We start from the raw sequence: 61,664 nt of genomic DNA, 5'->3' as shown, positions 1-61,664 counted from the left end.
AGTACGCCTCACCCAGTCAGATGGAACGTCTCCAGGTTTTTCAGAATAAAATTCTCAGGAGAATAATCAATGCCTCCTGGTTCGTCAGGAATAATCAAATTCATCGAAAATTAGATGTCCCCCAAGTTTAAGTATGAATTTATCTTATTAGTTAAATTTTATATTCTATTTATTCCTCATATTTATGAATATTTTCGACGTTTTACAGATTTAGAGAATAGCTGATGAATAGCATCATATCACCAAACGCACTTTTTTGTATATACGTCATCAAGGTGTTTAATGTATTGCCTGCCGCAACTAGTAAATTCCTTTCAGAATCGGACAATATTTTCCTTCTCATTTTATTCTAGTTAAAAAGGGACATAATGCTGTTTGGTAAGTTCAAACGTGAAACCGAACTAGCCTGTCAAATTCGACCGGTTGTCAAACGTACGCAAAATTATTCAAAATATTAGTAATAATTATTACAGGTTATAAACCGGCAAACATTATTTTGATAATTTAAATCTCTGCGTAATATATCATATTACTTTGTTTGAAAATGCTGAAAACAATAGATAGTCAGGGTCACAAACTCATTGTGAAACCATGTATCTTGATAAAATTTTGATATTTCAAAATGGTTCATTAGGACACTCTTGGCAAGACAATAACAAAAAAAGTGTAAAGACAACAAAAATTGATGGAAAAAGGTAAAAGTTACAATAGCATTTGATTAGGTTTGTTGTTGGTCATAATATTTATGAATAATTAATTACAGATATATTGTTATTCATGTAAGCAATAAGAACGGTTTTATTCATAGTGCAGAATTAGTGTTCTCTTCCAAACCCAAGGGCGACTACCATGGAGAAATGAACCATAACATTTTTTTTGGGGTTTGAAAATCAATTTATAAAGAACCTGGAGGAACCATCAGTTATTATTATGGACAATACGCCATATCATAGCACACTGGTGGAAAAAATCCCGACAATAGCATCAACAAAGGCTGTAATGAAGGAATGGCTTTCAAAAAGTTAAGTTTTGAAGAGAGTATGCTAAAAATTGAAATATTTCAAATTGTTACTAGGTAAATCTAAAGGATATGTTTCATTGCGTTTTTTGGAATTTACTTTTTTAGAAATAAGCTCGAAAAAAGATATACAGTAGATCAGATGACTGAACAAAATGGACACATTACACATTACATATGGCAGTATTACGACTTCCTCCCTATCACTATATATTCAATCCAATCGAGTTGATATGGGGGGTACCAAAGAGTTATTATAATAGACATGCTGGTCGAAAGGCATATTACATCAAGAACTGTTTGGATAAAAGATACAAAGAAAGAAATTGATAAATGGTGGAATCGTGAACATGTTTTAGACAGATTGGAAATTAACAGTTTAGTGATTGACTTAGACAGTGACTCGGAAAGAGACAGTGACTAAAGGAAACTTTCAGGATATGTGATAATGCCGTGCAATGCTGGAAATTCCTGAAACAGAATGATGAGAGTGGAAACAACTAAAAGTATGCATATAATTAATAGCTTATAACTGTAGAAAATAGTTTTGTACGGTGTGAAAGATTTGTGTGCATAGATATGATTGTAATTATTCAGAATTAAACATAGCACACAGGTAGTACCAAAAAAAAAATTAAAAACACAATGATTTCAAGGTGACTTGACAAGTAAAGACACCACTGAAGGAAACAAGAACTGAACATAAAAAGGTAAATATGCTCTCTAATGAAAGTAACATACATTAATTTGATATATAATTGTTAATTAGGTGGATTAGGCCTCCAGGGGGATACCACTACATAAAAAAACACGCCTAAAACTCTATCTCATGGGTGGTATGGAAAAGAATTCAATGTAAATAGAATAACTAAAACAATTATACCTGCATTATTAATTGTAATTTTAAGTCCTTCGATAATATATTTATTACATGTACTATAATGTTAAAATAAACTATATTTTGGATAACTTTTTTTTTCATTATTTTGTTTAAACTGGAATTTTGTTGCATTTCAAAGCCAAACTGAACTAAAACTCAGAATTTATACGTCACAAATTTAGATGGCCTATGTAAAAAATAACTTTGAATAGACTATATACCCGTTTTGTAATAGATCAAAAGCGTCAGTGTTATTTTGTATCGCCGTTCAATAAGTCACCTATTCTTTATTTGAATAAAACAGTTTTTATAGTAAATTAATAGATTTTTCAGTATTTAAAACCCTTTCCCATTTTATAACTGGGCAGTCGGTAGGGTTCTGGGGAGATCATAAGGCTGTTATCTTTTGAGTTAATTCAATTAGCCGGAATCAAATTAAATATCAAGAAGGTTCAGGTTGACGTTGGATTGGCAATCATTCCGTAGTTCGATGGGCTCATGGATATGATCCTAGACTTTACCAAAAACTTTCTCATCAACAGATCCTTTCGAGTCCGTTCAGGAGGTTTCCTCTCCTCCGCCTACCCGCTCTCGACTAGAATCCCTCATAATTCAGTTCTCAGTCCCAATATATGTATAAAGGCCCTAGATTAAATAACCAAGTTTCTCAACCCAAGGCTTACCTATCGATTTTTTGTAACCGATATACTTATTTATTGCTCGGTCAAGTCTTCAAACTTTGGAGAAAGGCTGCTTCAAGCACTTACTTATCCGCCTCCCTTCCTGGTCCTCCTCCAGCGAATTCCTTATCTCTCCTTCAGTCCTCTGTAATCCACTTGTCGGACAACATTCCAATTCCAACCGTCTAACGATCATAGATCTCAGACCAGGAAACCATGTTCCAGATATATTCCTCCATAATCCTTCCTAAGCTAGACTATGGCTTCCTCCTATTCGCCGATGCTACTCTAACCCATCGCAAATACATTGAATCTATTTAGAATACTAGTTCGGTTCCAACCTTCGTAGGGTAAAGACGTATTTTCAATACGCTCCAAGCTCTAGAAAGATACGTTTCTTTTAAAAAACCAGTATTTTATTATGGTCATTTAATTGAGTGTTAAAAACGCATAACAGATGCGGCTATCCGTCTCTCAGCAGACCTAAAGTGTAGTGAATACGTGACCAGACAAAAAGACTGCATCTCATTTTTATTAGTGTTTTAAAATTATTTCCCCATATTTTACAACAGTCCTTTTGAAATTCATTTATAGTATTTATGGTCAAAAACTAGTGCAAAAAATAACGTAAGTGAAAAATAAAGTGCGTGAAATAAACAATGTATTTATTTTATTTTTTTATCCTCTGGAAGTAAATAAAATAAAATATTAAAAATCTAAAAATGGCAAACCACAGCGATTCAACCAAATCACGTGCACACTTTGATATAAGATTAGAACAAACAGCAATAACGCAAACTCCACCATCAGAATGGACTACAGTCCTTAAGAAAAAACGATTGAGAAGTCCAGAAGAAGAAATCGCGAGGAAACAAACAAGAATCAGTGACTATTGGTTACAAAAACTGATAGAGACAAAAAACAGCTTTAGCAACCTGTCGGAAGAAATTGAAGAGAACATACAACCAAGCAATTAAAAAGTTGTTCCCAAACCACCACCAATAACAGTCTATAAGGTAGGAGTAATAAAACACATCCATGACCTATTGAAAACCATTACTACGAACTACACAATTAAAACAGTGAGCTATGAAACAATTAAAATCCAATTGTTCGAAGCGGATCACTTTACAGTTCTTGTAAAATAATTAGATAAAAGAAACACCCAATAGCATACATTCAGGCCAAAATCCGAGAGAACATTTAAATTCGTGTTAAAAGGATTACATCACGGAACGGACTTTAACACCATCAAGGTAGCACTAGCTGAAAAAGGCCACGAGGCCGTAAATATTCACAATATACGACATCGCACGACAAAAAAAACCTCTACCTATGTTCTATATTGATATAACACCTAATGGATATAATAAGGTGGTGTATGAAATCACCAAATTGGAAAATAATATTATTAAATGCGAACCACCACATCAAGCGCACGGGCACCCAAAGACTTACTGTCGCAAATCATATAGATGCGTAAAATGTACAGGAGAACACAAAACAGGAGATTGTACTCGTAAAGTTCACGATGAAAAAGTGAAATGTGCTAACTGTAACGGAAACCATCCAGCGAACGACAAGGGTTGCGCAGTTCACAAGCAACTACAACAGAAACTCTATCCTGCCTTAAGGGAAAAAAGGCATCAGCAGCAACAAAAACAATCCACACCTACCAGTCTACCCACCAGACCAAGTCAACCAGACATAACTTATGCCCTTGATGAATGGTTGAAAATGGTTCAGCACAAAATCGAGAGACGACATCTCAACCTACTGAAACTAGCAACATCTCTAGATTAGAAAACATGATGGCCAAACTAATGGATTAAATGAGTACGATGCTTGGTCTACTCACAACCGTCGTCAGCAAACTTGCCTAATGCCTGAAACTAATAGCTACAAAATCGCCGTTTGGAATGCCAATGGGCTCCAACAACACGCTAGGGAACTAAAAATGTTCGTAACTGAACAAAATATTGACGTTATGATGTTTTCCGAAACACCCTTTACGGACAAACATTATTTGAAAATTCCTAAATATAAACTTTATCATACAGATCACCCTGATGATAAAGCACATGGAGGTACAGCCATAATAATTCGAGATGATATAAGGCATTTCGAAAAAAAAAATTCCGCAAAGACTACCTACAAGCCACCAGTATAACCATAGAGGAAGTCCATGGATCATTAACAATGTCTGCGATTTATTGGCCACCCAAACATAACAACAAGGCAGAACAATTTCAAGAATTCTTCAGTACGCTAGGTAATAGATTTACAGCCGGAGGAGATTATAATGCAAAACATTTAATGTGGGGTTCAAGAATAATAACCTCAAAAGGTACAGAAGTGTTAAAAGTAATAAAGACAGATAACTTACAACATATCTCTACTGGTGAACCAACATATTGGCCTTCAGACAGAAATAAAAAACCAGATAAAATAGATTTCTGTATTACAAAAAATATTGATCCAAAAAAGTGTCCGGCAGAATCATGTTTCGACCTGTCTTCTGATCATTCACCAATAATAGTAACAATTTCTTCAAAAATTACCAGCAAAGATGTACCCTTCTCTGTGCAATAATAGAACTAACTGGCCCTCATTTAGAGAAAACTTAGACCGAAACATCTCTCTAAACTTACCGTTACAAACTGAAATGAATATAGAAATAGCAGCAATAAACCTTACAAAAAATATACAGGAGGCAGCATATTCCGCGACTCCTAACAGTAAAGCATTTCCCAGAAAAAATACACATATATCATGTACAATACAGAAAAAGATAGCAGAAAAAAAGAAAGTTACGACGAAATTGGCAACAGCAACGGACTGAACAGAATAAAAGAAAATTTAATAAGGCAATAAAAGAACTGAAAGAACTAATCCAAATTGAACAAAACCAAGGCATTCAAGAATACCTAGAAAACTTGACATCAACTGAGACTACAGACTATTCGTTGTGGAAAGCAATAAAAAAGCTTAGGAGATCCCAGCAGCATAACCCACCCATTAAAACAAACGAAAATAATTGGACGAGAAGCAATAAAGAGAAGGCCGACATTTTCTCAAAACACTTTTAGGCTAAATGATATGGCTCGGTGAATTGGCTATATAAAAAAATGTGAAAAATACAAATGATAAAACAGATGGCAGCGGAGTTACCTGTTGACGAGGCTTGGGCAGTCGATGGTGGCACGTCTAAACTAAACGATAGTCCAGTATTCAATCCTGAAAATACCCTTCAATAACATCTCAGATAAACGACTAGGGGTTGCCAGCTATTCGTTATCGGGTTCTAGTTGGCGCTGCTGGCACCCCGCCCGTGTTCATCATCTGGGATTATATTTCTGGGTATTTTGTAGACCGCTATTTCACGATGTAAAATTTGACATGCCTCAAGGTCGCTACAATACTCCCGTGCTAGAATTTTACATACAATTATTTTACGCAACAAATATACAAAAATGTATGAAAAAAAATTAAATACAAAAAAAAAAGATATACCAAAAAAAATGTACTGTATGAAAAGGGTTTTGAAAAATATGATCAATCGAAACGGTTGTGGTTGGTCCGGTTGCGATCTGGTACGGCTGTTGATATCTTCCGGTCCTAGAGATACCGTTGCTTCAATATTGCTTTGGCACTTGAATGTGGTCCATCGACGACGTTGAGAACAAGCTATTTTTCGGACAGGGCTCCCGTAATCGACGCTGTGGGAGGATCGATTGTTCGACGACGTGGTAGCTTATTTTCTTCGACGACGAGACCTTAACAATTCTGGTACCTCGGCGAAGACATGACGAGTCTACGGTGACTGCAATCGGTACCTAACTTCTGGAGCTGCTCTGTGACTAATCCGTAGTCACATACATTACGGTAACTCAGAAAAAACAAATAACGATGGTATTCGACCGAAGCTGCCCAAAGCCTTTCAAATCAAAATATCTGCCATTATGATGGAGACGGCGAGCGAAGGAAGACATTATGATTTAAACATAGCGCCGAAAGAAATGTTTAGCCGAGACGCTGATGACTAAGCAGTGATGTAAAAATATCTATGAGTTCAAAAGATTGTGAAAGAAAATTTTGACAAAAAATTTTTAAAAAATGAATTGGAAATATTGAAATGAAATCGAAGCTTCATTGTTCCAGCACTAAAATAAAATTTAATGAGGTTTGAATGCATGTAATATAGAAGGAATTTGAAAAGGAATAGGAATAAAATGAAAAGGAATATTGAAGGTAAAATCGAAAACGAATCGAATTAAAAATATTGAAAATTTTGAAACAAAAAATATAACGGCCACGTAAAATACAGCATGTTGCATGTACCCTCCATTCACCAGTCCAAACCCAATTTTGCGAAAGGTCACGTCGGGCCCACCACTTTAGGGTAAATGATATGGCTCGGTGAATGAAGGTAAAACGAAATGAAACAGTGGTGTTTACATTATGTGACCTTTATTTATTGGCTATATAAAAAAATGTGAAAAATACAAATGATAAAACGGATGGCAGCGGAGTTACCTGTTGACGAGGCTTGAGCAGTCAATGGTGGCACGTCTAAACCAAACGATAGTTGAGTACTCAATCCTGAAAATACCCTTCAATAACATTACAGATAAACGCCTCGGGGTTGTCAGCTATTCGTTATCGGGTTCTAGTTGGCGCTGCTGGCACCCCGCCCGTGTTCAACATCTGGGATTATATTTCTGGGTATTTTGTAGACCGTTATTCCACAATGTAAAATTCGACATGCCTCAAGGTCGCTACACACTTAAAAAATAAACCTTTCCAGTCTCAGCTACATAAAGATGAGGAAAATAAAATTACTAGCTTTCTAGATTCGCCACTTCAAATGGATTTACCGCACGAGAAATTAAAAAAGTTAAACAAACAATAATGAGAGAGATTAATATTAAAAAAGCTCCTGGTTATGACTTAATTACTGGTATAATTTTAAAAGAACTATCAGAAAAGGGTATAAAACTATTAACATTTATATTTAATGCTATGCTACGAATGAATTACTTCCCTAGTATCTGGAAAGTAGCTAAAATGTTAATGATTCTTAAACCAGGAAAAATACCAGAAGATGTGACCTCCTACCGACCTATAAGTTTATTACCGATAATCAGTTCATCAGTTTGGCTTTCGCAATAAGCATGGGACTATAGAACAAGTGCATAGACTTGTAAACAAAATAAACGCTGACCTAAATGCCAAAACATATTGTTCGGCTGCTTTTCTAGACATATCTCAGGTTTTTGACAAAGTATGGCATACGGGCTTGCAGGTTAAACTAAAGAAAATTCTCCTTCATCCGGACTATCAGTTACTAAACTCGTATCTCACTGACAGACATTTTATTGTAAATCAAGGCGATGAATATACCAAATTAAATCCCATATATTCAGGAGTTCCGCAAGGTAGTGTACTGGGTCAAGTACTGTATCTTCTGTATACGGCTGATCTGTCCACCACAAAAATAACTACTGTGGCAACATATACAGACGATACAGCAATCTTAGCATCCCATGAAGATCCAGTCACATCATCAATAAACCTACAAACCCACCTGGAGCAAATACAATCATTGGAAGCACATACTCTCTAAACGGAAACAACTGGGACTAAAATTATATCAAATGTATTGGCTCATCAAGCGCAAATCTAAGTTATCATTAGATAACAAGGTATCACTGTATGAGTCTATACTCAAGCCCATTTGGGCATATGGAATCCAACTATGGGGTACCGCTAGCAAATCTAATATATCCATCATTCAACGGTTCCAAAATAAGGTGTTGCGTGCCATTGTTGATGCTCCGTACTATATTTCAAATAAAGTGATACAACGCGATATTCCTCTAGAACCTATAACGAGTGTAATTCAACGTGTTTGTGTGAAGTACTTCGAAAGAGTGTCAGTGCACCCCAATGTACTCGCTAATCAGCTAAATATGCGACGTGATAGTGAAGTCCGTAGACTAAAACGTTTAACACCACCTGATCTGATTAGTGGACATATGTAGACTTTAGAATAAGTTTTAGAATAAGATTAATTAATTAAGATAGTATTTTATACAGAAGTTTGCTTAGTGAACTGATTTTCTACATGCCATGTATGTATAATATAGACATAAGAAATACTTATTGCCAATAGGGCAGATTGTGGACTCACGAAGAGTAAAAAAAAATTAGAATACTGCTCATAGAATATCGCTGAGTGCCTTCTGATCGTCCCCGGTAATTAACAAGTCAATTGAAAAGTCCCCGGCCTACCATAGTAAAACACATTTTTTTGGCAAAAATTTTTTTTTCAACATAATTCCCTTCAAGGGTGATACACTGATTATAGCGACCCTCCAACTTTTCGATACCATTTTTGTAGTACGATTTGTCCTTTACCTTCAAAATAAGCCTCAGTTTCGTCGATCACCTCTTCATTCAACGAAAATTTCTTAGCAGCGAGCATTCTTTTAAAACCTGAGAACAGGAAATAGTCGCTAGGGGGCCAGATCTAGAGAATATGGTGAATGAGGAAGCAATTCGAAGCCCAATTCATGGATTTTTGACACAGTGCATTGTCTTGGTGAAGCAGCACTTTCTTTTTTTTTAATGCGGCCGTTTTTCGCCGATTTCATCCTTCAAACCGTCCAATAACGCTATGTAATAGTCGCTGTTGGTGGTCCTTCCTTTTTCAAGGTAGGTAAGGTAACCTTGCCAGCCGATTGTTGCATTTTCCCACGTTTTGGACCGGGTTCATCGTATGCAGTCCACTATCCAAATCCACTCGGATGACTGGCAATTGGACTTTGGAGTGAAATGATGAAGCCATGTTTCATACATTGTCACATATCGACGCAAAAACTTGGGTTTATTACGCTTGATCATCTTCAAACACTGCCCCGAATCATCAATTGTCGTTGTTTTTCGTCAAAAGTCAGCTCGCACGGCACCCACTTCGTGAATGATATGATGTACACGTTCAGTCGATATCTTTAGTGTCTGCTATTTCATTCAGTTTCAATTTACGGTTATTCAAAATAATTTTCCAGATTTTTTAAATGTTTTCGTCGGTATCAACCTCTTTTGAGCGTCCACTGCGTTCACCGTCTTCGGTGCTCATTTCACCACCTCTAAACTTAGCATACCAGTCCTTGATGGTTGATTTTCCTGGGGCAGTGTCCGGAAATTCGGCATCAAGCCAGGTTTTTTCTTCAACTCTATTTTTTGCCTTCAAAAAGCAATATTTTATCAACACGCGAAATTCCTTTATATTTTTTTTTCACAATAACAAAAGTTGCTTCACTCAAGATGCTATAATTCACAAACTAATGATCCGATAGCTGTCAAATGTATACCCGCGTCTTTTGAGGGTTAGGGCTATCTAAAAACACATGGATTTAATTCTAGTAGCGCGTATCAGGCCGAGGACTTTTCAATTGACCTGTTAGATTGTACAATCTTGCATCCACCCCGCCTCTTGCTTATCGTAGGGGTATTCTTTTACTGAAATTTGCCGTGAAATTTCTTGCTTTGTCATTCTCCTTAGATCTGACCTTTACTTGGAGTCATCCACCTGTTCTGGGTTATCCTATCTGGTTAAACTAGAATTATCTTGCTACATCCTCTCCCTAACTAGTAGCCCAATTTTGCCCCTTGGATCTTCACTACCCCATTTATACGCACATGCTTGCATCAACTCTTTAAGAAAGAACATTGTCCGTCTCCTGTTAGGTCCAAGTTCTATGAATTTTACTCTTACCCTGGGCATATCTACACTGATGACTCTAAATTTCACTTGAGTTTGGCAGTACATTTGTGTCGAACAGAGTTATCCCATTCATTTCGTGTTTCGCCAAGAACGAGGTGCAGCGTTGAGCCCAGGAGGCCAGCAATAACAAACTTTTTGAAACCCGAATTTTTCTCATCTCTTCACGTTTCTTCCCATCATTGTCAGACCATAGCTCTAAATCGATTGAGATTGGGTCGTCACTTAATGACTTCGAGCCCGCTTGCTCACTATTAGCTTTCAGAAGTCGCCAAATCATTTTAATATCATGAACGTCAGCTCAACATACACAAAGCCGCTCATACTTACTCGCCCATTATCAAACCTAATAAATGTACAATATTATTATAAGTAAATCTGTATATTTTTAATTCATATAAATTTTTAAAAACCATTTTAAAACGCAAAATTTTCGTTAAAAGTCTTCATTAGGAACTGTCATTATTACTAAAAAAAACTTCAATTGAAAAGGGCATAATTAATGGGTTTAATAATAATCTTTCGGTAAACTCTTCAAGTTTCAGAAATTTTGATAATAGACTAAATATTTCTTTATAGTTTTGAATAGTGATAATACTAACATTTTAATAGTAAAAGTATGGGGTGACTAATCAGTTATAGGGTGATTAAAAAACATATCATCTTATATAAAAATGTTTAATAAATAAAAAAGGAATCTACATAAAGTATGTATACTTATTATTTATGTTATATTATAAAAAGGATACATATAAACTAAAATTATAGTATTGGACAAATATTTGCCTTTATATAATATTTATTATAGGGCATCTATAAAAAATAAATTAGTTATGTCATACACAAAACTAAGAGAATAATAACAAGACCTACTCATAGCAGGGAGTTTTTTTTGCCCGATTTTATAATTTGGTTTAGAGAACTGATTCTTTTTATATCTGACTAGAATCTAATTTTAATGATATTGAAATAGTTTTTATAGTTGTCTTGCCAATCAAGATGTCATGAATTAAAACCAGTTCCATTAAAATAAGGTATGTAAAAGTTAATTCAATCATAATAATGTTAATTCATGTAAACCTATGTATGCATTTAGGCACTCAACAAATAATCATATAAATATATAGATGTTATATTTTGTTACAGTAATATACGTAATAGACTATAAAATAACATGAGTTTCTTTTTTTTTCATGTTGAAAATACAAATATATGACAAATTTTTACCTATATAGACTAATATAGACTTAGGAATCTAGCGGGTTAACTACAATATTCTGTATTTAACCCTTCAAATAAGAATGCACACATATTACAAATACTGAGATTGGAGCCAATACACTTCCAATATAGACAAGTGTCATACTAAACTCATTATGTGTCTTAAATAAAGGGTTCCAAAAAATAGTTCTATGTAAATACTCTGAAATATTAATACTAAGCAATACTCTACATAATTCTAAAAAATAACATATATCACTCAAAATGTAATACTAAATCTAATAGAAAATAAAAAAATATCAGCAAAAATTAACAAAAACATAAATATATTTAATCTTCAAACAAATCAAAATTTTCTTTGTTATAATACTGATTTCCAATACTTTTCGAAAACAAAAGATATATTTGGCTTGATACAACTAACCAAAAAGCTAGTATTACGTTCTTAAATATAAATGTATGCTAATAAAACCCCAAAATTTAAGACACTAATTAATGTCAGAAAAGTTGTTTAGAAAAAACAATGTTACTTTAGTTTTGCATAAGGGGTATGCTTTTAGTAAGTAATGGTAGATTTTACCGTTCTCATAGATTTTCCTACTTTTCTCATCAACTCTTCTGAATTTGCACAATATCTACAGTTGTAAAGCACTATAATTAGGATTGCTGATCAGTATTCATTCGAAATAATTTCAGACTATCCAAATTTCAGTCGGCAATTATGTGAATGAATAATTAGCGTCAGTGCAGAAAATTGTCCCTGTACTGGACCCTGTGTGATATGTTCTAATGCTAACTCTACTTGCAAATATATTTATATGTATATATAATATGTATATTAGAATATTGCATAAGTAATTTATATTATGTTATTTTTAGAACTTTTGGTATTTATCACTGTATCACGGTTTATCTCTGATTACAGAACATCAAAAAAATCATCAAAATATATATGTACTAACAGATCTAAATCAATGTAGCACTTAAGAAATTATACCAAATAGAACAACAGAAAATGATAACATTTCAAATTTAAAAAATATTTGTATCAACTGAAATGCCACTCCATAAACTACTTGGTATAATCATACAAGATATCTACATTATGCTGATGTTTAAAAAAATCATTAAAATGTATCCTTAATATTTAACTGGGAATTAATGTGCCCAATTAATCTAATCACTATAATCTATCATATTAAAGCTTGATAACCGAAGAAATAATTAACTAAACGGCCCATCAGGAAGTGGGAATCAGGTACTATATATACAAAAATATGGAGTGTAAACAACTGATTTCATATTGAATCATCAACTAATTTAAAATCAAACTTTAGAAAACAACAGAAGCTTGGGCATTTTGAAGATTTTTTGATAATAAACATAAAATTATTTTGCATAATACTAAAAATATTATAATTTCTACAAGAAAAATGTTTCAAATATTAGATTTGAAAAAATAAATTAATCGAATGTTCTCAACAAAAACAGATCAAAAACTATTTCAATGATAAAAGATATATAATAAATAAATAAAAATATAAGTCATGCATAATCACAATAAATGGGCATAAAATAATGATAATATATATAACTACTTAGTCTTTTAAAATAATAGAGAAAACAACAAAACATTAAATGTTTTTGTTTGAGGTTAAATACTTATATATTATTAATTCAAAGCTTCTTATAAAACTAAACATTGTATAAAAATCACTTTGGCCTACAACAAATACTCAAAAAGTGGAAAGTTGAATTAAATGAAATTTGCCAACAAAGTACAGTGTAAGTCGATCTTGGTCATCGTCACTATTAGTTTCATTTCACGTTATGTTTGAAAACATAGTTTGTAAATCATTTCAAATAGCGAGTCATAAAAGTAATACTTGTTTCTACAATATTTTGCACTATGTAATACAATCTCTCTTAGCCTTCTAATAAAATATCAATAACTAAATATTAAATTAAAATAAGGTTTTAAGGAGACAAGGAAACTTATTTTAAAAGGAAAATAACATACATAATAGATAGCAAATATTGATTACTCGGGAATAGACACTGTGAAAGACAACATGTAGAGTTGGCAAAATTCACCTTATTAGCAATTAAAAGTTATATTACTTATCATTACTATTTTCGGAATGATCTGAATTATTGTTCATTTTGAGGTCAATTTTTTCTTTCTTGATTAGTGTTATATCTGGGCAATGTGCAAGCACTACACTATTACCACCAGTATGGGGAGAGTTAATATTAGCATTCGCGGCAACCTAGAAAGTAACACATATATTGTTATCACTTTAAAATAAAAGTTTATTAATTTATGAAAATGCAAGATGTTTCAAAAGAACATTTATACTTGTTTAAGTTAGTAACTCGAAGGTTATGGGATGTATATCAATGCCTAGCTCTTGAGAATACAGTCACTAGCGTTACTCGAGAGCAGACCGTGTGTAAAAAATTCTACAATATTCGAGCCACTTCGAGGTCAGGCGCAAAACAGTGCTTGGTGACACTTGCTTGACACAGCTTGGTGAGATGACGCAGTAACGACCACGGCGAATACACGTGGTATAAAACTGCCAGACGCCGAAACCACACAAATACGATTGCATTTCTTCGCTTCGCAATACAGCTGTACACAGCACTAGGCTTGGTACAATGACAATTGATACTGCACTAATAACGACTGAACTGGAATTTGGTTCTAAATCTGCTGAATTCGAATCTGAAATGGTAATGTTTATCTCCCAGATGGCTAGTAAAAGGTCACTGAGAAGATTTTATCTAAAAAAAAGAAAGACTCACGGAGAATTTACTTTGATTAAAGAATTTAGTGACGAAAAATTCAATAATTATATTTGAATAAAACGTATCGTACAAAACTTGTCGAATTCGCACAGCTTCGATTAATTATTCTTCCATTTTTAAAAACACTCACCGTGACTTTACGCAAAAAACTGCTTCACGCCACGCTACAAAGCAATATTGAGCGGTCGCTATTATTCTTTAAACCCATAAAATCTCGCCGTGACTCACACTGCGTCGCCTCACCAAGCTGCAAGCAATCACCTTATTCGAAAATAGATAAAGGTTTGAAAATCGCCGAAAAAAAGGACGATTAAGATTACTAAGAACGCCAGAGAGCGTAAATAGCATAAATCAGTCTGTTGTCGACACCGATCAGCATTACACCGCATCATGCACAAAACCCCAAAACTGTGCAATAATTAAATCCCCAAAAGGTCGGAGAGGCGTAACTACATAAACCAAATAATTAAGCGCTTTTCAATATCTTGAATTATTTAAAAAACTTAACCAGGGTTTTTTATTCCCATGTGAATTTCAAAATCAATGAGTAGTGATCATGCACAAAAACAGCAATATAAATCGCTACATGTTCTCTAACCCTCCGAGGGACTCTGGCAACGTAATAGCAAACGTTGTCATATAGCAGTATAACTTTAGCAGTAAATCACCTTTTTTAAACAAGTTATATGCTCAGTTTTTTTTTTAAATTGTTAGCGTATGATTCGTCAAAGATTCGTTTCTAAGAAATTCATAATAAAGCACCTCGTTCATGTAGAGACAGATACATGGGAAAATCTCTATAAGTAGATGAATTGTTTTGACATCAGAATATACAATTTTTACATTCGGGTTTCTTTTTTTTTGTTTTTTTTTTAATTTCTATTCACACCATTCAATAAATATTCTTTTGATTGTGTACAGATCATCACATGTAAGATTTGAATTTTTGAATTCTAGAAATATTTGGAAATAACCGGATAACTCCTAATTGAGCTGTAAGTTGGTAATTTCGAAGCTGACTAAGTTTTAAATCCTCATTTTCAAAAAGTATTAATAATAAAGATACAACATCGTTATCAAGAATACTGCAAATACAAATCTACTACTTTATACTGAATCCTTGAAAACCATAACTAAAATGAGACTCCATCAGAAAAAAGAAAATTTAATGGACAGTACGTGGTTATTCCACCACTCAAGTCCCACTAACAAGATTCAGGAAAAAGACCGACTGGAAAAAATACCAATCTCTTCTCCTGAAATCCGATCCAATTCCGAAAATTAACACACCAGAACAGCTCGAGGAAGCCGTACTCAAGCTAACTCGTGATATTCAGTCTGCTCACGAATCTGCCAGTCAAAATTTCATCACAACCCCAGCCATGGAAAAATAACCTTCCCGCTTCTCTTAAACGTGAAATTTGCATCAAAAACGGTTTATGCAGATTAGCTCGATTCACCCTTGATGCTGCAGACAAAAGGGAGGCAAAGAGAGCATGCAAGGGGCTAAGGGCGGCCGTCTCGACTTGGCGAGCAATTAAATGGAACTCATTTCTCGCGGACCAAAGACTGGATGGCCCACCTTCCTTCTGGCGTGTCTCCAAATGCCTCGCGGGGAAGACGTACAATGTCATGCCCCCTGAAGTCAGCGGTTACAGGAAATTTCGCAGTCAATGACAAGGAAAAGTCGAGCTCCTCGCAGAGACCTATGAAGCTCAAATGAAGTACCTCCCACCCGCAGAGAATAGTGTTCTAGAAGCTAAAGATAATGACACTGTCATCAACGAATCCAACTCCATCAAAAGACCAGTAACCCCAGCCTTTCTTCTTAACCATTTCGTGTCTCCAAAGTCTCTACAGACTATGATCGGCAAACTTCAAACCAAAAAATCTCCAGGTTTTGATGGAATATCGATTACCCAGTTAAAAAAGCTCCCGCATAAGCAACTCGCAGAACTGGCAAACATCATTAACTCCATCATGAAGCTGCAACACTTCCAGGCGTCTTGGAAACACGCACATATAGCGGTTATACCCAAGAAAGGAGCAAAATCAGCCTTGTCAGTGCCATTTCGAAGCTTGCCGAGATGGCAATACTCTACGCTCTCAACTCTTTCACAAACGAAAACAACATCATTCCTGATGAACAATTCGGCTTTCGCGCTCACCACCCATCCGTCCATCAGGTTACCCGTCTGGCCGCACACATCCATCACGCTCTTGACCAACGTAAAAAGCTTGGAGTAGTTCTTCTGGACCTAACCAAAGCCTTCGACAAGGTCTGGCACGACGCATTGATCGCAAAGTGCGTGCGGTTAGGCCTCCTAGAAGACCTAACCGCTCTCATCAAGTCCTATCTCTCGGACAGATATTTCCAGGTCAAGATCAGGGAATCACTTTCCAGTCGTAAACAAATCGATGCTGGCGTACCTCAAGATTCCCAGCTGGCCCCAGCCTTATTTAATTTCTTTATTTCAGATCTGCCGAGAAAAGAGCACATTGACGTCGCGTTATACGCTGACGACACTGCTTTCTTCGCGGCTGCCAGGTTCGAAGTTACAATTCATGATCGTTTACAGAAGCAGCTCGATCATGCGGTCAAGTGGTTCAAATTCTGGAGGTTGCAAATCAAACCCCTGAAAACCCAGGCCATCCTTTTCGATAAGAGGCCTTACACACTGCGCGTCTCGCAACTTAAGATCGACACCGCAATAATTCCATGGCTGGATAACGTCACGTACCTAGGTCTTCACTTCGACCGGCGGTTCGGTTGGCATTCCCACATCCAAAAAGGTTCGGGGATAGCAAACCTGCTTCCCATCTCCATCAAATGCTTATTTTACAAGATGTTAATTCGGTCCGTACTCCTCTACGGATCTAATGTCTACTTCAAGTTTGTTACACCCAACCAGGTCAAACGGCTTCAAGTTTTCCAAAATAAACTCCTCAGGAAAATATTAAACGCTCCATGGTTTGTGAGAAATAATCAAATTCATAGGGAAACTGACACTCCATATCTCAATCATTTCACAAACAACAACTCAGGTCAAGTTCTTTTGAAAACGCGCTTGTTCGCGAGCTGGTCGACATGCTGGGAGCTTAGCACCGCGTCACCGCTAAGCTCCTCCCCTTTTCCAGGGTGAAACGGCCTCATCCGTCGCTATAGTCATAACTTTTACCCCCATACAACAGTATCCAGTTGTGTGTTAACTCAGGTTCGCGAATCAATAGAATCGCCGGGCGCTCGTGCCCAATAACGGCTGCCCGATCAGCGGGTGCCATATCCCCAAATTTAATGCAGTAGCAGTAGCGTTTAGTATATTGGTAAGCCCAGAGGCAGTCCCATATAACCCGGTCCAACTTGTCACTCCAGGGCAAGTCTCCGCGACCAGGTATGCGTCATGCATTCCACCGCGTGGTTTTTAGGCCAGAACAAAAAAAAAGTTATTGCATACAGGCTTTTTACTATGAGGTTACAATCATTATATATATATACATATATATATATATATATATATATATATATATATATATATATATATATATATATATATATATATATATATATATATTCAGTTCACCAAGTCCTTAGAAAAAACCAATCATTGATAACTTGAAAATTGGTATTAAATTGGAAAATTTAAAGCACGAAATACTAAATTTCTCGATAGCACGCTTCCTATAGATGTCTTTGACAATTTTCGATTCTAAAAATAAATCATATACACTAATATTACTTTAATATTTACAGCACAGGACATTAAAAAAGTTGTGCTTTTCAAGAGTAATTAATTTGTTAAATAAAAGTAAGTGATTTTAACGAAATGTATAAAATAATAAAATTTAAAAACATTTATTACTTTTCATATACCAAATAACTTTGATTTTTTGAAACATTTCTGGTAATTTTACATTTTCATCTCAATGTAGAAGTTCTGACATTTCGTTAAAAAAAATTAATGAAATAGTTTTCACAAGCCACTTTTGAATGGAGCTTTACACCATTAAGATAATTTTGCAGAAACCAGAATAAATGGTAGTCGAGCGCAACAAAACTATAAAGTGAATACATCAAAACTACCCCGTCAACCTTCTTAATCAATCTCGCTTCTTGCCAAGTCTTTAAATATGAGTGTCAATTGATCAATTCTGGACTATTTTTAATCGCCATATTAACCACGTTAATTATTAGCAATAGAGAGTCGAACTAATGGTTTGACCAATATCAACAATGTTGTTTAGACTGGAACACACTTTCCAGCCGTATATATTAAAGTCGGGTCTGAAATAGCTGTAATTCTTACAGGGAAATTTCAGTGATGTTGAAAAACTTTTTACTTGATGTGTTATAACATTATTAAAGGATTAATAAAACATAAAAATCCTTGGTTTAAGTAAAAGCTTAACTCAAAATCAATGATTCTAGCGATTACTTACTAGATTCTTAAATACACTAGTGTTATTAGATGGAATATCAGGAAGTATTGAATCGATCTCATCATCTGTTGTTCCTTCCTCATAAGACTCCCCTTGTATCGATGGCGCACTAAAATAAATTATAAAATTATTATTAAATTAGATATCATATTCGTTAACGTTTACTACGAAAGAGTATAACTACCTGGAATTAGTTTCAGGGTTATCCACTTGGCCTACTGAGACAATATAGTTTGACAATGTTTGAGGTGTGATATTCAGTTGCTCAGCAGCTCGGAGTAGACTAATTTCTTTTCGCTTCAACTTGAGTATAATATCGGTGGGTCCTTGTTCGGCCCAAAAATCCCGTACTCTGCTGAGGAATAAATAAATAATTCTATAACTGATGGTCTCGATTATAATATTAAATTATCTAATATAACGAAATATTGTATTTATAATGCCTTTACTTCATTAATAATATATCTAACAATAGACTTTTCAAAGAATTAATATAACTGTAATTAATGTTTTACTCAAGTATATCACCAGAAGTTTCGCCTATCAATAAGAAAAACACATTTATAGCTTGAAATACATGTTACTATTCGACGTAGTCACCGCGAACCGCATATTTCATTCAACAGACTGTTCCTGTGATCTTCTAATTAGTGTAAAACATTGTTATGAGCACCATCGAAATTCGCTTTTGAATCTTTAATCAATGGAAATGACTTTCTACATATAGACTTTTCTGTTCTGTTCTGGCGGATAGGGTTGATGTTAAAGCTATTCTTTTACTGTCTTCTTTAAATTGAGTAAGAAATGACTTTTTATCTATAATATTAATTTTTTTCTTGTGTAAGTCAGGTATTGTCTAACAATTTTTGCATCAAACTAATTTAAGGTTACTGTAATAATTTGAGTATAATGGTTTACTAATTAGAAAGTAACTCGATAACTAACTTACTTCTGAGCATAAGATCCTAAAGTTACATTCTATTGTATTTTTTTTTCATTCTTATCTCATTGATGATGGATATACGCAATTTCTTGGATGGTATTAAAATGAGAATTTTCTCCAAGATTTATATGACTTTTATATTTAGCAGCCTGTTTTTATTCTATTCTATCTGAAAAGCCCTTACGTCATTCCTGAATGTGCTTGGTATTAGACCTTCCAAAAGTAAACATTTTATTAAGGCATAATATTTCTTTTTTCCATTATAAAAAAAACTGTGATAATAAATTATACCACTGTTAGAAAAGTACGACAATGAACCTAATCGTGTCATATCCTATTGAATGACAAAACTTACTGAACAACCTATTACGGTCTTAAAAAACATAATAACTGAAAAATAAAATAAATAATAAATGACTCAATATATCTAGTATATGAAATTTAATAATACAAGAGCAATTCATTTTTAACTATATTTACAAATCTTAATAAGAAAATACAAAATTACACATGCACATTACACTTTCATGAAGTTTAAATTACAGCTATCATAACATAACAATATTATAAAAGTTGACTCCTACCTTCTATTAAAGAGAGGGTGAAAACTGTAAAATGAAAAATATCAGTATCAATTCTTTCTTGTTGAATTTTAAATTTACTTTACACGTTAAACATGCTTCAATAATTAATTAAACAAATAATATCAATAAATGCACGTGTTAGTTAAGAAGTTGTTTTCAAAAAATACTTGAAAACAGAAATATCCTCCAATATAATGATATAAAATGCTTAGCTGATCTAAATATGAACAGCATTCGAATTCGAAAGCATTCAAGTACTTGCCATTCACTTGTACTAAGCAGTTCGCCATTAAAAAAAAAGTTGCATCGATAGTAATTGAATTGAACTAACTGTGGGAGGATTTGCTTCGAGCAATTTATTTTTTTCCAAAGAATTGGATACTATAAAATTCAAGATCACATAAACAAAAATATTTCAAATCTGGTGATTAAAGCATCACAATAGGCGAGGGGATAAAAAAGTCTTTTGAATAAAATATTCCGCAATCAATTTCCAAAAATATATCAGTCAAGATCACAGGGAATAATTTAAGAAACCCAGATTAAAAAATCTCACGTTTGAAAATTGGTAATCAGTAATCAATAATGGTTATTGAATTGAAATTGAAAAATATTGAAATTATAAACTAACAAATTAATAATTGAATAATACTCACTATAAAAATATATATCTAACCTACCTATAAGGATGTTTCAAACATCCATAAGAATCTCTATATCTTCCGTACAAAGTACCATAAGAAACCCCTAACAACTCCGCTGCAACCTTCATTTCGAGATTTTTTGTTTTAATTGCATCCATTACGCGTTTAGTGAAGGGCTCTTCCCAAAATTGCTGACGTCTGCCAGTATTTAAATATTCGTTCATTTTGATTACGTCTGGCCACTCTTTTTCGATAGCTGGAGTAAGAAATGATTGACCACCTGAAGTGGTAACATTGGATAGGTTCGTCCATCGATCGATGGACGAACCTGACTTTGGACTAGTGTTCGTCTGGCCAATTGTAAAAGACATGTTACTTCGGTCGTCTTCATCATCTTGAGTCTACAAGCATTTACCCACAGGTAAAAAATAGTTTCCGCAACCTAATAACAACTTACGGATTCCTTTTTAATATTTAGAGGAGGTTCTTCGGTATCTGTGTTTTCAGTTGTTTCATTCGGTTGATCATCTTCCCAGATTTGAAGATCGTGTTCGCTACTGGACATGGCATCATTCGAATAGGCATCGTCAATACTGTTCACATTGCCCGATATATTAGCGATTTTTGGAGTCGTAAAATGGGCATCGCAGTCATCTAAAAATATAACGTTTCAAAATTATATCAATAAATATAGTTCTAGTTACCGATAGGTGGACGACCTCGTTTCCTTTTACTCGAATTGTTTGACAGATCGTATTTCGGACTTTCCATAACAGTCGTAACTGGTGGAATGGCTGCTTGAATCCCGTTAGAATTTCCATCATTTTGACCAGTCTGTTCATCATCTCTCCATGAGACCTCCGCGAGGCCTTTAATTCGCAAATCTTCTGCTGTTTTCAGAAGAGTTGCTAAATGGTTCTAAAAAATCGAAACGCATAATGTATAAAACAAAGTATATAAACATTATTACTAAGTAATACGAATTGGAAAAATTTCTTAAAAAACTAATTACGAAATTTTAAAATTAAGTTATCAAAACAATTTTGCATGTTGTAATACAAGTCAATAAAAATACTTTGAATTAAAACAGTTTTATTAGCTTTTATCAGATAATGTTTATATCGATCTGTTTATATGGTTAAATTTGGAACTGGAAGCGTAATAACTGAAACCTAACTTTTAAATTATAAATTATATATATATTTATATATGTATATATGTATATATTTATATATGTATATATTTATATATGTATATATGTATATATGTATATATATATATATATATATATATATATATATATATATATATATGAATTTGAATTTTATGTACATCAAACTCTTTTTCTCATCAACAAAGGACCTTTTAGTAACCAGGCCTTATTGCCTAAAAATGACTCCTAACTATGCACCCTAGCCTAATTAACACTCTGTAAGGTATTAAACGTTAGCAATTCGTAAAAGGCTACTGACTAAAGATGATCTAAATATCGTCTCTCTATATAATCATCTCACAAGTATCTGGTTTTACCCGGCGTGTTCTTTAGTTTCTTGAATGGTATGCTAAGAATGCCAAATTTTACCCTGTTACAACTAACATCCGCAGCAGTATTCAAACCAAAAAGATTCTCGGTAGCGTGGCGAGTGGTCTAACCGCTTATCCACATCATCAGTAACCATTAATAAAATATTTTTAACAAAAAAATTGAACCGACATCAAAAAATAAATTAGAAACTCACTAAAACGTAAAAAATAGTCGAACTCAGATTTTTAACACAAAAAAATAAAATAAAATACGTACATAATAATTATTGAAATAACTAAATAAAAATGAACAAAAAACTTATTTAACCTATCTACTAGACGTAGTTTATATTCTACTATATACACATCATTTAGCTTAATACCTACCTAAATATATTTATCTATTTACAATATTATTTTAACTACTACCACCTGATGACTTTGAAGTCAGTGCCAAACAACAAATTAGATTTATTTTGCTCGTAATTTAATTTTGTGTATATGTGACAAAATAGCATCACGTTAGACAAAAAGTAAAACACATTAGAACCAAAATAAAACAACTATACTGGTTAGTATTATACTCTCAACTTGATCTAAAATCAAAGAGGTTGATCTATAATACAATTATAAAGCCAATTTGAACCTATGGGGTGCAAATATGGGGTTGCACTAAAAATTCAAATCAACTAGTCATACAACGCTGTCAAAACAAGATTCTTCGATTGATTACCAATGCCTATAGCTATGTAACCAATGAAGAACTGCACGATGACCTGGAAATTAAATGGATTTGCGAAGTTATCCAAGATTTCGCCTTGAAACACGAAAGAAGATGACTAAATCATACTAACGTGGAAACAGTACAACTGCTGGTTAGCGCGCAGTATGTCAGGAGATTGAAGCGAACAAAACCATACGAATAAAGTGTATACATTTAGTGTAAACTATAGTTAATAATTAATAAATAATTATAATTTTATAATTGAGGAATACATACTGATGTACTTTCTCGCACTCGTCTTGCTTGCTAATTAATCCAAGCACGTAGGAAAAGTAGTAATAAATTAATTGTAAATTAAGATTGTACTAAGCGTATCAATAGAGATGTTATATAAAAAAAATATATGACAAAATTATATTATTTTGTATTGTTTAGGCTCTGCGCCGACTTCAAACTGATCAGTTGGTAGTAGTCTGCGAAAATCTTCAGTCAGTGGCTATGACTTAATAACCGGACAAGTTTTGAAAAATATACCAGGAAAGGCAATTATAAAATTCACATTTACAGTTCATTAATTCCAATTAAAACATATCGCGCATATTTTGAAAATGGCTGAAACGTTGAAAATCGCCAAATGAATGTAAACCTTATCGACCAATTTCATTACTACCAATAATATCCAATCACCTGTTAAAAAGGTTAAAACCAACCATAAATAGAAAAATCTAATATCTGCACATCAGTTTGGTACAATCAGTTCTAGGGCGTAGCGCAAGCCTTCTGGCATAAAGGACTTCATGTTAAAACTCTATAAAATATTACCGAAGCAATACGTTGAACCACAAAATTCAGCCAAAATGTTTAAAGTTAGTGAAAGAAACAGGGGCAGGTGTAGCGCAAGGTAGTGCTATAAATCCTGTTCCTTATCTACTCTACTCTATACATGTGACATACCACAAAAAAAACAAAAAAATATTACTATCGCTACATTTGCCGATGACATTGCGATACTTGTTATTGGAAACAATAGCGAAGAAACAATCAGAGAACTGCAACACGCAAGTAATAATAAAAATGAGTGGACCCAGAGAGTAAATCATGGTGTGGCGACAGCCACGACCCTTTAGGCCTCCACGAATTCACCACCAGCAAGTACAAAGGTTGGCAACACCGGTGGATTGGTACCATGCAGTTCCAGGCGATAAAAGACCATCACGCCGACGTCTCGTTCTCTTTTCTTTTCTCCATCCCCTTGTGGTGTGCCGCTTCCGTAGCGTACCGTACTTCCTTTGCCTAACCTAATATCCAGTCAATTCTCCCGTCGACCACACGTATAATTTAACATTGAAATAAACAGTATTTCTTCAATCAGCGTTTTCAGTTATCGTGCAAATTCCTTCCAAAAATAGTAGTGAGTGTTCTGACAAATAATCGCAGCGGCAGCCACACATTTCGACCGACTGACCGACCCGGCGAACATTCCTACAATTGGTGACCCCGACGTGATCAAAGTGACCAACAGGTAAATCAACTCAACATAAGCCACTTGACAGATACTTGACACGTACATCGAAGGATAGCACGAGGAACGGAACCCATCAACATCACATGGTCGACGACATCCCACGAGACTAGCCTGATGAACGAAAACCACAGAAGCCTATCATGTATACCATCAACACATGAGCACCCTCGCATCACGAGACGGGACACGTAACATACTTATAGGTACCCTTAAACAAAGCCGAACGCCCCAAGACGAACGACGTCCTGCTGCCACTCCGATGACAGCTGATCCCGTAAAACTTCCTGCTCAGGTTGGGATCCCCATCTCATCAGTGGTCCCCGGGCGTTTGTTTGCGTGATTGCTGGTGCACTCCGGAACCTGCACCACATAGAGGTGCGTTCCACGGCGGTTCCACTAGGAGGGGAGTTGTGTGGCGACCGCCACGACCCTTATTCACCATCAGCAAGTACAAAGGTTGGCAACGCCGGTGGATTGATACCATGCAGTTCCAGGCGATAAAAGACCATCACGGCGACGTCTCGTTCTCTTTTCTTTTCTCCATCCCCTTGTGGTGGTGCCGCTTCCGCAGCGCTACCGTACTTCCTCTGCCTAACCTAATATCCTGTCAATTCTCCCGTCGACCACATGTATAATTTAACATTGAAATAAACAGTACTTCTTCAACCAGCGTTTTCAGTTCTCGTGCAAATTCCTTCCAAAAATAGTAGTGAGTGTTCTGACAAATAATCGCAGCGGCAGCCGCACATTTCCACCGACCGACCGACCCGGCGAACATTCCTACAATGGTATACTGAATGTGCTTACAACCAAACTATTCATATATCAATACATATAAATAATACTATTATTCCATATAGAAACAATGCTAAGTATCTTGGGATGAATATTGGCGCAAAACTTCGTTGTAAGGAGCACATAAAAAAGAAAAGAACTCGAATTACAAAAAAATGTGTCCGTAACGACAGATACTAAAATCTATATGGACCTAAGGAATGCAGTTATGAAGATGTTCTGCGAGAACTAAGATCAACATAGTACAAGTATTTCAGAATAAAGTCCTGAGACCTTCGGATTTCAACTGGTATAGAGGAAATTAAGAGATTCCACCTCCATGTAAACACTAGTGCTGCAACTCTCGGACAACACTGAACTAGCACGCAGACTCAACAAAACCAAACCGTACGATCTAGTGTAGTTGTGTAGTGCACTCAACAGTAGAAATACTGAAAAGTTCTACTAACTTTATTTTATTATAGACTAAGGGGACAATGGATCTTCCTATATAAGTACCTAATTTTCAGTCACTGTAGATACTTGTCAGAGTTAATGCATTTACTTAATATTAATTATTAATAAGACATTAGGAAAAAAGGTACAATTCTGGAGTTATTGAAAAACGACAAGACCCATTTGGGCTTTTGGCCATTAATGGGCTAGGGACTGAAAAGTCAACATCTGTCCATGTTAATTCAATCAAAAACATCTGAAATTTATAGTGGTAAATATTTTCAAAAGTAAGCATACCATCTAGTGATCTTGTTTTCGATAATTTGAAATTATTACATTAGGTGCTTTATTATCTATAGGTGAAAATGCAAACTAATCAAATTTTGCAAATCTTTTCAGAAGTAAGCATACCATCTAGTGATCTTGTTCTGGATAATTTGAAATTATTACATTAGGTGTTTTATTATCTATTCGTGAAAATGCAAACTAAACATGAGCTAAACATAAACTAAATTAGAATTACATTTTCGACATTAGTTTTGTTGTCCCAGTTTCTAAACTTATAGTGGTGCTTCTCCATCATATCCCAATTGTCGGTTTTAGTTTCAATGATTTAAAAATGATGTTAGCACCAAGACGATACATTGACTATAAGACGCAGCTCACTAATGTTTTTCATAGACTAATATTATGCTAATGATTATTAGTGAAAAATTATTATCGGGTTCTTCCCAAAGTTATCCCAAAACACTATTAGTACTGCAACAAACATACTCCTACGTGCCGGTTGACCTAGAGTATTTAGAAGTATAAAAGGTCTGAGGGTTTTATCGTTCTGCGCCTTGACGAAAGCTTCTCTAGTTTCCATCCAATGAAAAATCTTACAAAACATTAGAAGTGAGATAAACATCCCCGTACTGTTACTTTAAAATAAATCCATTAGATATTTTCTTTTTTTTTATAGATGAATTATTAAATAGCTGTTTATGCTATAGCAGACCTGATGAAGACTGCCTGGCAGCATCCGTCTATAATGTTTGGTTTGGCTTGGAAAAGCAACCTGTACTTTGCTTTCTACTTAATAAAATTTTTAAAAGTAGCTATGCATTTGTTGCTTTCTAGTTAACATTATCTTTAAATGTAACCTGTGCTGCTATTGCTTTCTGTTTTGTTAGTTTAAAGTTTATTTTTATCCGCTTCGGCTTTTATTTTCTACTGGCTAACACGTTGCCATAATATAGCTTGAACTTTTATTGCCTTCTAGCTGACACCTTGCCATGATATGGCTTGGGCTTTTGTTGCCTTCGGGCTTATACGTTGTCTCGATATTGGCTGGGCTTTTTGTTACCATCGGACTGACTCGTTATCAAGATATCAAGATATTGGTTGGGCATTTGTTACCTTCGCGCTGATATGTTGTCTGATTATCGCATTGAAATTGTTTTGTTTTCCTGTTTCCTTGTGCCTCATATATTGTTTATATTTAGCTTGTGATTTTATTTAGCTGGTATGTTGTTTAGATATAAATTTGGTCTTACGTTGCCTTTTTAGATGATATATATATACACATATTGTTGTTGACATGTTATTTATTTGTTTCATTGCTAGTAATAACAAATACTAGGCAGTTGGTTATTTTTTAAAATTTAGTCGTTCTTGTTGATAGTAGGTATCAAAAATAGTCTTGTAACTTCATATATTGTCAGGATTAGGGCGAATAACCGAGTCAAGAGCTTCCCAGTATCAGTTTGACTATCAAGTTAGTTCCAAGTCGATAAATTAACTATAACACATAGCTCATTACTGTTATGCATAGACAAATATATATGTTAATAAATATTGGTAAAAAGTAATTATCAGTGCCCTAATAATACTGAAATGAAAGTTTATGTTATTTGAGTTTACAAGTTCAAGGTGCCCCGTTGATATGTGCCCCGTTGACCTAGAATGCTTTGAAAGATCCAAACTGAGGGAAAATTATTTTCACACGAATTGACTGGAATTGCAATTTTTGTATTAATTAACATCTTACATTAGATATGCTTAGTACAATCCTAATTTACACATTAATTTATTACTACTGTTCTGTTGTACTTGCATACACAAGTAAGGCGAGTATAGGATTAATATATCAATATGTATTTCCCAAATTAAGATAAAACTAAGCTAAAGTTAAGAATACATTTACACACTGAACAATTTCGTGCGGTCTAATTCGCTTCAATGTTCTTATTTCCTGCGTGTTGTTTACTAGCTGTATTCCTTTTTTCATGTTTTAAGGCAAAATCTTGCATCACTTCATATATCCATTTCATTTCAACGTGCAGCTCTTCATTGGTTACGTAACCATAAGCATTGATAGTTAATTGAAGAACTTTGTTTTGGGTGCGTTGGATTACTAGTTGGTTTGATGTTTTAATGTAACCCCATAGGCCCAAGTGATGTTTCCAGTTTAACCTACCATAGAGATGTATTCTGAGGTATTGAACTACTTCTGCTTGAGGAATCGGGCGTCCATCAAGTAATATAATAAGGTTCTTGTCATTTCGCCGCAACGCAAAATCAGCATAGACAAATTTGGAGCTATTAAGCTGCATTTTCTAGTCTCTAGACCATTTGTAGTTCGTGTTGATCGTGCTACTTGTACTTTTTCTAAAATATTATGCAGAGATATATATTTTACTATGATACTGAGTCGTCAGCAAATTTTCCAAGTACCGTTTCTTGTTTCTGAGATAGTATCAAATATAGATCAGATATATCAGTATGAGATATCAGCAGTATAGAGCAGATACAAGTATGGTCCCAAGACACTACCCGGGGGAACTCCAGCCAAAACAGATGACTGGCGTTGAAAAATAGATCCACTACGACAATCACAAGAGCAAAGTTATCGCTTAATCCGGAAAAGCCACGTACATCGACACTGAAACGGAATATTTATAACCATAAAATATTCATATGCTGAGATCAGCAAGATGTAGTATTACGAGCTGCTAATGAATGAAACTGTTATCGCAGATACCTACCAAAGTCAATTGGCCACAGTCAATTGCATATTATATTGCATTTGTTCAGATAGATGCAGCATAGCCTGACTTTGTTTTGAAATGTAGAAATACGAAAATGAGTCGACGATTAAATTACTACCTAACCAACATTGTTTTGATCACACATCACATCATTTTAATCGCGGTATCACCATATTGCCATCAAGATGGGAAACAGTTAATAGGAAAATGATGAAAATATTTTTATACATTTAAATTTATCCGAATATCCGTAAATTTATCCGAAACTTTAAACGTGTTTTGTATAAAAGTAAAACTATAACGAAAAAAATAGCCATAACTTGACAAACAAAATGTTGTTTGACTTTTGTACGATAGCAGCACTTCTCTAGATTAAGAATTTTCTTTTGGTTTCAGCTTACTTGGATGGTTTCAATAGTTTTAACAACGGCGCGTCATTTTTTGAAACCCCCCTTGAATTGCCTGTAATTTAATTTTCTTTAAATATTAATAAACATATAGTAAAAAAAATGATGGTATTTTTTATAATTTCACTTAAAAAATACTAAATCCAAGCATCTACTCTGGAATGTCCCCTTAAAACTTTTTAATGAATTTCAGAAAACCCTCCCTACACAATACCTTTCTATTCCAATGGAAAATCACATTGTCTTAAACATTAGTTTTTGTATAAAAAATATTTAACAAATCGACGCTGTACATAAAGCGTAAACTAGATGGAAAGAATTTCGACAATGGATTCATTCGGCCGAAACGAAAAACCCTGCGGCATCAGGCGTCCAACTCTTGAGAAAAAGAGAACCTTTCCAGAACGCAGTTCTAGCCGGCTAATACAATTTTGATGTTTTGTAACATTTTGATATTGCGTGATACCAGTAAGAACCTATTAATTTTTTGTGAACTTTTTTAGTCGAATTGGGTAAAGTTCAAGGTTAACTTTCAATAAATCTATAAAATGTATAACTAATTATTTACGAGAGTGTTTCAATTATTTTTTAGAGGTATTTCGGCGCAAATAAGTTTGATTCGAATTGGCTTAATTTAATTAAAACATCAATTGGGATGAATTCGTAGTGTGACTTCACAATGTGACTTACAAACAGAATACCCCTAAAGTAGCATTTCCTTTTACTTAACAAATGCTGCGTTTGTTATTGACAATTTGTATTCACATTTTCATACTACAATACATTAAAACATTTAAAATTGCAATATATACTTAGTCTGTTACGACAGTGTAGATAAATTGTAAACCAAACTCTGTCGGTTTGATATCACATTTATCTCGACAGAAAAAGAAATATAAAATGTCGATTAAATCATTTTAATTCGTAAAACAGGGTGGGAACAGTTAAATTAGTAAATATTTAATATAATAACAATTCTGTTATAGCAATAAGACTTAAATTATGGTTGATTTTAAAATGAGAAATACGGAAAGTTGATAAGAAAATAAGATTTCAAAAGTAGAATCATAAAGTGAATATCTTGTGCAGTTGATTGTAAAACAAAAAATAATTTATCATCTGTCAAGTAAATATGAACATATATACAAATAACATATTTAAACATTGATATATGGTAGGTGGTTCAATTAGTTCTGTTGTCTGATAAGAAAATAGGAGTTTGTGGTTTGAACCATTTTTTATCGAACACAAAATTTACTGAACAATTATATATACCGTAGATCGATGATATTTTTCAAAATAACATCTACGGCATTGTTTTTTTCATGATATATGAACTATATGATTAATAGTTATAGTTACTTTTATACGGTTAATCTAATCTAAATAAGGAACGTATTAAGATATAAAATATTAATTATCTAAGTATATGTACCATTTAATATTTTATAATTTTTCTTACTGCTACTTTTTTGCAGTACCTTTGTAATTCCATTATGTGTATTTATTATTAGCTTGATTGATTAACTTGAAGACACTTTTCAGTTAACCAATAATACTATTATTGTATTATAAATATTTCTTAAATTAAATAATGTTTATTTATATGTACAGCAATACTGCACTATATATATGGGGATTTATATTATAATAAAGTTTTTAACTAAATACTAAAATATGGAGGCAATAATTAAACATGCGTATCTTCACAGATTAATATACTATATATTAATCTCAATAAGCATATTATATATTAATCTAATGCAAAAAAAAATTCAATTCAATATAGAAAATTTTAAACATCCAAAGAACCAATTAATACACGTCATATAATGTATAATTATTTTCCATTTAATTTAACAGCATCTTAAACAAATTTATTACCATACGTAAATTTGGAAAGATGATGTTATTAGATGTGTATCAAAAAAATTGGTATTTTTGCAAAACTATAACATTAACTCATATATTGATAATGGTATAAATAAAAAGTTATTCCGATACCGGGAATCGAACCCGAGCCTCCTGGGTGAAAGCCAGGTATCCTAGCCACTAGACCATATCGGATATGTGAACTAAGTTAACTTGTTCCAAAATATAGTTGTTATATATAAAACAATTATTTTTTATTTTTGAAATTAATTTTATATAAAAATTGGTACATTTTTAAGCAAAAATTATAACCAAAATATAAATAATTGTTAATGTTTTACCAATATTTTTGTACTTAAACATTCTCCAAAATAAACAAAAATAATCTTAGTAAAGAAATTTATGTTATTGATAAGTTTCTAGATCTATAAGTTTTTTAGATATATTCCCTTGAATGCCATGACACTGAAAGCAATAATTTAAATCAATAATAATAGATTTTTAAAAATGACTTTGAACTTTTAATATCGTAATATTTACATAATAGACCAAAACAATTATAATACCACTATTTTTTTCGAATAAATTAGGACGTGTGAGTATATGTAAGATAAAATTGTACCCCTTTATACACCAATAAAAACGTGTATGTCAAAGGAATGTAATCATTTAAAATAATATAGGAAGAAACCTTGAAAATATTTAAGCTATTCTGAACAAGAAATAATACCCACACACATACAACACAACATAGTGTTAAATTTCATGTAACCACAGGAAATTTCAGCCATTCTACAACTTAAAAAAACTGGAAAATATAAATAGGTCTTATCTAATTTCAGAAAAATGCACGATAAATAATATACAAGCGCTAAATTTAAACAAATAAAGTGAAAAAATGGGAATTTTATTAGTCACCGTTTTCAGAAATCTAGGCTGTGTTTAAATTTTAACAGTTTGTAACGTCGAAAACATAAACAATTTTTCAATTTTTTGTAATTGTATTGACCTTAGAATTAATGTAGGCATTAAAAATAAAAATTTCATCACTATTTTTCAAACACATTTATAACAAAATCGCGTTTATTCCAGAATTATAGAATAATTTCAGAAATACCTATTAGGCTACAAGGTCTTTTGAACAAAAGATAATTGTATTTGGTTGAAAAAAACACAGATAACAGTAACAGCGGTTTCACCAAGAAGTTATGACATAAAGGGGATTTTGATATTAAATACTCATAATTTCTATGAAATCTAAATTTTAGTTAATTGTTTCTCTTTCCCTGGTGATTAATTACAACGCACAGTGACGCATAATTCAAGACACATCATATATTTTTTAATGTTAGATTAAATTTAAATTATAATAAATAAAAACAAACATATCTACTCACATGTTCCACATTAATTTCTCCTTTATACATAAATTCTACCAGACATTTAATGTCAATATATTTTACATCTTTCATTATTAATATAGGATCCTTTTCTTCATACTGTGATAGGATTGTTTCAAAGTATGTGCTACAAGCAGAGAGGACAATTTTATGGGCTTTTATTATTCGCCCTTCACATGCCAATGTAACATCACAAAATGCTTCTCTCTCCAAAAGTTGTGAAAACATAGCTTGCAAATTCGAATGATGATATCTCCAACGCAAGCAATATTGTTGTGGTAGCATTTTTATTTGTTGTTTAGTTTGGTTATGTCAAATAAAAAATAAAAATAAATATCGCAAAATCTGGGTGCGATTTTAAAAACAGTCTACTTCACACAACACTGAATGTCAATTTCCTCCAAATATTTATGAGTCAGCGATTTGAAAAACTTGGAAACATAAAAAAATAATCGATATCCTTACACTTTTCAATTCTTTTTAAATAACATAATATTCTTTTTGAAAACACAAAAACATTGCACTATATTCACTAATCGCTACATTCAACTGATGCAAAATTCCCGTCACGTAGTAAAACATTCGTGCTTTTCTCAAAATTTGAAGACTCGTATGTAAATGTTCAGTCATTTAGAAAATTCCGATAAAAAATGTGTCCCTTAATTTTTTTTATGATTCAGTGAGCCAATAGAAACCACGTAAGACCCTAGAAAATCATGTATAGTCCGTTTATTCGTCGGCCAAGCCTTTGAGGCAAATCAATACATTTCGTCTTAAAAAAAATGCACGTACGAAAATGTCCATTTTTAGAGTCGGTTTTCACATCTTCCACGTTAAACTTCACCGGCCACTATTTCACATCAACTTTTACAAATAATCAGCTTTTATGGCAAAAATAACGGCATCAATTACACAAACGTAAACTAAAAACGGGGTCAAAAATATACCAACTTCGCAGACTGTACTGATTGTAATTAGGCCTTTCATATTTATTTTTATAAACTTGAGATTTTTCCCAAGCCTGGGAAAAGAAATAGAAAATCCGTAGACATGTCAAGTTCAACGAACGTATCGTCACCGTTACCGAATCATAACAAACAAACGTGGTTTCTAATTTAAATATTTATTATGCCAACTAAAAGTCAAGTTCTTTCTTCTTATATTTATTTGATTTTCTTTATATGCAATCGTGTTATCGCAAAACACACGCCTATATCTCATTTGTTCTGTCCCTCTCTTTAAATTTTGAAAATTTCTTAAAAAGAGATAGAAGATTACCATGTAGGGGAAATATTATTTGACATATACTTTTTACATTTATGCTAAAATATCAGGTTTTTTGAAATTTAGGGACTTTATTTTTAGGGATTTAGTAATTTATACATATTTACAAACAATTTTATTTTTCATTTAAAATTCATTTATTTTATGGTATTAAAAGTGTATATAATTTTCTATTACAAAACAATCAAGCTAAATATGTTATCAACTTATCAACACGATATATATGTGCCATGCTTGTATTATCAGACCATGGAGTATTATCACAAATCAAATGCAAAATCATAATATGAGTGTTATTTTCCAGGATGTAAAAGCTCAAATAAAATTAATTATTTCCCATAGGATTCAGCTCTAGTCCTGAAACGGTTTTTAAATGTAAGTAATGATACATTTCAAGAAACCTCATATGATCTCTTACACCAAGTTTTCGAATAGGAAGTTTTATTCTTCGAATTTCAGATTGATCAGATGATTATGGACCCAAATGTAAAGTATCAATGCTTAAACAAATGCAATTCCTAATTGTAATTTTAATAACAAGTTTTTCATTAAAATCTACATTGATAATTGAATTGAAATACATAATATGTTTATATTAACAGATCATTTCCCTTAACCTAGCGGAATGATAAATATGACTATAAGTTAAATATGGGAATAAGCATTTACTCAGCCCACATTGGAATCTTCAATAATTCTGAAAGAAAGTACAAATATCATATTTTTTCAAAGGAAGTAAATTGATATGTTTAAAAACTGAAAATTATAACACATGTTTCTTTGCAGATGCTTTTGAAACAGATGAACCTGTGGCTTCAAATTCATGCTGGTAAGAACCAGACAGTATAACACTAAAAAGTCTATATACATGTATACAGGTAATATTGCAAGCAAGAATTTAACTCGTTTGTGTTGTTTCTGGATTTTTCTGTTTTGAAAAAAATCTACATAACCAGGTATAATGAAAATGCTAATTCAGATATTGTCAATGATCTTGTTTTTTTTGTTTGTTTTTTCTGATGTTTAATTGTGCACAATGTACTAACGGCAATGCGATAAGAAAAATACTAATTTGGTGTTGCTTGTTCTAGTGGATGAAAAAAATAAATAGAATTGCAAAAGACAAATGGATTTTTTTTGACTATATATAATATGGATAGGGCCCTATTAAGTACCTATCAAAATATACATAAAGAAAAAAGGGAGGTTTCATAATCAAAATTGTAACAAGTAATTCAAATACTGTATTTTAAAGTATATTTTGAACAAATCTTTAATTAATAATTTTAATTTTATAATATTTAAGGCAATAACAAACTACAATTAGAAAACAAGTTATTAGTTGTCAGATTAGATATTGTTTTTTATGTATTAAAAAAAATATACAAATATTAACTGATCTTTAACTAAAATGTTATTAAAATTTTATAAATGTAGTAAACCCACATTGCGCGCCCTCAGGTGGCTCGGAATAACAAAGCTTGATAACTTCTGATCTGTTCTTCAAGTCAGTCTATTCTAGGGGTGTTAGCTGTCGAAAAAATATCGATATTTTAATAGATATTTAAAACTAGGTACCAATATACGAATTAAAATTAATTAAATGGTTTTTTATAATGTTTAAGAAATATTTAATTTTTTTGAAAAATATCGATATATATATAGATGCATAGGACATTGTTTACTATTATTAACCTAACTTTATTAATAAAGGTTATGTTTTTATTGCACTGTTATTAGTACTTTTTTTAAAATGTCTGATGATGAAGTGTTATATGTTAAAAAACAAAAAACAATTCATTATGGGTCATTAGAAGATTCTGAAAGAGCCCGATTAGAAGCAGGTCAAGATAATGATGATAGTAATGATAGTGCTTCGGAGCCGGGGGCTCCTCCACCTCCTCCAGATGAATCTAATGAATATATGGGCCTTGAAGAAGCTATGTCCCGAGATAAACAAGCTTTATTAGAAGAATTTGAGAGACGTAAAAAAGCTCGATCCATAAATGTTTCAACTGATGATGGTGAAGTTAAAAGAAATCTTAGGCAACTAGGTGAACCAATATGTCTTTTTGGAGAGGGGCCGGCTGAACGTAGGAGCAGATTAAGAGACATTTTAAGTCGATTAGGAGAGGACTCAGTAATTCGAAGGGAAGCTGAAGAAGAACGGAAGCAATTTGAGAAAGATCAAGAACAAACCTGGTACCATGAAGGTCCTGATTCGCTTAGAATTGCCAGGTAGTATTCACAATTATTTTTTTAAATGTTTTATAATTAATGCAAAAATTGTTTTAGAATGTGGATTGCTGAATATTCCCTGCCAAGAGCTAAACAACGATTAGAAGATGCTAGGCGATTTATTGAACTTCCCGCTACTACTAAAACAGCAAGGTATTGTTGCCAAATATGATTTTCTTTATTTATTAGTTATTTAATTATAGATCACAAGAACTACAAAAAAAACTTCAGCAGATGTCAATTCATTCTTCTCAAATAGGTGATACAAGACCAATATCTTACTGTTCATTTAGTCCAAATTCTAAGCTATTGGCTACAGCATCTTGGAGTGGACTCTGTAAGATCTGGTCTGTACCTGAGTGTGAATTAAAACAAACTCTTAGAGGCCATACATGCAATGTAGGAGCTATAGTGTTTCATCCAAAAGCAACTATTTCACAGGAAGAAACTATTTGTAATATGGCTTCTTGTGCTGCAGATGGATCAGTGAAATTATGGGATTTTAAAGGAGATGAACCTATTGCCGATATAGAAGGTCACATGCCGCACCGAGTGTCAAGAATTAATTTTCATCCATCTGGCCGGTTCCTGGGTAAATAGGTTTAAAATTTATCTATAAAATTATGGATATAACACATAATAATTGTAACTTACATAATTAGTTATTTGAACAAATATGCTGATTCAAATGATCTGTTGTTTAAAATATTATTTAATGTTAAATTTTTTAGGTACCTGCTGCTTTGATAATTCCTGGAGGCTATGGGATTTGCAACAATGTACTGAAGTTTTACATCAAGAAGGTCATGTGAAACCTGTTTACTGTATATCATTTCAAACTGATGGGTCAGTTTGTGCAACTGGAGGTTTGGATTCTTTTGGCAGAGTCTGGGATTTAAGAACTGGCAGATGTATTATGTTCATGGAGGGGCATCTTAAATCAATTTATGGTATTTTGTGGAAATATTTACTTGTACTTATTGTAAAAATATTTTCTGTAGGTATAGACTTTTCCCCTGATGGCTATCACATAGCAACAGCTAGTGAAGATAATAATTGTAAAATATGGGATTTGCGGAAAAGAGCTCATATATACACAATACCAGCTCATAATAATCTCATATCAGATGTTAAATTTCAAAAGATTGAAGGAAATTTTTTAGCAACTGCATCATATGATAATAGAGTAAAATTATGGACAAATAAAACATGGCAACCCCTTAAAACATTATCAGGACATGATGGGAAAATTATGTCTTGTGATATTTCTGCTGATAACAATTATATTGCCACTACTTCATATGATAGAACATTTAAAATATGGTCACCAGAATGAAAATAAAATCTTATCTTGCTCAACATTTATATTTATTATATAAATTCATAATGAAATGTAATACTTTTAAAATTCAAATAAAAACAAATTCAGTTGGAGGCAATATTTCTTATTTGCCTAACTGCAGCAACATATTTGGCTGTATAACCCAGGCTTTGAGTTTGATATTGATCAGCTGGTATTTTTAACAATGATGACAACTGTTGTAAGTTATCTGACAGTAATATACCCAAATCCTGAAGGACATTTTTAAGGTAATCTGAAAATTGAATTTTTGTTTTTAGTAATTGAACAGGAATTGACAACATAATAAAATCAACGACAATTTAAAACTTACTTATATCATGAGCTAACTGTCGACTAGCTGGTTGGCTAAGTTTACAAATGGATAAAATTTTATCTGTAAAAGAATTACAAGTTCCTCTAGCCATAATGACTAAAAACATTCTTGCCAAGGCACCCTCGGTATCTGAGCTTTCTGCATATTCTTGATCTACAAATTTCAATGCACAAGCTAATGATGGATTTTCACTAAATAAAAACGGCTCCAAGTGCTGAGGTAAGGTCATCAAATACTGGCCAATCTGAAATATTTTTAAAATAAAACATGCATCCCACAAATATTCATTTGAAGATAAATTATAAAGTTATAAAAATAAACACAAATAATATAAGTCATCGATTGTAATACTTAAATACGAAAGAAATTACATGTATGTGTGACTTTCACATATTAAACCAAAGAAGCAAGTGAAAACATCATTTCCATTATTTTTTTAGTTTAAAAAAACAAAACATTTATCATAATTTAAATTGTCACTAATGGCAATCTTTGTTCTTATAAAAATGATAAATAAAAATTTGGATCACATTTGATTTTATCCGCATAATCTTGAAAGGAATTTTGTAGGTAATATGTTGTCATTTAAAATCCGTACTTATCAATGGAACTAACAAAAATAATGAATCCCATTCTTTAAAATTACATAAAGTACATAGACATATATAATTCTGGAACTCCCTCTAGAATTACACAGAAAAAATAAAATCTGTGTTGTTAGAATAGATTGAACATAATATACAATTATTACAAAAAATACGATTCTTCCGTGCCTACAAAAATTGAAATATGTCAATATACAGTCTTAAAATAGTACCTGAGTAATATATTCTTGAGGTGAAAAGCTGTAATCAGGCATATTTGAGTTATGTAGTAAAGAAGTATCAAATTGTGTCCATGTTTCAGGATCTGTAACAACGTCTAGTTGTTTAGAAATTGGTCCAAAAACAACTTGATATGTTATATGATGTATATCAATACATAATTTAGAGAACTCCGACATTACAGAATCCATAAGTGAAAGTTGTGTACCTTCAGTTACACATTTTATCAAAGACTGAAACTCGCGAAGATTGTCTGAATCAAGTAGCAAGAGACTATATTTGATATTGGTTGCTTTCTTGTTGTAATCCAAGACCGTCGCAGTTAAGTCTTTTTCTAACTGCTGCACTTTAAGTAGGACCTCCCCTGTATATTGTAATAATGACAGACATAATTGAAAAGTGTTCCAGTCTTCTTCAAATTTCTTAGATCTGTCTATTTGTCTTAAAGCAACTCTATAATATTGACATGTTATTTAATATTAACCTATTGTAAATGTTTATTTTATCACTTTCTAACCTGAAATAACCAGCATAATTGGAGAAAAATGCTTTTAAAGCTACTAAGAGCCCACAAAAGCCACAGTTTTCAGTAAAAAGCTCACATCGCCCTTTAGCCTCTAGAGTATAGTCAAATGCTTGACTTATGCTTAAACCTAGTGCTTGAATTGTTTCAGGCAATTCATCCTTCATACAGTGTATGTTATTAAGATTTTTCATTAAGTTCGCTTGTTCATATGCAGCATATTTACATATATATACAACTAAATGTTTGTAAATTGCCTTTAAAAAGTCGAGAATTTTAGCATTATCCACTTTAGCTAAAATATATACATAAAAAAATTACATTTGTTTTGTTATATTTTAAATTACCTGTTGGGTTTTGTTCAATAATATTTAACATTTTTTCACAAAATTGTTTTGTAGTCTCTTTAATATCTTGGAGGAAAGTTAACTTATCTGAAGTTTGTTTAAGTGTAGCATCAATACACTGATTTAAAGATGGATCCAAAGAACTTAAAACATCTATATAAATTGCTATTAAAATATCTGTAGGGGATTCTCCAGCAAAAACCTGATTAATCCATTTAGTTTGACTGTGCCAATTAGATAATAAATACTCATAGTAATTATTTATCCAATGAATAACTGATTCATCTTGTTCATGTTCCAATTGTTTTCTCCACATTTTCACTAGAATATCTCGTTGACAATTTTTATAATATTTCATTAATTCTGTTTGTCTTCCTATAGAAGAAAAAATGCGAACAAAAGCCAGTGATTTTTCTAAAACATATTTCTTAAATGTTGTTTTTTTCAGTAAAAAATAATTTTAAACCTGTATTGTAAGTTGTAAATGCTTGAACAATAGTTGGACTAGCAATAGCTTCTAATCTATTTTTTAAACCTTCTAGTTGTAATTTCCTATCTTCATAATCAGCCACATTTATTAGCAATTTTAAAGAATTTTGCATTCCAAGTATTTTTGCCGATATGGCCTCTATATTTTTTGAATCAAATATTTCTTCTAAATCATTAACTAAAATCAAGCAACAAAATAACTAGCTATTATTATAAAAAACATTAGCACTATTTCTACCTAAAATTGTCCAATTATCACTTTCATGTAAACCTTGTTTAGCAAGAGTTAAACTGTTTTTCATAATATCCAATTTTTCAATTGTATTTATACTTTTCCTAGTATCCTCTTCAATTTTTATAATCTCTCCCTTTACTTGTTCCATTTTATCTTTTAAAATCATAGCTTCTTGTTGCAACAACTTACTATCATGTACAATTTTAGGTAATGAAGCCAAAACATTTTGACTAGTATTTTCTAAGGCATTATTCACTTGTTGAACATAAAGCTGAAGTTTCATTACTAAAGCCATTGTATAATTGTTCTATAAAAATTCAATTTAAGCCATTTAAGCAGTATATACAAAGATACAAAAACATTTACATCTTTCTTTTCTTGGGTTTCTGCTACTTTCAAAACATCATTTACCCAGGCTTTTGTATCAAAATTATCATTAGAGAAAAGGCTTATATCCTGCAATAATTTATTGTTAGAGTACACTATTATATTTTAAAGTATACTTGCCATTTTGTTATAAAATAGTAAACAAACTATACTCGTTATTCTGTGACACTAATTCTGTATTCAGTCATACAAAATAGTTTGAGCTGGCTTTGACATAAATCTTTAACCTAACATTTAGAAAGATTTATTTAAAAGTCCAGCAACTAAACATACATTTTAAAGTAAAATATAGATTTGTTCATAAGTAGCATTGAAAATAAATAATATAAGAAAAATATGACAATTCTAAGATTAATTTTGTAATTAAAAAACAAATGTAGGGGTGATACTTTTATTAATATACTACCAAGGTGGATATTTATTAGTCTCTGCTTTTACAGACACATCACTTTCCAGTTCTTTCAGTAAATGAAGAACTTTTTGATACAGGAAAGAGAATCTGCAAAAAATGTATTTAACAAAACCAAAAAATGAACTTAAAAAATTAACATACTTGGTCCCAGGTTTACAAATACCTAAATGATCGAGAGGAATTTCGAAATATTCCCCAATTCCTGTATTACCCGAATTCCGTTCTACCAATAAAAAATTGAATTTCATGGCGCTTACAACAGTTGACTTGGTTTCGACGAATGTTACGACCTTTAAAGGTATTTCTTGAGCAATCTTTAGAAACTTTTCGTGAATTGCTGTTAGTTTGGGGCAATCTAAAATGAATGATAAATATAATTAAGGAGTAATTATATTAAAAAAATAATTCATTTTCAGATAAAGAATAATACTTACCTTCTCTTAGTTCTTGCACCTCAACTGATGGCCAAAGTACTAACGACACAGCATTGCTTAAATTAGCTAATTTAGACCCTCTATGTGGAGTACTATAAAAAATTACACCTTTGGTATTTAAACATATGTTTTTCAAAATGCTATTTTCACTTTCATAAGCTACAAATAGGGATTACTTTTAGGATATAGTATATTAGAAACAATTTAACATACCTTTACATAAAATATTTTTAACTATTAGTCCACCCATGGAATGCGTAACCCATACTATTGGCCTATGTCCAATATCACATTTTAGCAGCATTTGCGCTAAATTGTCGCTTCTTTCATTTAGAGTGAATTTTTCTTTTTCTGTAGGACATAAAGGCGTCCACATTGATAAATTTGTATCATAATTTACTCCAATTATTCTTATATTTTTACAATCATTCCCTAAAAAATAAACACTGTAATCATGCAAATAATACTTTTTTTAGCTTTGAAGATTTGAAATTACAAGTCAACAGATCATGCAAGCTAAGTATAACTCCCCCTATCTAAATTGAAATAAAAATTATATTAAATATGAAATGGTTATAGAGTGTTGTAAGACAAATTTCATCAGTAAGTTATATGAGTGTTGATTTTGACACTTTAGAAGTACTGATAGGGACACAGTTGACGAAGAAAGTTTAATATAGAGGAGGTTCAAGAAGAAATAAGAAACTTTATAACCATATAACGACCATTTATAAACAGAAAAATGCACATATTGCATTAACCAGATGATGCTCCTTCTGACTACTTGTTTCGATCGAGTTTATAAGGTCTGAATCAGCAACAAAATAAATTGATTCTTGAATAGCGCCATAATATGCATTAAAAAATATATTTAGAAATATTAGATAATATAATAATAGATAATATTAAGTACTGTAAATAGTACACATAGTACAAAAAAATATCAAAAAAATCACAACAAAATCAAAAAATATCCATTCTTGTTATATGAAAGTGTAGTTATTCAATACCTAACCAGTCTTTGGGCCAACAATACGTAAATTCTTCATAGTTGTCATTGCTGGAGACTTGACAGTCATATGCATCTAAAGGGCATGTAAATGGACCACTACACTCCTTGTTCGCATTTGATGGTATATCATTCAGAACTACTTCATAGCTGTCTATGGTAATTTTGTCGGTAATATCCTTTAAAAATTCTTTGGTCGTTTTTCTTTTTTTCTTGGCGGGAACCGGCTTACTTTCAGTTTCAGGTAAAATGCTTTCTAAGAAAATAAAAATTTGCTTCAGAATTAAAAATAGAAGTATTATATACCTAAAGAGTAAACAATTGTATTCTTTCATAACATATGAACTTCTTACAATACAGGATCTTGCGGATATAGGATCGGGAAGGTGCGCTTGGAATTAGGCATCACGGATATACAGACTCAATCTACACAGTATCTTACCTTTAGGTTTACGTTCCCCCTTACCAATAAGTCCCACCAGGTTATCATCTTTGGACCTTTGCCTCCAAGTGAAAAATACACCTCCAAGTAAGCCATGAACAAAAATCACATCAATTTCCTGGTTCCTGTTAGGTAGGTGAATTGGGTGTAAAACATATAAATTGCTAGAGTATTGTGCAGTGTTATTTTGATCCAAGTTAGCAAGAGCGCGGGCTGCTGGTATTGAAACATGTATGTCTTCGTGATTGCACCATTCTGACAAAACACCTATCCAGCCTAAAACATATTTAGCAAATGTTTTTTAGCAATAACAAACAAAGAGAATACTAATAGAGGGGTCATCAACTGTTATTTAACGGTATCCATAAAGTGAATTGGTGTATTTAAGTATTTGAAATCAATAATACAGAAGGGAAAAATGGCATTGATGACTATAGAATCAGTAAACTTGACTAGGTTTCAAAAGCATTAGCCTAAAGTTGTATGCTTGAGAAAAAAAAATTTTAGTTTTGGATGAAAAACAAGGATAATTTTGAGAAAAAAATAGATTCTCTGAAGCTCTGATTGTTATTCTTCTATAAGTTCATATATTCAATCTTTCCGTTATTTATTCATTCAATTGCTATCTACGCCAAACAGATATTTAAGACGTTTGCTGTCTTATTGCAAAGTGGCATCAGAGACACCAATGTGAGTCACTCATAGAAGCAATTCATATATATGTATAGTAGGTAATTGCAAGTAATTCAATATATCAGTAATATATAGTACCAATATATTTTTTATATGTTACCATACCAAACTTTGACAACAATCATCAAACACAATTATATAACATATTATAGCCCTAATACTAGCATAAAAAGTATATACTTCCCATGAACACATGATTTGGGAAATACATACCGATGTATTAATCCCATACTCACCTTGCTTGAGTATTAATGCAAATACAACAGAACAGTAGTAATAAATTAATTTGTAAATTAAGGATGTACTAAGCATATCTATTTTAAGATGCAATTATTAAAAACATAAAATAAATAAACACATGAAAAAGTTGCAATATTTCTGAAATTCCTAGTTACCTGATATGTGAAAGTATTCTAACAACTGCTTATTAAAACTCATATATGATAAAATTTGACACAATTTTATGGTAACATAGATGTTATCAGAATATCTTTTATATATCTCCATAAGTAGAGGTAGTCCATTCAGATTTGCAATATCTGAAGAATAACGTTCAATACTGCAATGATGCAATAATGATTCCAAACACATTGGTATGATTTCCTTCTCTGACTGAATAAATTTACTTAGTTCCAATGCTGATGAGTCATTATCAACAATATGACTACAGTCCTACAAAAAAGGTTAAAAGAAGCATACATTGTACATGGAATTGAAAATACTTACTTACATGATCAAAGACAAAAGCTTTAGATAGGAAATATCCTATGCATGGATGCTGAGACTTATCATACAATGTTATTAAAAACTCCCTCATTTCATTTATAAGTTGGTCTTTATTATAGTTATGATATCTATAAGGTGGCTCTAAAAAGAATCTTCTATCTACATTTTTTGTTCTAGCTAAAGTCACTGCACTTTGAGAATCTATCATATTTGCAATTAATGCATAATGCCAATTATCCAAATAGTTTGCTTTTGCCAATTTACCTAATGCCTTTGTTCTACAACATAAACATGTTTCTCATTTCAATAATTACACTTTACTTACTTTAGTAAGTTAGTAATGAATCCAAAACAACCTGTAATATTGATTATTGTCCTTTGCAACTGACAGTAATCTTCTAATATAAGCAAATTTTATAGAATCAATTGCCCATCTAGTAAATCCATTTTTATTTGAAGGAGTAGGTTCAATTTCTAATGTTTCCTCCTCAAAAGCATCTTCTTTTAAGATACAATGGTCGAGTGATCTTATCACAGATGTATCAAAAGCATTTTCTAATACATGTTTGGTATGCTTCACTTGATAATAGAACCATCCTACACTAGTAAAAATATATTTTTTGAGCCATTAGATCTAGTTATAAAGGTTTACTTTAATTAATTAGTTAAAAAATTCAATGTTATCAATCAAGCATTTAACAGCAGCTTACCTAGACCCTATAAGTGCTAATGTAGAATATTTCATAAAAATTCTATGCTCTTTCCAAGTAGTTTTCAGTGGCATTTAAATTATTGTTTACTAATCTTTCACCTAACCTTAAATTAAGATATACATTATGTCAAAATTGTCAATGACAAATTTGACAAAATAAAAAATTAATGAATTAAAATTGTTATTGGTCATATTAAAATTATTTAAGGCATTTTTGATCATATGTTTTTATTTATAAAACTCTATCACAAATTATTTTATAATATACATAATAAAAATTTTAAAATTTGTTTTCCAAATGAGATTTCTGAACAAATTTGACAAGCATGTGTACCAACAATGTATTAAATAAGGATGTGTCAAGTTTAATTTTATAAATTTTTCGGGGCAATTTTTGCTGTATCTCCTTGCTGGTTTTAACTGGGAGCTATTTCAAAATCGCTTGGTATGTCAACTTGTTTTTCCCAGTTTAAAGTTTTCAATAGAAATAATCGTTCATCTGCTGAAATTCCAGTTAAAACCAGTTAAGGCTCTGTCAACCAGTTTGCGGTGGTTTCAGTGTAGTTCATCGGCATTGCAACCACGCCATTTTGCACCTATATCACGTTTTTTGGACTTTCTTTCCATTAATTTTATAAAAAATGTCTGGAGAAGAGACATCGGCAGATCGAAATGTTGAGATATGGAAAATCAAAAAACTTATCAAAAGTTTGGAACTGGCCAGGGGGTAAGAACATTTATATGATGTGGCATTGGAAAACATATTGGCTTAATGCAATTTTAAATCACCATATTAAATTTTGTTGCATTATTTTATACCTTCACAATGTATTAAGGATTATTACATTTGTTTGGTCATAATAGTTTAATTCATATAATACATATAATTACTTTATTTTCTGTGACTTTTTTTGTAGAAAGTTTGATTGCAATGATTCTTATATATTATAGAAAGTTGCTTAATATTATAATTAATTTAAACAATTTAATTTTAGAAATGGGACAAGTATGATATCTCTTATTATACCTCCAAAAGATCAAATTTCTAGAGTAAGCAAGATGTTAGCTGATGAATTTGGTACTGCCTCAAATATTAAGTCTCGAGTAAATAGATTATCAGTTCTTGGTGCCATTACATCTGTACAACATCGATTGAAATTGTACACAAAAGGTTAGTGTCTAATTATATATTTGTCAATATATTTCTATATAAATGTATGTTTTAGTACCCCCAAATGGTTTAGTTATATATTGTGGTACTATAGTTACTGATGAAGGAAAAGAAAAGAAAGTTAATATTGATTTTGAACCATTTAAACCAATTAATACATCATTATACCTGTGTGATAACAAGTTTCATACAGAAGCTCTGACAGCTTTGCTAGCAGATGATAACAAATTTGGCTTCATTGTTATGGATGGTAATGGTGCTCTTTTTGGAACTCTGCAAGGTAACATATTTAGGAATTCTTATTTAATTAATATTTTTTGAAACTCAACCGTGTTTAATTATGGGTATTGTTTTTAAGGTAATACAAGGGAAGTGTTGCATAAATTTACAGTAGATCTACCTAAAAAGCATGGTAGAGGAGGTCAATCTGCTTTACGTTTTGCTCGTTTGAGAATGGAAAAGAGACATAACTATGTTCGAAAAGTAGCAGAAGTGGCAACTCAATTATTTATTACTAATGACAAACCTAATATTGCTGGTCTAATTCTTGCCGGTAGTGCAGATTTTAAGACTGAACTTAGTCAATCAGATATGTTTGATCCTGTAAGTTATAAATTGTTCCTTTTAGTTGAAACCTTATTTTGTATTTATTATATATAATTTTAGAGACTTCAAGCGAAAGTTATTAAGCTGGTAGATGTATCATATGGTGGTGAGAATGGTTTTAATCAAGCCATAGAGCTGGCAGCAGAATCTCTGCAAAATGTTAAATTTATTCAAGAGAAAAAATTAATTGGAAGGTATAATGACAAAGACATTTTCATGGGTTGTAATTAAATTTTATGCTTTTCTAGGTACTTTGATGAAATAAGTCAAGATACAGGTAAATATTGTTTTGGTGTTGAAGATACACTAAAAGGTTTAGAACTTGGAGCTGTTGAGACACTGATTTGCTGGGAAAATCTTGATATTCAAAGATATGTTTTGAAAAATCACACTACTGGAACTGAAACAGTACTTCATCTAACACCAGAACAAGAAAAGGATAAGAGCCATTTTACTGACAAAGAAGTAGGTTTTATTTGTGTGTGTTTGTGTGATAAGACATTTTTTAAATGAAATTACTTTTTATAGAGTGGGGTTGAATTGGAATTAGTAGAATGTCAACCATTATTAGAATGGTTAGCGAATAATTACAAAAACTTTGGTGCCACCTTAGAAATTATCACAGACAAGTCCCAAGAAGGCTCGCAGTTTGTACGAGGGTTTGGTGGAATAGGAGGTTAGTATTATTTGTCATTGTCATTTAATGTTCTGTTATTTTTTACTCACGTCGTAAATTTCTATAAATATATATTCACATATCTATTTAAATTATTTATGCAATTTTGGTATATTTCGAACCAAGCTGAAAAATTAAATATTTTGAGGTAGGTTTTCTTAGAGCTTGCATATAAAGAAAATATAGTTACACCTTTTGCTTGTGACTAAATTTTTAAAGATTAAAAAGATGACAAATATATACCAAATTCATTTAATTAAGGTGGGAAATTAAGGCAAGATAATATTAAAGCATAAACATTTCTTGGTCTGTAACATTAATTTCTTATTAAAGCTTTATGAAACTACAAAGGTACATATCCTAAAAAGAATATTTTTTTAATTTGTGCTTTAGTATCTATAATTAAGTTATTAACATGTGTATTTATTAACATCAATAACATACATTTGATATTGACAACATCGATATTTTTACACTTATTGTAATTTAACATGAGATTCATTAGCTTAAGGTAAGCATATGGAGTATTAGGTGAACTGTATTTTATAACATATTTATTATATATTATTGTTAGTTTATTTTTTAAACTAGTATTAATGATATCATTAATTTTTTTAAAATTACAGAGTCATTATATTCTGTGCTAACATTATCTTATTAATCTTAGACTGAATTAATTACCTATGATTCGTCCACTAAATATCTATGTTTGTTGTCATTTAAAATGTGCCACTTTGATATCTTTATCTTTAATATTTATATAAGACCCTTCCTAAATATATAAAAATAAGTGTAGAACTATTTTTGTTGGTAACATTGGCTTGATAGGTAGAATTTATCTGTGAATCTATTTTTGGAATTAATCTAACACTACAGAATTTACAGTTAATTGAATCATAATACTAACAAAAAGCTTGTTTACGGGAATTTTAGTACCTTGATTAACCACGTAACTCTTTTCTAATTTTACGCTGCTTATTGGACACCTTAGGCATCCTTCGGTACAAGGTTGACTTTCAGTCGTTACAGGCTGATGAGCCGCTTGACGACGTCGATCTGGATGATTATTAAATGCGTAGCTGTAGTTAAATGTCTGACGATCCAATATTACCCCAATGAGTTGGTTCAGTTGTTACCTTATTGGTTTAGATCAGACATTGAGCTACAACTTCTATCAGCATCTCATCTTTAAGGTACAGTGTTTGGTGTTGTAGCACGTAGATTAATGCTTTTCATTTTGGCATGAAATTATTTGGCACAGTAGGTTAATTAAATGGTACATGAACAACTGATAGCCGAACTGGGTTCAGGTCATAAATAATTAAGACATATTTCAACACATACATCTGTTTTTGAGTATTTTAGAATTAGTATTTAAGTTAATGTTTTTTTTTAATTAGTTTTATTATTTCTATTGTGCTATTATTTCTAATATGTCTAATATTTAAGACATCTAATATACATTTGTTGTCAATTGTTGTTTAAATTATTTTATGTTCTCAAACACTTAGTTCCTAACAATACATCTAATTGGATTTAATAGCACATCAGTTAATTGTTACCTTATTTTATTTTGTATACTTTTTGGAATCCTTTCAACTGCATTTTTCAAGCGAACGTGTATATATTGACTTTGAATATCTCCCTGTTCTGTTTTGTTAAATTTAATGCATTATTTAAATAGAGGATTGAAAAGCCTAGCCTATCGGTAACAACCGAGTGTTCCAATTATTTTATTTACACCAAGAATTGACTCATCTTGTGCAATACTAGTAATTACTGGGCAATATCTTGGAACATTGGTCAATACCAGTCATAATTGAAGAAGATAATATTTAGAAGGTGAATTTAAATTGTTTCAAGTAATTTGATTTTGCAATGTATGGTAACATATTGTTATAAAATCATATCTTGTCTTACATGTAATATTTTTTATTTTTACATTTTTTTTTATTGTTCAAGAAGTGTTTATATTTCTTAGCTTAAGAGTTCTTTCTGAAGTCATGTTTTCAATTTTTCATATTTATTTTTATTTGTGGTCTCTGAGCATTCCTTTTTTTAAATGCAAGTTTCTATATGCTGTTTGACAAAATATTAAATAACAGTGGGAATTTATTCAAAGTATGTAGTGATATATTTACTTACGTATTACATTTGTTTATATTATACATATCAATATTTATGTATTTTCCTTATAGGATTGCTGAGATACAAAGTGGATTTCCAAAGCCTTCAATTAGACGAAAATTTCATTGAAGGAGAATTTGATCTAGATGATTATTAAAATACCTCTTATCGAACTGATATATAAATAAATTTAAAAGCAGTTGTAGGAGTGGTGCCCATAGACAGTGCGCGGCTCATATCGCTCACATCAACGTGCAAAGACCAAGTTAACTCGAGTCTGTTTTTTATATAATTTAATATATCTGACTTAACAGTTTCTTTTTTGTTAAGAATACTTTTCCAATAAATCTACTTTGTTTTTCGTTATTTAAATTATTTACTTACCAATTTTGTGGTGTTCATAAAGCTCAAATAAATACTTTGTTATGCAATTATATGGTTACAGAAAGATTACAGGATGTCACTTTTTATATTTTACAAAAATACATTGTCCACCAGAAGTTTATATAGACCTTTTTTTGATACTCGAACCTATGTTAACATTTCATAATAGATATTGTTTTACTAAATTAATTACAACAAAAATTTATTTCAAGCATGCTTTGGAATTAAATATTTTTAATAATATCAGTTCAGTTATGTAGTGTTAATTGACTTGATTAAGATTAACCTATTGAAAGGTTTATTGTGCAATTTATTGGATAAATACGGTAGCAAACTTATATTTTCGATGTTAAATCCTTCAAGGAAGTTAGTGATTTGAATTTCAAGAAATAAAAGTAGTGAAATTTTCATAATTTGACAATTAGTTTGTCACATCGAAAATTTTAGTTTGAAGGTCTATCAATAATGTGATTTCAGATCAAGAGATATAGAATTACAGTTCATTTTAATATGTATATATTTTTGTTTATGTTATTGGAATTATAGATTGTACTTTCACTTTTATTGATATTAGCAAAAAGTTGTGTTTCCAAATGCATTTGCCTCAGTAGTCTTGTGTCATTTACATTCCTAGGTAGTGGCCACTACTCTTATAAAAGCTGATAATTTTTTCTAAATTTTTTTATTAACCCTTGAAAAAAAAACACTTTTTTAAGATAAGAGAGTTTCAGTATTGATTCTTATTACTGTTACAACTCAAAAATAACTTTTTTAACAATATGGTGTTTAACACTGTATTGGATATAAACATCTTAGTATTTCAGTTTATTTATTATATGGTATAATTGTAAAAATATAATAAAGTTTTTACATATATGTATTTTTATGTACTAATTTTGTTAATACCCTCCTATTACCTGAAACTTAGATCACTAAACTAGTACTTAAGTTATTTATTTAAATATATTTACTATTACAATTATAAATATAGCAAAAGTGCAAATTCATTCAACAAATAACACAAAGTACTAAAAGGACAAAGGTTCAACAATAATTAATAAAGTATGATTTAATCTACATAGCTTCTTGTTTGGAGATATTGGGGCTTTTTTCTGGAACATTAGGCAGATTAATACATAATTTCTTAAACCTTGTTTCCAGGTCATCACTGAGGCCACTATCATCATGTGGAGGCGGTTCATCTGTATTAGTATTAGCAATATCACTATCTTCTTTCATTAAATCTTCTAGTTCTTTTTCTAAGTCTGATGTATCATCAAGAATACTAGTAGGACGGGCTAATGCTGATTGAATGTCTTCGTGTTGATCTAACGCCTATAAAAAAATAATTTATATTTAACATTAATATTAGAATAAAAATTACATCTGCTAAGTCAGCCAAAGTATTATCCACAGCCTCTTCAACCAATCCAGTTTCTTTGTAAGTACTGTTGAATGCATGCAAAGCATTTTTGTAAGTACTCCAAATTGTTACATTTTCATGAGTTCCTTTCAACTGCTCTAAGCAGTTCTGGATGTTTAGCAAAGCTACTGATTTTTTTTCTAGTTGTTTTTCCAGAGCATGTTTTTTAATCAGACTGTTTTTGGCCTAAAATATAATTGACATATATATGATTCAAAAAAATGATGACCTACCATCTGTTTATGATTCTTTTGTAGATGACTCTTTGCCTCTATGATACAATGATCAATTCGATCTTCCAAATCTTCAATGTTATTTGACAAGATTTGCTCATTTTCCTTCAGTTTATAAACCCCTATATCAATATCTGTAATATTCGCAGAACCTCCATCTTCACTTACTTTAATTACTAGAGAATCTAAATCATTAATATTTGTTCCAGTTATTGTTTTTATGGCTATCTTTTTTTGTAGATTTAAATTATGCAATAATAATTTAATATTATCTGCATTTGAAATATCCTTATTTAAAATGTTTAATAAATCTTTAAAGCTCAGTAATTCATTTCTGTACTTCGCTGGTAGTTGTGCCAAAAGTTCTGTACTTTTACTATTTATAACATCAATATGCACATAAACAATATCTTTTGTTGATGTTGTAAAAATGGTATTCTTGACTGTGTTGTATGACCAATTAAATGGCCTTTTTATCATAATATCAGTAAGCCAACCACTCCAAGTTATATTACACTTCTTCATAAAAGTATCTTTAGATTCAATTTCATAGTTTCTAGCCATATCATCAAGTACCTCTTTAAGGCACGGTGGTGGTCTACCATTTCGTATAAAAGTATTGTTCAAAGACGCCAAAGAGAAAAAATAAATTTCGTTTGCTTCGCAGTAAGTTTTAATTATATATTTCCATGTGGAAATTTTATCAGCCCAATCCTTAGGATTAACACTTTTATTCCTTAATGGAGCAAACAGGACATTTAAGCGACTCTCATCTTTTAACGGAGATGGAAGCTGGTTATCTTTTATTCCAAACATAATTATACTAAAAATACGACTGCGATCATTATTTTATTTTGTATTGCAATGACAGATAATTTTAGGTTAGTTACTGTTCTTTATAATTTTAAAACTGATTAGTTTGTAACTGTTTTAGTTTGTGTTGTTTTTTCTATGGTTTGTAATAGTTGTTTTACAGTTGTAAAAATGTTATTAAAATTCATGTGAATAAACAGTTCCTGGTTAATCAATAAATTATAAAAAAATGTAATAAATTCAATATAAAAAATAAAAACTAACGTTGGGAACTATCGACTGTTTAGTAACTGAACTACATTTTTATTGCTCCTATTGTTGTTTCATTTGACTACTTTCAGTTGTGACTAGTTCATTCGAATGTTTTATATGTTTACTGTTATCAGTTAATACGACCATACACTAATAAATTACTAATAATCTAATCTACTGTCGCAACTACTTCACGACTACTTCAATGAATAATTCATGTTTACTCGTTATTAATTTGATAGTGACTAATACTTTTTCTTGATAAATAGTAAAACAATTTTGTTTAACAATACTACTATTTTTTTAATTTAAATTTAAATTTTTTATTTAAAACTAACAATTTTACTATTTATGTTACCTTGGCTATATAATAGGTAATGTAATGTAACGCCCTTTTTCATTGTCTATTTTTATTTTCTAAGTCTCTCAATGTTTATTCATGTCTTTTCAATGTTAAAACTTCTTTCATGAAGATTTTAACGCATAATAATTTAAAAATATTCTTGATTAACGATAAAAATAATTATTTGATTTAAAAAGGGCGCGGTAGTTAAATAATTGATAAATATTAGGTGTGCTGGGGCATAGCCGTAAATATATGTTTGTGATACAAATGTGATTAGCCCAAAAGGCAGTAGTGCAAAATCAGACAAGGAAAATGATCCCAGTGACGCCAGTAACCAAGCTGGATAAGAATGGATGTTTTCTAGGATAATCTTCAAGTTGGCCACTCGACATTAGATAGGCTTAATGCTGAAGACCGTGATTCGGTGCCCACTTTACGTAATAGGTCCAATCCAGATAAACCCTAGTTGGTAAAAAAGGGGTTTTGGAATATAAAAAGATTACTTTTTTTACTTTATTATATTATCTACATTTTATTTTATTTATTATGTTATGTTATTAAAAACTAACAATTTCAAATATTAATAAAAAACCAAAAAAAATTGGGGTCGTCTTTTCTATAACCCAGTTGTAATTTTTTCTATGATTGTAATCTAATATTCCGATTGAAATACAACAATCCTAATATAGAAGGTATACCACACAATATACTTTGCGTTATAACCATAAAATATAACCGCAAATATAACAGTAAAACATTATCTATATTTTCTTTTCATGAGTTTATAATGGATAGCCATGAATGTGAAATTGATAAATATATAAAAGATTTGAGTATACCTATTTTGGAGTCAATCGAAAAGACAGAAATAGAAAAGTTTCAGCCCTACTATTTACGTTATTATGAAGATAAATATTGTGTGGAATTTAACAGAGATGGTGTTAATAACGATGTTTTATTGAGATTTCATACCAATAGGATTGTTTTAATATCACTTGCTAAAGGCCATGATGTTATTAGACAAGAAAAAATAATTGAAGGCATAAATTTTGAAGTGAAGGGTGTAAATCGTACTGAAATTTGTTTATCGGGTAAGAAGAAACATGGTGCGAAAAAGCTTAGACAAGATTCAGTGTTGTGTTATATTAAGTGCAAGGATGATGACAGAGAATATCCAGTATATACAAGCGTACCAGCTTCCTTTATAGAAGTGAATTCACACATATTAAAGGACCCACATTTACTTGTTAGTGATTATAAGAAACTTGGGTATATTGGAGTTCTGTATCCACAATGTTATGGACCAAAATCTATGTCAGTAGATGTTATGGCAGAAAAATATAAATTGTTGTCAGAAAAAGAATATGAAGATTACTTGTTATCTAACATACCAAATAAAATTATAAATTAATTTACTTTGTCATTGTTAAAAGACCATTGTATAATTATAGATTTAAATTTAGAGTGAAGTTTTATTAAAGCCTAAGAAACCATTAGTAATATGTAAGAGTTATTGTTTATAATTTAGTTTTACTTAATGGAGCAATCATTTTAGTTAATTTAATATTTTGTAATTTCCTCTACTTGAAACCACCAAAACCATATTAAATCTGTTGTAGATTAAGTACAAATCTAATGTTTAGATTAAATTATTATCAATTTTGACTAAATTATGATCCAAGAGTTCTTGTTGCTCTTTCTTTTGGATCATGTTTAAAGCTATGTTCCAAAATTCCTGGGTTTTCAAATTTTTTAGTGAGGTATTTAATATTAGCCAGCACATATACTGCTAATAGAAATCTATTCTATTCCTTTTTTAGGCCACTTAAGTATCCTATCTGATAATTAAAAAAATATGTATTTGATAAAACTGACATAATTGTTGTACCAACCTTTACCTTTTTCACATCTTTCAAATTCATTAGATTAGAACATTCAAATAAATTAGATTTATAAAACAGTACATCACAAACAATGGGTGAGCGTAAAGATAAAATGAACGGCTATATATATGGGCAGTAAATTAAAAGACTAGAGGTTGGGTGGGAGAAGTTGGCGCGATGGAACTGGATAGAACGGCCAGGGAAACAATAATTAGTTGAGGGTTAATACAAAAGATTCATGTTGATATAGCAATACTTAAATCCTATATAGTAACAACTCTTTTAAGATATTAATTAGTCTATTACTACTGTTACTTGTGAGAGTGTTTTGAAAGTCATATAATCTGTAAGGGAAACAATTCGCAGTTTGGCAGTGAATCAGAAGCCATTAGGTGACCATGTGTAAAATAAAAAACAAACAAACAGTAAACAGTGGCGGATGGGAAGAATGCTAAGTATAGTAAAGGAGTCATTCAACTCAATTCTCAACACTGTGGAATGCATGACACATACCTGAGAGACTTGCCCTGGAGTGACAAGTTGGACCGGGTTATGTGGGACTGCCTCTGGACTTACCAATACACTAAACCGAAACCGCCTCACAGTTGACCCCTATGGATCACTACTGCTACCGCATTAAATTTGGGGATATGGCACCCGCTGATCGGGCAGCCGTTATTGGGCACGAGGGCCCGGCGATTCTATTGATTCGCGAACCTGAGTTAACACACAACTGGGTACTGTTGTATGGGGGCAAAAGTTATGACTGTAGCGACGGATGAGGTCGTTTCAGCCTGGAAAAGGGGGAGAGCTTAGTGGTGACGCGGTGCTAAGCTTCCAGCATGTCGACCAGCTCGCGAACAAGCGCGTTTTCAGAAGAACTTGAGCTGAGTTGTTGTTTGTGGAATGATTGAGATATGAAGTGCTTGATTTCTGGAGTGTCAGTTTCCCTATGAATTTGATTATTTCTGACAAACCATGGAGCGTTTAATATTCTCCTGAGGAGCTTATTTTGGAAAACTTGAAGCCGTTTGACCTGGTTGGGTGTAACAAACTTGAAGTAGACATTAGATCCGTAGAGGAGTACGGACCGAATTAACATCTTGTAAAATAAGCATTTGATGGAGATGGGAAGTCTGCTAGAAGGGCAGATCAGAGAAGATAGCAGGTTTGCTATCCCCGAACCTTTTTGGATTGCTTTCTGGATTTAGGTATGCCAACCGAACCGCCGGTCGAAGTGAAGACCTAGGTACGTGACGTTATCCAGCCATGGAATTATTGCGGTGTCGATCTTAAGTTGTGAGACGCGCAGTGCGTAACGCTTCTTGTGGAAAATGATGGCCTGGGTTTTCAGGGGGTTGATTTGCAACCTCCAGAATTTGAACCACTTGACCGCATGATCGAGCTGCTTCTGTAAACGTTCATGAATTGTAACTTCGAACCTGGCGGCCGTGAAGAAAGCAGTGTCGTCAGCGTAAAAGGCGACGTCAGTATGCTCTATTCTCGGCATATCTGAAATAAAAAGCTTAAATAAGGCTGGGGCCAGCGGGGAACCTTGGGGTACGCCAGAATCGATTTGTTTACGACTGGAAAGTGATACTCTGATCTTGACCTGGAAAGATCTGTCCGAGAGATAGACCTTGTCGAAGGCTTTGGTTAGGTCCAGAAGAACTGCTCCAAGCTTTTTACGTTGGTCAAGAGCATGATGGATGTATGCAGCCAGACGGGAAGCTCGATGGACGGATGAGTGGTGAGCGCGAAAGCCGAATTGTTCATCTGGAATGATGTTGTTTTCCTTTGTGAAAGAGTTGAGAGCGTAGAGTATTGCCCTCTCGGCAAGCTTCGAAATGGCGCTGAGAAGGCTGATAGGCCTGTAATCAGATGGAGATGATTTTGCTCCTTTCTTGGGTACAACCGCTATATGTGCGTGTTTCCAAGACGCCGGGAAGTGTTGTAGTCTCATGATGGAGTTAATGATGTTTGCCAGTTCTGCGAGCTGCTTATGCGGGAGCTTTTTTAACTGGGTAATCGATATTCCATCGAAACCTGGAGATTTTTTGGTTTGAAATTTGCCGATCATAGTCTGTAGAGACTTTGGAGACACAAAATGGTTGAGAAGGAAGGCGGGGGTTACTGATCTTTTGACGGAGTTGGATTCGTTGATGACAGTGTCAATGTCTTTAGCTTTAGTGTTCTGTGCTGGTGGGAGGCATTTCATTTGAGCTTCGTAGGTCTCTGCAAGGAGCTCGACTTTTTCTTGGTCAGTGACTGCGAAATTTCCTCTAACCGCTGACTTCAGGGGAGGGATGACATTGTGCGTCTTCCCCACGAGGCATTTGGAGACACGCCAGAAGGAAAGGGGGCCATCCAGCCTTTGGTCCGCGAGAAATGAGTTCCATTTCATTGCTCGCCAAGTCGAGACGGCCGCCCTTACCCTCTTGCATGCTCTGTTCGCCTCCCTTTTGTCTGCAGCATCAAGGGTGAATCGAGATAATCTGCATAAACCGTTTTTGATGCGAATTTCACGTTTAAGAGAAGCGGGAAGGTTGTTTTTCCACGGCTGGGGTTGTGATGAAATTTTGACTGTGGCAGATTCGTGAGCAGACTGAATATCGCGAGTTAGCTTGAGTACGGCTTCCTCGAGTTGTTCTGGTGTGTTAATTTTCGGAATTGGATCGGATTTCAGGAGAAAAGATTGGTAGTTTTTCCAGTCGGTTTTTTTCTTGAATCTTGTTAGTGGGACTTGAGTGGTGGCGCAATTTCCGAGTTTGAGAAGGACCGGACGATGATCAGAGTCTAGTTCGTCAAGGACTTGAACTTCGGAATTGCGATTTACGTCTTGAAGAATAAAGAAACCAAGGATTCTTGCTGCGCCTTGAGAGACTCTACTAGGGTGATGGGTGGGTTCATCTGGCAAGGCAAGACCGTAGCCCAGATCTGCACTTAGAGCTACGATGGCGTTACCTGCGGGATTCGCTCTGGAACACCCCCAGGTGGGGTGGTGGGCGTTACCTATTATTTTCGCCACCTGTAAGTCGCCACCTATTATTTTCGGAAATTTTCCTTCGACGAGTGATCGGTATTCGGCATAGTTGAATGCAGATTTCCTGTACAGGGATGTAATCACAAAGGGATGTTCTTGGATATCGATTTTAATGGAGGTTGTTTCGAAGTTGTTTATTGATAACGATGGAAGGAGCTCGGGTTTGACTCCTTTTCTGACGAGAATGGCGGTTCCACCGCCTCGACCCGGAGTTCTATCGTTTCTGTAGATAAAAAAGTATTCGAAAGAGAGACGATGCGAAGGTTTCAGGAAAGTTTCCTGGATGAGCACGATGTCGACGTCATAGAATGTCATGACGTCTTCCAATTCCGCTTGCTTTCCGCGTAAGCTATTTGCATTCCATGTCATCAGTATAAGAGATTTCGGAACAGCCATTGCGAAGAGTTAAAAGGCTGCTGGAAGTTATAGAGACAGGTAAGTGTTGCCGATTAGGCGGCGACATTTGGAAAAAGACGAGCAAGTTGGTGAGCCAGGGCGATCACTTGCAGGAAAGCCTGCGGGTCAGTAAACGCCTGCATTGTGGAGTTAAGGTCCGGTGTATTGGTTGGAGCAGGAGTTTGAGTTGGAGCAGGCTGAGTGGCGCGGGCTAATTTTTGGGCTAGCTTCCTGCCACCTTGGTTACTCCATGCAGAACCTTGTGGAGGCCTGGTTTCGGTCGGAATTTTTGGTTTTCTTGGAGCAGGACGGCAGCTGCAACCGCTGAAGTTTGCGGTATGAATTTCACCGCAGTTGCTGCACTTTGGAGGAGCTTCTGGGATTTTGGTACAGGATCTAGTGTCGTGATGCCCGTCACATTTGACGCACCGTGGGGGGGCTCGGCAATATGAGCTGGAGTGCCCGAAAAGCTGGCAATTGAAGCACTGCACTGGCTGGCCGTTTCCCCTCTGGACCTCGACCTTCACTGTCATGACGCCGAGTTTGGTCATATATATGATCTGTCACTCTTCGCGAGGGACCACTACCTAAACAATTGGTAGTTCTATCCCGGATTTTAATTTCCATCTTTGCACAAATTTGGGATGGAAGCCTTGATCAAAGAGAAGTTCACGTACTTCGTCAATGCAGAGTGATTCTGGGAAGTTTTTTATTATTACCCGGAATGCTCTCTCCTCCGGATGACAGAAGGAATGGTAAGGGTAATTCCTTTCCTCGAGCAGGGTAGTGAGTTTACGGTAATTGTCGCTTGTGGCGACGAATAAGAAAATGCCCTCCTTTTTGTTTCGGGTTATAATGTCTATTGATTGTGCCTTAGTAATTCTGATGAGCTCCATGAACCTCTTCTTGTCACGGAGCACTATAGGCGGAATTTTTTCCTTTGGGGGACTTTGAGAAACAGTCGCCGAAACGGTTGGCACTGTTTTTGCTGTGGAGGTTAAGACTTGTTTAGTGGCCTGGCTACTTACCTGCGCAGGCTGGGTTGGTCTTGTGGTAACTTGTTTCGGTACTGGCTGTGGGGCCGTCTTGGTGGTCGGCTTGTTTTGCACTGGTCTGGTGGCAAATTTTGTAATCGAAAGCTGTACGTTAGCCTTGGCTTTCGATTGGGTAGATTTAGTGGCCGGCTTGGCTACCGGATTGGGTTGTGATTTGGGAGCCTGTTTTCCCTTGTTGCCGGCCTTCGGCAGCTGGCTTTCCTGAGGTGGAGTGACGGGCCCTCTTTTCCTTTTTCCCACCAAGGTGAAACCGTCGTCTGAGTCTTCAATTTGGTCTGACTGTTGTGCCGGTTTAGCTGGTGCCTGGGTCTGGGTTTCTATGGCAGCGGGAATCTTTACTTCCATGGCATCTTTTTGATGCTTAATGAATTGTGTAATCGTAGCTGTGAGAGCTTTGATTTCTTCCTTGAGATCTTCGGAAGCTTTTTCGCTCTTTTTCAGCTTTTCCGTCTGTTTGTTCAGGGCGTCTGTTTGGGCTTTTGCGAACGTTTTAACGTCAGATATCTGCTTTCGTAGGTCTTCGTTCTGTTTTCTTAATTCTATTATGAGCACTTCTCGGCTGTCTTCTAAAGATGGTCCATTTCAATTAGGAACACTGGGGTTATGCTCAGGAGGCGACGTCGGCTCTGACGTACATGACGCCATTGCCTTGTCTGTATATGCGCCTTTTCGGCGCTTACAGACGCTTTTTTTTTGACGTAGGCACTGGTGGAAACGTGATAACGGGTCGACCGTCTTAGGGAAAGTTTCGGGTAATTCTCGGAAGCGCAGGTAGGTTCGGACCGGGCACGACCGTTCTCTTCGAGAGCTAGCACGGAACTGCAACACTGTGGAGCTTCAGTGAACAGTCAATGTTGCTGTAGCGTCAACACTCTTATTGCCAGGAATACCGACATATGCGCAGAAACCAGAGGCTGATCATATTTTTGTTTGTCTAGTGAGCTATGTGAGTTTCTGAGAATTAGCTAGGTTTATGCGATCGTGCAGAAACATGGACAAGGCTAGGATATATTAATGAATAGTTCTGCAGGTTTTAATCGGGGAATTTAATGAAGATACACACAGAACTTGGAGCTGTCTGTGTATATGTGATTGTACTCCGGGTAGTGCAAAAGCAGTTGATTGTTGCGAAAAAGGGACTATGATTCTTGGTTGAATATTACCGCAGATATGTATTAATAAAAAAAGCATTGGGAATTTAAGGAGTTGGACGAAGAGATCGAAGCGAGTAGTAAGAAGGGTGCATAGGTGATAGCAACTAGGTCAGAGGAGGAAGGCAATGCCAGGCATGAAATCTTACTGCAAATTTTAAGCAGAGGAATTCAAGTAAGGTTTACAGTGGAAGTAAGGTAGCACAAGCTTATTGTAGGTCATAAGTGGAAGCCCCCCAGTGATATTCTAATTCTAATCCTTCGCTGGTCTTTTATACCATTTTTGTTCTTCTTTTCTACATACTGGGAATTGGCTCTTGTATCGACAAGAATCATATATTTAATATCCCATCTCTATTTAAATGTTCCTAATAGGGGTGTTGGTCACCGAAAAAAACATCGGTATTTCGATATATCGATATTTAAAAAAATATCGATATATCATTTTCGATATTTTTTAAAAAATATCGATATATCGCAGGAAAAAAATATCGATATTTTTTTTGCTATAAGTATACAAAATATCGATGTATCGGAGGAAAAACATACCGGTATTTCACAAAAAATATATCGACATTTTTAAGAAAAAATAAAAATAGTGAAATATTAACCTAATAAAATATATATTTTTTCTAAATCTCTTAAAAAGTTATGATATTTTTGAGAAACCGCTAAGCTTTTAAAATTAAGTATCGATTTTAAAAGTTTTTTTAAAAATCAGATTTAATCTATTCTGAAGAAATATCGGCTAAAAAAATTTCGATATATCGGCCAAAAATATCGATATTTTTTTCACAAAATATCAATATATCGATATTTTTTCTGCATCCCTAGTTCCTAACGACTAATCTAATTAACATTATAAATAAAGATGAGTACAAAAAATACATTTAAATCGCCAGAACAAAACTATTTTTTCTTTAGAAATAATTCTTTCTTTGGATGTTCTTAAAATC

The 61,664-nt window shown here is 33.0% G+C and overlaps 7 protein-coding genes and 1 non-coding gene across 17 annotated transcripts; 3 read left to right on the top strand and 5 right to left on the bottom strand.

The window, feature by feature from the left end:
• Positions 1-11,028: 11,028 nt before the first annotated feature.
• On the bottom strand, positions 11,029-33,883 carry LOC143190201 (uncharacterized). 4 transcript variants are annotated; one of them, XM_076394362.1, is made up of 8 exons: positions 32,716-33,883; positions 21,709-21,922; positions 21,462-21,658; positions 21,041-21,405; positions 20,361-20,384; positions 19,018-19,188; positions 18,834-18,942; positions 11,029-13,855 (listed from the first exon to the last, which is right to left on the bottom strand). In XM_076394362.1, the coding sequence occupies exons 1-8, from the start codon at positions 33,001-33,003 to the stop codon at positions 13,703-13,705; spliced, it is 1,521 nt and encodes a 506-aa protein (XP_076250477.1). In that variant the 5' UTR covers positions 33,004-33,883; the 3' UTR covers positions 11,029-13,702. The 4 variants fall into 4 exon arrangements, with proteins under 4 accessions (XP_076250477.1, XP_076250478.1, XP_076250479.1 ...); XM_076394363.1 differs by having other exon boundaries at positions 19,018-19,185; XM_076394364.1 differs by lacking the exon at positions 20,361-20,384.
• Positions 31,442-31,513, bottom strand: TRNAE-UUC (transfer RNA glutamic acid (anticodon UUC)). The gene has a single exon. It is a non-coding gene; the product is annotated as a tRNA-Glu (tRNA).
• Positions 33,884-34,023: 140 nt separating the features above from the next.
• U4-U6-60K (U4-U6 small nuclear riboprotein factor 60K) lies at positions 34,024-37,674 on the top strand. 2 transcript variants are annotated; one of them, XM_076394361.1, is made up of 8 exons: positions 34,024-34,377; positions 34,462-34,737; positions 34,789-34,880; positions 35,817-36,240; positions 36,298-36,393; positions 36,444-36,832; positions 36,972-37,190; positions 37,242-37,674. In XM_076394361.1, exons 3-8 carry the CDS (start codon positions 34,826-34,828, stop codon positions 37,574-37,576), a joined length of 1,518 nt encoding a protein of 505 aa, XP_076250476.1. In that variant the 5' UTR covers positions 34,024-34,377; positions 34,462-34,737; positions 34,789-34,825; the 3' UTR covers positions 37,577-37,674. The 2 variants fall into 2 exon arrangements, with proteins under 2 accessions (XP_076250476.1, XP_076250475.1); XM_076394360.1 differs by lacking the exons at positions 34,024-34,377; positions 34,462-34,737; positions 34,789-34,880 and having other exon boundaries at positions 35,489-36,240.
• Cog7 (conserved oligomeric Golgi complex subunit 7) lies at positions 37,586-40,976 on the bottom strand. 2 transcript variants are annotated; one of them, XM_076394354.1, is made up of 10 exons: positions 40,842-40,976; positions 40,701-40,790; positions 40,338-40,641; positions 40,077-40,277; positions 39,611-40,024; positions 39,258-39,558; positions 38,949-39,193; positions 38,734-38,825; positions 37,914-38,160; positions 37,586-37,835 (listed from the first exon to the last, which is right to left on the bottom strand). In XM_076394354.1, exons 1-10 carry the CDS (start codon positions 40,842-40,844, stop codon positions 37,666-37,668), a joined length of 2,067 nt encoding a protein of 688 aa, XP_076250469.1. In that variant the 5' UTR covers positions 40,845-40,976; the 3' UTR covers positions 37,586-37,665. The 2 variants fall into 2 exon arrangements, with proteins under 2 accessions (XP_076250469.1, XP_076250468.1); XM_076394353.1 differs by having other exon boundaries at positions 38,734-39,193.
• A 122-nt stretch (positions 40,977-41,098) lies between these two features.
• On the bottom strand, positions 41,099-45,270 carry LOC143190199 (protein SERAC1). Of its 4 annotated transcripts, none has more exons than XM_076394357.1 (10): positions 45,148-45,270; positions 44,794-45,034; positions 44,442-44,715; positions 44,107-44,383; positions 43,019-43,294; positions 42,578-42,832; positions 41,781-41,999; positions 41,568-41,726; positions 41,275-41,488; positions 41,099-41,220 (listed from the first exon to the last, which is right to left on the bottom strand). In XM_076394357.1, the coding sequence occupies exons 3-10, from the start codon at positions 44,643-44,645 to the stop codon at positions 41,124-41,126; spliced, it is 1,701 nt and encodes a 566-aa protein (XP_076250472.1). In that variant the 5' UTR covers positions 44,646-44,715; positions 44,794-45,034; positions 45,148-45,270; the 3' UTR covers positions 41,099-41,123. The 4 variants fall into 4 exon arrangements, with proteins under 4 accessions (XP_076250472.1, XP_076250470.1, XP_076250471.1 ...); XM_076394355.1 differs by having other exon boundaries at positions 44,794-45,039; positions 45,148-45,267; XM_076394356.1 differs by having other exon boundaries at positions 43,043-43,294; positions 44,794-45,039; positions 45,148-45,264.
• Positions 45,271-45,467: 197 nt separating this feature from the next.
• Positions 45,468-50,993, top strand: eRF1 (eukaryotic release factor 1). 2 transcript variants are annotated; one of them, XM_076394349.1, is made up of 9 exons: positions 45,468-45,594; positions 45,664-45,876; positions 46,145-46,320; positions 46,376-46,600; positions 46,679-46,923; positions 46,987-47,120; positions 47,175-47,391; positions 47,455-47,602; positions 49,801-50,993. In XM_076394349.1, exons 2-9 carry the CDS (start codon positions 45,791-45,793, stop codon positions 49,884-49,886), a joined length of 1,317 nt encoding a protein of 438 aa, XP_076250464.1. In that variant the 5' UTR covers positions 45,468-45,594; positions 45,664-45,790; the 3' UTR covers positions 49,887-50,993. The 2 variants fall into 2 exon arrangements, with proteins under 2 accessions (XP_076250464.1, XP_076250465.1); XM_076394350.1 differs by lacking the exon at positions 49,801-50,993 and adding an exon at positions 48,594-48,757 and having other exon boundaries at positions 45,476-45,876.
• LOC143190195 (charged multivesicular body protein 7) lies at positions 50,923-53,041 on the bottom strand. The gene is made up of 3 exons (XM_076394351.1): positions 51,770-53,041; positions 51,498-51,722; positions 50,923-51,448 (listed from the first exon to the last, which is right to left on the bottom strand). Exons 1-3 carry the CDS (start codon positions 52,583-52,585, stop codon positions 51,188-51,190), a joined length of 1,302 nt encoding a protein of 433 aa, XP_076250466.1. The 5' UTR covers positions 52,586-53,041; the 3' UTR covers positions 50,923-51,187.
• Positions 53,042-53,884: 843 nt separating this feature from the next.
• Positions 53,885-54,642, top strand: LOC143190196 (protein Abitram). The gene has a single exon (XM_076394352.1). The coding sequence runs from the start codon at positions 53,968-53,970 to the stop codon at positions 54,589-54,591; it is 624 nt and encodes a 207-aa protein (XP_076250467.1). The 5' UTR covers positions 53,885-53,967; the 3' UTR covers positions 54,592-54,642.
• Positions 54,643-61,664: the final 7,022 nt, after the last annotated feature.

The sequence above is a fragment of the Rhynchophorus ferrugineus genome, unplaced genomic scaffold (genome assembly GCF_030347505.1).
Source record: "Rhynchophorus ferrugineus isolate W39M unplaced genomic scaffold, kcgeb_rfMv2 rfM2, whole genome shotgun sequence".
Lineage (NCBI taxonomy): Eukaryota > Metazoa > Arthropoda > Insecta > Coleoptera > Curculionidae > Rhynchophorus > Rhynchophorus ferrugineus.
The sequence above is the reverse complement of the archived record's forward strand: the minus strand, read 5'-3'. Positions and strand labels throughout refer to the sequence as shown.

Bases quoted from the DNA above. Each gene is read 5' to 3' on its own strand.
- LOC143190199 (XM_076394355.1), bottom strand. From the start codon at position 45,221: ATGCCACTGAAAACTACTTGGAAAGAGCATAGAATTTTTATGAAATAT. The intron at 44,384-44,441 runs GTAAGTAAGTAT...CCTTTTTTGTAG, and splicing joins AAGCTTTTGTCTTTGATCAT to GACTGTAGTCATATTGTTGA. The intron at 42,833-43,018 runs GTAAGATACTGT...TTATTTTCTTAG, and splicing joins GGGGGAACGTAAACCTAAAG to AAAGCATTTTACCTGAAACT.
- LOC143190201 (XM_076394362.1), bottom strand. From the start codon at position 33,003: ATGCTACCACAACAATATTGCTTGCGTTGGAGATATCATCATTCGAAT. The intron at 21,406-21,461 runs GTAAGTTGTTAT...AAATGCTTGTAG, and splicing joins TAAATATTAAAAAGGAATCC to ACTCAAGATGATGAAGACGA. The intron at 20,385-21,040 runs GTAGGTTAGATA...TTCATTTTACAG, and splicing joins TGTTTGAAACATCCTTATAG to TTTTCACCCTCTCTTTAATA.
- Cog7 (XM_076394353.1), bottom strand. The intron at 39,559-39,610 runs GTAATTTAAAAT...TATATATTTTAG, and splicing joins TATTGAACAAAACCCAACAG to CTAAAGTGGATAATGCTAAA. The intron at 38,161-38,733 runs GTACTATTTTAA...AAAATATTTCAG, and splicing joins CTCAAGAATATATTACTCAG to ATTGGCCAGTATTTGATGAC.
- LOC143190196 (XM_076394352.1), top strand. From the start codon at position 53,968: ATGGATAGCCATGAATGTGAAATTGATAAATATATAAAAGATTTGAGT.
- eRF1 (XM_076394349.1), top strand. From the start codon at position 45,791: ATGTCTGGAGAAGAGACATCGGCAGATCGAAATGTTGAGATATGGAAA. The intron at 47,392-47,454 runs GTAGGTTTTATT...TACTTTTTATAG, and splicing joins GCCATTTTACTGACAAAGAA to AGTGGGGTTGAATTGGAATT. The intron at 47,603-49,800 runs GTTAGTATTATT...TTTTCCTTATAG, and splicing joins AGGGTTTGGTGGAATAGGAG to GATTGCTGAGATACAAAGTG.
- LOC143190195 (XM_076394351.1), bottom strand. From the start codon at position 52,585: ATGTTTGGAATAAAAGATAACCAGCTTCCATCTCCGTTAAAAGATGAG. The intron at 51,723-51,769 runs GTAGGTCATCAT...ATTATATTTTAG, and splicing joins AAAAGAATCATAAACAGATG to GCCAAAAACAGTCTGATTAA. The intron at 51,449-51,497 runs GTAATTTTTATT...ATTTTTTTATAG, and splicing joins CTTTGGCTGACTTAGCAGAT to GCGTTAGATCAACACGAAGA.
- U4-U6-60K (XM_076394360.1), top strand. From the start codon at position 35,756: ATGTCTGATGATGAAGTGTTATATGTTAAAAAACAAAAAACAATTCAT. The intron at 36,241-36,297 runs GTAGTATTCACA...AAATTGTTTTAG, and splicing joins GATTCGCTTAGAATTGCCAG to AATGTGGATTGCTGAATATT. The intron at 36,394-36,443 runs GTATTGTTGCCA...ATTTAATTATAG, and splicing joins GCTACTACTAAAACAGCAAG to ATCACAAGAACTACAAAAAA.